The sequence below is a fragment of the Tenrec ecaudatus genome, chromosome 9 (assembly GCF_050624435.1).
Source record: "Tenrec ecaudatus isolate mTenEca1 chromosome 9, mTenEca1.hap1, whole genome shotgun sequence".
NCBI lineage: Eukaryota > Metazoa > Chordata > Mammalia > Afrosoricida > Tenrecidae > Tenrec > Tenrec ecaudatus.
In genome coordinates this window covers 64,480,589-64,552,677 of record NC_134538.1, presented here as the reverse complement: position 1 = coordinate 64,552,677, position 72,089 = coordinate 64,480,589, and the positions used below count along the sequence as shown (strand labels likewise).

General features: G+C 42.4%; 1 protein-coding gene and 1 pseudogene across 1 annotated transcript; both read right to left on the bottom strand.

The window, feature by feature from the left end:
* Positions 1-30,943: 30,943 nt before the first annotated feature.
* Positions 30,944-31,580, bottom strand: LOC142455996 (large ribosomal subunit protein eL18-like; annotated as a pseudogene).
* Positions 31,581-60,011: 28,431 nt separating this feature from the next.
* Positions 60,012-60,352, bottom strand: LOC142456382 (large ribosomal subunit protein eL37-like). The gene has a single exon (XM_075557536.1). It carries the CDS (start codon positions 60,331-60,333, stop codon positions 60,040-60,042), a length of 294 nt encoding a protein of 97 aa, XP_075413651.1. The 5' UTR covers positions 60,334-60,352; the 3' UTR covers positions 60,012-60,039.
* Positions 60,353-72,089: the final 11,737 nt, after the last annotated feature.

Here is a 72,089-nt window from a genome sequence, read left to right as displayed (position 1 = left end):
ACTTACTCTTCTTGTTTCCTGGACGGAGGTTTCGGTGCCAGTTGCCATTTATCTGTCGACAGGGAGATCGATAGCTGCTGTCAAACCAGCTCTGACTCATCACGACCAAGAGGGTGGAAAGTTGCATGGTCCTGCACCGTCTTCACGTCTCTGGCATGTTTGCCTCCACCAGGGCCACTGTGCCAATGCATCTCACCAAGGGCCTCCTTTGCCCTCACGAGCTGTCCATTTCACCAAACACATTGGCCTCCATAAGTTATTAATCCCTCCTACTGTCATGTCCAAACCAAGCCAGTCAAACAATCTTCTGTTTTGATGCATACGTTTTTATTGACTAATTTTTGGAGATAAATTGCTAGGCCCTTCTTTATGGTGTGCCTTCGTCTAGAACCTCCACTGAAAACTGCCCACCAGGGACGGTCCGGCTGGTATTTGAATCTTCGGTGGCAAAGCTTCCAGAATCATAGCCACACACACACACACACACACATCTTCTCTGCGTAACAAACGAGCAGATAGGTGGTGGCACTTATCTTTAGTAGATTAGTAAAATATTGTCTTTCTTTTCTGATAGTGAAATGAAAGTAATCTATGTCTTGTTCATATGCATGCATAAAAACTTGGAAAATAGAGGGAGACTGAATATTTAAAGAACTCAAGAAGGAAGGCAATTAGTTTAATTAATACACTGTTTAATAATAGAATAGAATCTTAAAAGGTGGATTTTATTTGGATATGATATGTGAGTAAGTCTTAATCAATTGAAATAAAAAGGCCAAAATTTGGATAAGCAAAATGGAATGTGCTACAGTAAACTGGAAAACAAAATGTCTTGGCATCAAAATATTTTCTAAGCAACAAATTATTATGAGTATCTATTCAGTGCAAGAAAAAAATGCTTCTAAAGAATAATCATTTATAAATATGTCTAATGGGAAACATTGTTAGTCTCGCCAGTAGAACATGACAGGTTTTTTTGGGTGGGTCTTTTCTAAAAGCGACACAGGAATCATATTAGAGACTATGTTTCCCAGCTTCCTGTGAAATTGTGGTATTCTTGCAATTAAGACGACAAGCAGTAGTATGAAATGTAAGCAAAATGAGGAATACTATTTCTGCACAACTGTTAGGGAAAATGTCCCGAACATCAGCAATTCCCCTCAATGCCCACAGATGCACAGAGCTCTGCTCCAAGTATGTGGAAAAGGTAAAACTCCCAAGAGAAGGTAAAACACTGAGAAAGAGCTAACTTAAGTTTCCAAACGACTTTGTAGCATAGGACGGCCCCGCCAATGTAAACCTCCTCACTTTGGGACTATTACAGAAAGTGAAATCAACCTTGGTTTCCTTTACGCTCTAATGCCCTCAGCCTGCTGGAAATTTAGCTGAAAAAGTATAAAATAAGTTGCATGAAATAGAAATCATATGTTACATTTTCTATCAAAGTTGATAAAATTAAATAATAATACCACCCTCTAGGACATTGTGTGTGTCAACGAGGCATCTCATGTGTTAGAAGATATCTTTCACATCATGTCCATGGCTACACAGAACCAGGAAATGACTTATTTTTGTATATTGACAAATATACAGGAAACAAATCAAACATCTGTCAACTAATGAATGGCTAAACAACATGTGTTGCATCTTGGGATACTTGTTGTTAAGTGTTGTTGACTTCGTTTTGACTCATTGCCACTTTGTGTAGGACAGAATGAAACACGGCCCAGCCCTGTACCATCCTCACGATCATTGCTGTCTGTGGGTCGTTGCTGGAGGCACGGTGGGTGTCAATTCTTATCACCGAGGGGCTTCCTTTCCTTTGATCCTGCACTTTACCGAACACACTGTCTGCTCCAGGGATTGGTCCTTCTTGATGACTTGTCCAAAAATCTGAAATGAAGCTTTATCATTCTTGCTTCTAAAGAAACTTCTGGCTACAGTCCTTCCAAGACACATTTGTTCCTTCTTCTGCCAGTCTGTGCTTTGTTCCATCGTCTTTGCCAACACCATAATTCAGACGGCTCAATATGACTCAGCCATAAAAAAAGAAGGGCATACTGATGTATGTTACAATGTGGATAAAACTTAGAAATACTATGCAAAGTGAAATAAGTAAACAAACAAACAAACCAAACTAACCTCATACAACCCCATATGGTATAATTGTATTTACATGAAATCTCCAGAATAGGAAAATCCATAAAGTCAGAGAACATATTGCCCGGGGCTGAGGAGAGTGTGGGATGGGCAATCGCTGTTTAGTGGGTGATGAAAATGTGCTGCAACTATATAGTGTTGATGATTGTCAACATTGTGAGTGCCTTTAAATGTCATTGAATTAGACATTTTAAAATGGTCAAATGACCACATTTGAACTTGTATGCATTTTATTACAATAAATAGAATTGAATGTCATTCTGAAGTAGATAACCCTACCTACAGACCATGCTTCTTCCATGCTAGGTGTTAACACTCCATCTGTCAGAAAACCTCCATCTCAGGTAGCAACTTATATTTTTTAATTAAATAATTTTGTTAGGGGCTCATACAACTCTTATCACAATCCACACATACATCCATTGTGTCAAGCACTTTTATACATATGTTGCCATCATAGACCTCAAAACATTTGCTTTCTACTTGAGCCTTTGGTATTAGCTCCTCATTTTTCCTCTCCCTCCCTACTCCCTCCTTCCCCATGAACCCTTGATAATTTATAAATTATTATTATTTTGTCATATCTTACACCATCCAGCGTTTCCCTTCACCCATTTCTCCACTCCCTGTAACCCAGGGAAAAGGTTATGTGTAGATCCTTTTAATTGGTCCCCCCTTTCTCCCTTACCTTCTCTCTAACCTCCTGGTATTGCCACTCTCAACACTGGTCCTGAGGGGTTCATCTGTCCTGGATTCCCTGTGTTTCCAGTTCCTATCTGTACCAGTGTACATCCTCCGGTCCAGCTGGATTTGTAAGGTAGAATTGGGATCATGATAGTGGGGGGCGGAGGAAGCACTCAAGAATTAGAAGAAAGTTGTATGTTTCTTCATTGCTACACTGCACCCTGACTGGCTAATCTCCTCCCAGCGGCCCTTCTGCAAGGAGGTGTCGAATTGCCCATTGATAGGCCCTCACTTTGCACTCCCCCTCATTCACAATGCGATGATTATTTTGGTCTTTGATGCCTGATACCTGATCCCTTCGAAGCCTTGTGATCTCACAGGCTGGTGTGCTTCTTCCATGTGGGCTTTGTTGCTTCCCAACTAGATGGCTGCTTGTTTATCTTCAAGTCTTTAAGATGCCAAACTCTATATCTTTTGATAGCTGGGCACCATCAGTTTTTTTCACCACATTTACTTATGCACCCATTTGGTCTTTAGCGATCATGAGATAGCAACTTTTAATCTATTTGTTGCCTTAACCACGAGGGAAAAAATTAAGCTGGAAAAGTAGAAATAAAAGATAGCAATAATATAGGGTAGTTAGCATTGTAAACTGGATATGCTGATGTTGCTTGACTCTTGGATATGGATTAAATGCTATCCTTTTGACTTCAATACACATTACAGTAGTTGTCTTTTCTACATGGAAGGTAGTGACTTAGCTCTGGCTTAGAAGTAAGTTGATCCATCACGTCATTCTAAAAGAAATCACTTATTTCAGCTTACTAGCAATATAGAAGAAAATATTTTACCTTTTCTTGAATATCAAAAATATTTCATGACAAATATTTTACATATATTTTATAGGACAATGACTCACTGTTCTAGCCTATCGTCAATTTAGAAAAATGAAAATTGGATAACCTGAACTACAATTCTTAAAGAGCGAGATTTAAAACTGAATTATAAAACATGTTGTTAACAATAACACAATGTGCCCACATGTACTGGGCATTATTCTAAGAGCTTTGTGGATAGTAGGTAATTCACTCCTCTTTCTGACACAGTACTGCTTTTACAGTCATTTTACAGATGATGAACTGAGCCCAGGAACCAGGATGGAATCCAGGCAGTCTGGTTGCAGTGCTCATGTGCTTACATTTTGAAACTAGTAACCAATTCTATCTATTGGTAGACTGAAGGAACAGCTACGAAGGAAAGATTCTGAGTCGATACAGTGTGGTGGTAGATTTTACATCATAATATCATAATTTTTTAGTTCTAAAATGTTCTGAGATATGATTACACTAAATAGGAATAAAAAACATTTTACAAAGATGCTGTTAATTTTCAAATTTCCTAAATTTGAAAACAGCTGTTCCCTATTATGAAACATGAAACTTTATAAAACCAAATAGTCCTCCCAGTTATAGGCTTCAAGGTTGAACTCTGTTGTGCACATTACAATGGAAATCTAAAACTTGTTTTTCATATCTTCATAAAAGTCTTATTATTTTCTGGCTAAAAGAATCATTCTTTTCAGGCTAAAAATCATCCTGAAGTGATAAAGAAATATAAATGAAAAAAATCCCCAATTTATCAATGTGTAATTTTTATTTCCAATTTAAAATATAATCTCTGTTATCACAGATCACAGTCATCCACTTAACACCAAATGCATTGAAGAAAACCATGTGTTACCTTCTTAACACTTTCTTTTCTTTCATTTATTTTCATTATGTGAAAATGGCGTAAGTATTTGAACTGTAACCTCAGTTATAGATACGTATGGGTTGATTGGTTAACTGGAAACTTCTCAGTGCCTTCATTCTCCCCTCACCCCCACCCCCATGTGTTTTCAGGAATTCCAGGGGAAAATGTTAAGAGTGAACAAATATAATTCATTACAATTGTTTCTAAATCTTCTTTGTTTTACAAATTAATACAATGATCATCTATCCAAGATCAGTGTTTAATAAAGTTAGGATTAGTGGAATCCTATCTTTATTAGAGATATTTCAAATATCCTCATGTTGATGACTTGAGAAATATATCCTTTATATTCTATTACCAGTTTAATCCAAGTTTCTATGAGAAATGAGAGTTGGATATAGCCTACAGCCTTAAGTATTTTCAGGTTTAAATATCGTTTATCTTTTGACTAGTAAAAGTTATGAAGAGAATTTCTAGATGTGCTTATATTGAAATACATTCTTGAAATAAATGAGCAAATTGCTAGCATTTTATTAGGGGTTCAAATCCAGATGCATTTATAAATGAAAATGGTAAATAAGCTTCAGTGTTCAGCCATTACACATTTTTTACTATCACTTAAATGAAAAAATTTTATGTCTCATTTATTCCATGTAATAGATGGGGTAAATATGAAAGTGCAAATTATGCACTGACAGCATTAGCCAAAAACAAGATTCCAAGAACTGATGGAATGCCAATTGGAATGTTTCAACATGTTTCAGCACTGGAAGCACTCACTTGTCTATGACAGGAAATTTGGAAGACAGCTATTTGGCTAAGTGACTGGACGAGATCCATATCTGTGCTCATTCCAAAGAAAGGTGGCTCTAAAGAATATTCAGACTGTAGAACAATATCACTGATATTATTGATATCAAACCTAATCTTGACTTTACTACCAAACTTAACCCTAGCCCTAACCCAACCCTAACCCTAACTCTAACCCTAAACCTAACCCTAAGCCTCATGCTCATCCTATCCCTCAATGAAATCTTAAACCTAGTCCCCAAATTAACCCTAACCCTATAGTAAATCTTAACCCTACCCTTACCACCGAACCTAACACTAGCCCTAACTGTAACCCTAACCCTATGCCAGTAAAATTTGCTGAAGATCATCTAACAACGGTTGCAATAATACATTGACAGGGAGCTGCCAGAAGTACAGGCTACATTACGAAATGGCTTAGAGCAAGGGATAGCATTGCTGATGTCAGATACATCTTAGCTGAATGTAGAGAATACCAGAAAGAGGTTGACTTGTGTTTTATTGACCGTGCCAAGGGACTTGACTGTGTGGATCCTAAAAAAAAACAATGGACAACCATGAGAAGAATGGGAATTCCAGAACTCCTCATTGTGCTCATGAGGAACTTGTATATGGCTCAAGAGGTAGCTGTGCAAGTTGAACAAGAGCATATTGCTTGGTTTTAAATTAGGAAAGGTGTGGTCTCTCACCATACTCTTCAATCTGTATGCTGAGCAAATCATCAACAAAGTTGGTCTACTTGAAGTAGAAGGTGGCATCAGGATTGTAGGAAGGCATATTACAACCTGCAGTATGCAGGTGACACAATTCTACTTGCTGAAAACGAGGAGGATATGAAGCAGTTGTTGATGAAGATCAAACACTATAGCCTTCAGGGGGGATTACAAGTCATCTACAAGTCAACCCAAATCCTCTCAAGTGGACCTATAGGTAACATCATGATAGAGAAAAGGATGAAGTAGTCCATTATATTGTCTTGCTTGGAGCCACCATTGATTCTTGTGGATGCAGCAGTTAAGAGATCAAAAGATGACTTACATTATGCAAATCTGCTGTACAAGAACTCTTTAGAGAATTGAAAAGAAAGAATGTTACTTCGAGGACTAAGGTGTGCCTATCTTAAGCCATGGAATTTTCTGTGGCCTCATGTGCATATAAAAATTGGACCTTGGATAAAGAAGACCAAAGAAGAATCGATGCATTTGCATTGTGGCACTGGAGAACATTGACAGTATCATGGACTGCTAAAAGACAAACTGATCTGATGTGGAAAAAGCAAGGTTAGAGAACTCCTTAGAGGTCAGGATGGCAAGAGATCATTTTACATACTTTGGACACGTTGTCAGGAAAGCCTGTCTTTATCATGTTTGGTTAAAAAACAAAAAATGGATGGGAGGGGATCCATGAAGGAGAGGAAGGCTGCCAAGGAGATGGATTGACACCGTGACGGTAGCAGTGTACCCAAGACAATAGGGAGAATGGCACAGAGCAGGCAGTGTTTCCTTCTGCAGTGCATAAAGTTGCCATGGTTTGGAACTGTCTCCTTGGCACTTAAAAACAAAAACAACGTAAAAAATGGTGTTGTCTCATTTATTCCAGGCTATAGATGAAAGAACACAGCATTTCACATAATTTATGAGGTTTAGCCTTAATAACCACTTTAATACATGGATATCACTTGGAAAACATTTTATTTAAAACAAAAAAATGGGACTTCCAGGTAGATGGCAACAGAATATCACATACCAGAGGGACTCCGCAGAATTTAGCTCAGGAGAGTTGCTTAGAGAGAAATTCAACACTGCTGGACCATAGGGGGAGCATCATAAAGATAAGTAGGCACAGACCCACAAAGCTATGAGGGGCTGGGAGCTTTTGTTGTACCACACTGGAGGTCAGCTAGAGCTTGACCTTAGCCCTGCCACTGTCTCTGCTGGAGCCGGGACTATTTGGAGTGCGGAGGGGTTTAATCTCAACACAGCTACAGTTTGCTGCTGCCTGCCTCTGGGCAGGGACTAAACCCTTGTAGCCCCACGGGCAGGGATCAGGCTTCAGCTACATTGTTACTTTTGTTCCCCTCTCTTCTCTCTACTCCCCCATAGTCTTGGAGGGCTATGAAGGAGCTTTTTCTCAAACAGCCAGGGGCTTTTTCTCAACACAGGCACAGCTTGCCCCCACCTCCAGGCAGGGACTAAACCCTTGCAGCTACTCAGGCAGGGATTGGGGTTTAACTACATTGTTACTTTTGATTCCCTCTCTTCTCCATATCATCCCCACCTGCCACCCCCCCACGCCCCCTCTGCCAACCCCACCCCCCCACCACACAGTCTCTGCGGATTTAATTTTAAGTTTTTTTCCTTCTCTTTGTCTCTTTCCTGTTCTCACACTCCACTGCTGACCTTCAAACCACTCCCCTTAGCCTAGGGAAATTATACCTGCGCCACACCCAACTAGTGACCTCCACACTGTGTTGCTAGCCGAGGCTGGGGAAAGCTCTGCCGAATTCCACAAGGGGATACTCTGCCCAATTTATTATCGGGGAATTCCTGCCTGTATGCCTGGGGGCCTAAGGAAGCTTGGCCCACACTTCTCAACATTCCAAGTTGCAGCAGGAACCTCTGCCCAACCTCTGAAACACCAAAGCTGGCAACCCACCAGCCTTCTGGAGGCACTCCCCTGATAGTGAAGCCACAGGAGAATAAAGTGGTAGGTTAATTCCATAGTGAAATTAGCTGTAGGCAGTTTGAAGAAGTATTCCTGTACAAGACTCCCAGAGAGAGCCAGTGCTCTTCAACTCCCTGGAAAATGGCACCTGGCTTCTCTAAAATAATGCAATGGAAACAAACATCAGCCCCAATGACCTCAATGGAAAAACAGGAGAAACAAAAGGCAACATCAGAAGATGTCGTGAACATAACAATATGCATAGAAGAAGCAGATATTGAGTTGCCACAGAAAGAAAATTTCAGAATGCTGCTAGAGTCATACAGGATATGAGGGAAACAATACAGAAAAAGTATGAAATGATAGAGCAGATAAAGGCCATACACCAAAGGGAAATACAGGAGCTTAGGGAGGAGATAGCAAAAACCAGTAGCAGAAACATGAACCTCTAGAATGGACTGGAGGAAGCAGAGAACCTCATCAGTGGCTTTGAAGAGAGCCAATCAGACTTTAACAAATGCAAACAAAAATCTAATAAGATCATCAGAGAAGCTGAAGAAAACCCAAGAGCTGTGTCTGATGCTGTGAAGCTGAAGAACACTAGAATTATTGGCTTACCAGAGGAAGACATAACAAAGAAGTCATCTGCAACAATAGCGAGAGAATTCTTGGAGGAAAACTTCCCCAGTTTACTGAATGAAAACCAGGTAACCATTCAGCAAGCTGAAAGAACACCAGCTAGAATGAATCCCAAGAAGTCCCCAAGACACATAATAGTTAAACTATCCAACTTTGAGGAAAATGGAATAATCATGAGAGCAGCTAGGAAAAAACAAACAACAACATATAAAGGTTCCCAAATAAGAATATGCTCAGACCTATCAGCAGAAACTATGAAGAATGGGAGAGAGTGGAGTAGCATATTTCAAAAATTGAAGGAAAACAACACAAACCCAAGAATACACTACCCAGCCAAATTATCGATCAAGATAGATGGAGAAGTAAGAGTCTTCCCAGACAAGGAAAAACACAAGTACTATGTTAGAAGAAACCAGCCTTACAAAAGATCCTTGCCGACTAAGTATGGGCAGAAGAAAAACACTCACCAAACATAAATAAGAGAGCGCCACATAGAACAACCCCACCCAGAGGGCAAGAAAGAGAAAGCAGACCCCAAGATAGCATTGGCTTATGGATGAAAAGAAGTCGAGTGATATACCCCCACACATATACAACACACTAATCAGAAAGGAAGGGAGGAAAACACCCAATACAAAAGGTATAAGATGACATCACAGTGTCCACAGATGGAGATAATAACCCTGAATATCAATGGCTTGAACTCAGGCATTAAAAGACTGAGACTAGCAGACTGGCTTAGAAAACACACCCATCAATCTGCTGCCAACAGGAGACACATCTCAAGGCTACAGACCAAAAATAAGGCTGAGAATCAAGGGCTGGAGAAAGGTATACCAAGCAACCAGCAATTAAAAAAGCAGGGGTGGCTATCCTAATCTCAGATAAAATTGACCTCAAAGTGCAAACCATAAAAAGAGTTAAGGAGGGAGACTATATAATGCTCAAGGGAATGGTAGACAATGAACCAATAAGCATTGTAAACATATGTTCCCTGAATGGGAGACCCGCTGAATACGTCAACCAAAACTCAAAAGATGAAAAAAGAAATAATAGCCTCAACAATTATAGTGGTTGACTTCAATATACCATCTCTGAGTAAGATAGATCACAGGAAAGAAACTCAACAAGGAGGCTAGAGATCTAAACAGTACAATTAGACAGTTTGACCTGATAGATATTTACAGAGCTTTTCATCCAAATAAAAAAAAATTACATTCTTCTCAAATCCCCATGGCACATATTGGAAAATAGACCACATGGTAGATCATAAAGCAAAACTACATAAATTTAAGCACATTGCTATCCTACAGACATGTCTCTCTGACCACTGTGCCATAATGCTGGAAATCAACAAAAGGAAGACAAAGAAAACAAGAGCAAACAATTGGAGGATGAATAACTCTCTACTGTAAAAGAAGTGCATACTGGCACATTCAGAGATGAAATTAGGAAATTTCTAGAAACCAACGAGAATGAGCATTCGACGTACCAAAACTTATGGGACACAGTAAAGGCAGTTATCAGAGGAAGTTTCAAAGCAATACATGCACACCTGAGAAAGGAACAGAGACTCACAATTAACATGCTGGCACAAAACTTACACTAGAGCAGAGTCAGCAGGACAATCCTACTAATAACAAAAGAAAAGAAATAATAAAAATCAGGGCTGAGATTCAGGAGAGGGAAAATACGAAAACTATGGAAAAAATTAATGCTGTTTAAAGTTGGTTCTTTGAAAGGATAAACAGAATTGGCAGACCACTGGCAAACCTAACCAAAGAAAGGAGGGAACAAATTTCAATAGCATGAATAAGGGATGAAAGAGGGCACATTACAACAGACCCTAATTAAATGAAAAGGATAATTACACAGTACTACGAAGGATTGTACTCCAATGAATGGAACAGCTTGGAAGACAGGGACAAATTCTTGGAAAAACAATCCCTCTCTAGACTATACTCCACGGACATCAAGAATCTCAACAGACCCATAGCAATAGAAGAAATAGACAAGATTATCAAGGGATTACCAACAAAAAATCCCCTGGCCCAGATAGCTTCACTGGAGAATTCTACCAAGCATTTAAGGAAGAACTAACACCAATGCTACACAAACTGTTCCAGAATATAGAAAAAGACGGCAAACTCCCACACTGAACTCCTTTATCTAGTATAACTCTGATACCAAAACTGGGCACAGATCCCACAAGAATCAAGAATTACAGACGGATATCCCTAATGAACATTGATGTAAAAATCCTTAACAAAATATTAGCCAGCAGAATACAAAGTATATAGAACAAATAATTCACCATGACCAAGTGGCATTCATACCAGGGATGCAGGGATGGTTCAACATATGAAAGACCATTAGTATCATTTGCCACATTGACATGAAAAATTATAAGAGCCACATGATAACATCAATAGTTGCAGAAAAAACAATCAACAACATCCAACACCAATTCCTGTCTAAGACTCTTGGAAAGATAGGAATGGAAGGAAAATTCCTCAAGACAATATAAGCTATATATTAAAAGCCAACAGCCAACGTGGTAGTCAATGGAGAAAAAAACTAACACAATTTCATGGAAAAAGGGGACCAGACAAGGATGTCCCTTGTCCCCACTCTTACTTAATAACGTGCTGGAGGTTTTAGCTAACAGCATATGGCAAAGAAAAGACACCAAAGGTATTTGGGGAAGGAAGAGGTGAAACTATTGTTATTTGCAGATGACATGATTTTATATATGGAAAATCCCAAAAGCTCCACAAGGGGAGTACTAGAAGCAATAGAGGAGTTTGGCAGGGTGGCAAGATACAAGATCAACAAACAGATGTCCATAGGACTGTTATACACATCGGATAAGACCACAGAAGGGGAGATCCAAAAGGTGGTACCCTTCACAATAGCCAAATACAAATAGAAATATCTGGAGATATACCTGACTAAAAGAACAAAAGATCTATATGGGGAAAACTACAGAACACTATTGCAAGAAACCAAGAGCGACCTCAACAAATGAAAGACTATCCCATGCTCGTGGATTGGATGGCTCAATATGGTCAAGATGTCAGTTCTGCCAAAGGCACTATATAAGTTTAATGCAATCTCAATACAATTATCCTCATCTTTCTTCAACGAAATGGAAAACTGATTACCAACTTCATATGGAGAGGGAAGAAGCCCCAAATTAACAGAGAACTCCTCAAGAATAAGGACACAGTGGGAAGGCTTGCTTCACCTGACTGTAGCACATACTATTCAGCCACAGTTGTCAAAACAGCATGGTATTGATGCAATGACAGATACTCAGACCAATGGAAAAGACTGAAAACCCAGAAAAAAAATCATCAGCATATAGACAACTGATCTTTGATAATGCCCCCCCAAAATATCCAATGGGAAGCAGATGCCTGCTTTAACAAGTGGTGTTGGAAGAAATGGATATCTACCTGCAGAAAAATGAAGCAAGGTACTTATCTCACTCCATGAACAAGAATAAACTCAAGGTTGATCACAGAGCTTGAAGTTAACCCCCAAACTACTGGGGCCATCAATGAGGGGATTGTGACCAACTTGACAATGTTGGCACAGGGAATACATAGGCTATCAGAAATAGGGAAGGATACAAATACAGAGGAGTCACAAATAGACAAGTGGGGTATACTGAAGATAAAACACCTGTATACATTGAAATAATTCACCAAGAGAGTAATAAGAGAGTCCACGGCCTGGGAAAACATCTTTAGCAATGACACATCAGACAAAGGCCTTATTACTAAAATCTACAATACTAGCTTCCAAAAAGGAAAAAACTAATTGCCCATTTGAGAGGTGGGTAAAAAAACTGAACAGAAGTTTCCCAGGGGCAGAAATCTGAATGGCCAACAAACATATGAGAAAATGTTCCCTATCTTTAGCCATAGAGAAATGCAAATTAAAACAACAATGAGGTACCGCCTAACACCCTCAAAGATAGCCCAATTCAAAAAAATCAGAAAGCAACAAGTGTTGAAGGGGCTGTGGGGAGACAGGAACTCCCATTCACTGCTGGTGGGCCTGTAAGTACATACAGCCACTATGGAAATCAATCTGGCAATATCTAAAACAGATGGAAATCGAGTTACCATACGATCCAGCAATCCCCCTACTGGGCATATACCCAGAAGAGGCAAGAAACAAACCAAGGCCAGACATCTGTGCTCCAATGTTCATTGCGGCACAGTTCATAGTTGCAAGGAGTTGGAAACATCTCAAATTTCCATCAGCTGATGAGTGGATTAAAAAGCTGTGGTACATACATACAATGGAGTACTATGCACCGCTATAAAGCAGTGATGAGCATACTAAGCACATCGCTGCATGGGAAGAACTGGAGGAAATCATGCTAAGCGAAGCAAGTCAAGCACAAAAGGACAAGTACAACATGAGTCTGGTGGGGTAAGTTAAAAAAAAATCAAAAGGGGCATAGGGAACTAGCTACTGTATACAAACATTCCTGGGGTGAGGACCAGGTAGTATGACAGGGACCAGACTAAATACAGGGATACATATGGTAGACAACTAAAAAGGAGGTGGGGAAAGGAAAAAAATAATTTAAAAAATGGGTAGTGGGGCTACAGGGTACTAACCTACCCAAGGGGAGGGTATTGTTTATATAGCCACAGGAAAAGAGGGACCATACTTCAACCCAGTGCTCCAAGATGTGAATGCAACATGCTGGCATGGAGCATGGAACCAGTGGAGAGGTCTGAGGGGCCGGCCCCAATCCCAACTACTATGTGGACACATGCCCCACCCAGCAGAAGAATTTCTTTCAAATGATGGCTTTGAATTTGCAGCACTGCAGGAGGGACATATCTGATAGGAGCATATGAAGGGGGAGCAGGAGAAAGTGGAGCACATCTTGGCCCACCAGGCCTTGAGGACAATGTTCCTGATTAGAGCAGCCAGTCCACAGAGAGGACCACATGGCCTGCCTCACTATGAGACATGACGTCCCTCACTGACCCATATCCCTACAGGGAACAACACCGGAGACACAGTGTGGGAATTGCGCCTGATCTGATCCTGCCAAACCAAGGCAAAACACTAAAGGGGAGCAACAGAACAGCAAGGAAATGGAGAGGCGAGGTCCCCAGGGAATGTGCTGAAGGTGGACTTTGGGGCCAGGGCGTGGTGTCCAACAGACTGCAGTGGAAAACACTCCTAAAGGCCAACAAACAGTCCTTGAACTAACTAGAAACTTTTCTTTCTTGTTGTATTGTTTAATTTTTGTCATTGGTTTGTTTTTTTTGTTGTTGTTGTATATTGTTGCTTGGTTTTGCTCTGTCTTGTTTTTGTGCGTGTTATTATTTCCGCAGGTTTGTCTACATAAGATAGGCTGGGTGAACAATCTGGAGGAGAAAACAATGGGACTGATAGTTCCAGGGGAGATGGGGGAGGTAAAGGTGGGGGGGGAAAGGTACTGGTGTTAACAAACCCAGGGACAAGGGAAAAACAAGTGACCCAACTCAGTGGTGAGGAGGGTGTAGGAGGCCTGGTAGGGTGTGATCAAGGGTAATGTAACCAAGAGGAATTACTGAAACCCAAATGAAGACTTAGCATGACAGTGAGATAAGAGGAAAGTCCAAGGAAATAGAGGAAAGAACTAGGAGTCAAAGGGCATTTATAGAGGTCTAAAAAAAGGCATGTACATATGCAAATATATTTATATATGAGGATAGGGAAATATATCTATGTGCATATATTTATAGGTTTAGCATTAGGTAGCAGAAGGACATTGGGCCTCCACTCAAGTACTCCCTCAATGCAAGAATACTTTCTTCTATTACGTTGGCATTCTATGTTGCTCACCTTCCTGATACAACCGCTGAAGACAAAGCGGGTGAATAGCAAATATGGTGAAGAAAGCTGATGGTGCCCAGTTCTCAAAAGATATAGCATTTGGGGTCTTAAAGGCTTGAATGTATACAAGCAGCCATCTAGCTCAGAAGCAATAATGTCCACATGGAAGAAGCATACCAGCCTGTGTGATCATGAGGTGTCGAAGGGATCAGGTATAAGCATCATCAGAACAAAAAAAATCATATCATTGTGAATGTGGGGGGGGGTGGAGTGCAGAATGGAGACCCAAATCCCATTTGTAGGCCACTGGACATTCCCTTACAGAAGAGTCTTGGGGAGGAGACGAGCTAGTCAGGGTGTGATGTAGCAAAGATGAAACATACAACTTTCCTCTAGTTCCTAAATGCTTCCTCCTCCCCACTATCATGATCCCAATTCTACCTTACAAATCTTGCTAGACCAGAGGATGTACACTGGTACAGATAAGAACTGGAAACACAGGGAATCCAGTGCAGATGATCCCTTCAGGACCAGTGGTTTGAGAGCCAGTACTGGGAGGGGGGAGGGAGGACGGGTTGGAAAGGGGGAACCAATTACAAGGATCTAGATGTGACCTCCCTGAGGGTCCTACAACAGAAAAGTGGGTGAAGGGAGATGTCGGACAGGACAAGGTATGACAAAATAATAACTTATAAATTATCAAGGGTTCATGAGGAGGGGGGAGTTGGGGGGAGGGGAAATGAGGAATTGATGCCAGGGGAGGGCAATGAATGTACAAATGTGCTTTACACAATTGATGTATGTATGGATTGTGATAAGAGTTGTATGAGTCCCTAATAAAATGATTTTAAAATGGATATTGGTTTAATCTGCTCTTTTTTTTGAATAACCACTTTTAGATCCTCATTGATGTCCTATACATTTGACTAATGATATATTTTATCATCATTTACTTTTCTCTTTTCATTTCTCTATCATTTGGAATATTATAAATGTCTCATAAATTTTGGAAAAGATTTATTTTCTATTTGAGATAAAATGTGATATTAAACAGTAATAAAATTAAACCAGAGCTGGAAGTTCCTGATAGCTCATAGATTTATTTATTTTTCTTCTTGCCAACTTGGATGTTTGCTTGTTTTTTAAATCATTTTATTGGGGGCTCTTACAACTCTTATAATCCATACATACATCCACTGTGTCAAGCACATTTTTATATTTGTTGCCATCATCATTCTCAAAACATTTGCTTTCTACTTGAGCCCTTGGTATCAGCGCCTCATTTCCCTCCTCCGTCCCCGCTCTGCTTCTCTCATTAATCCTTGATAATTTATAAATTATAATTATTTTGTCATATCTTACACTGTCTGACATCTCCTTTCACCCACTTTTCTGTTGTCTATCCCCCACGGAGGAGGTTATATATAGATACTATAATCAGTTCTCCCTTTTCACCCCACCTTCCCTCCACCCTCCTGGTATCACCACTCTTAGCACTGGTCCTGAAGGGATCATCTGTCCTGGATTCCCTGTTTCCCATTTCGATCTGTACCAGTGTACATCCTCTGATCTAGCCAGATTTGTAAGGGAGAATTGGGATCATGATAGTGGGGGGAGGAAGCATCTCAGAACTAGAGGAAAGTTATATGTTTCATCTTTGCAACCCTGCACCCTGAGTGGCTTGTGTCCTCCCCACGACCCTTTTTTAAGGGGGTGTCCAATTTCCTATAGATGGGCTTTGGGTCTCCACACTGCACTCACTCTCATTTACAATGATATGGTTTTTTTGTTCTTTAATACCTGATATCTGATCCCTTTTATACCTCGTGTTCACACAGGCTGTTGTGCTCCTTCCAAATGGGTTTTGTTGCTTATGAGCTAGATGGCTGCTTGTTTACCTTTAAGCCTTTAAGACCCCAGATGCCATATCCTTTGATAGCCAGGCACCATCAGCTTTCATCACCACATTTGCTTATGCACACATTTGTCTTCAGCGATCGTATTGGGGTGGTGAGCAAACACTGATAAAATTTTTTGTTCTTTGATGCCTGATACCTGATCCCTTCCACACCTCATGATCACACAGGTTGTTGTGCTTCTTCCATGTGGGCTTTGTTGCTTCTGAGCTAGATGGCTGCTTGTTTACCTTCAAGCCTTTAAGACCCCAGATGTCTCTTTTGATAGCAGGCTACTTATTAATTTTAACAGTTTTATTGGCATATAATCCACATATAATACAATTCAGTAGTTCAATTGTATCAGAAAGAGTTTTACAATTATCACCATGATCAGTTAGAGAACATTATTTTTTTCATTCTTGCACTCATCTTTATTAGATAGAGCATGGGTTTAAATTATTCTACTAGGCTCCAATTAATAATGCATTCCCTCCTACTTTCCATTTTCCGCCCCCTTCTCTCCTCCCCACCCATCCTTTTCACTTTCTCCCTGTTTATTCTTTCCTCTCCATGGAGAAAAAAAGAAGAGAATTTAAAAAAACAAACTCATTTTATTGGGGGTTCTTAAAGCTTTTATCACAATCCATAAATTTATCCATTTTGTCAGCCACATCTGTACATATGTTGTCACCATATTTTTCAAAACATTTTCTCTCTGCCTGAGCCCCTGGCATCAGTCATTTTCACCCCACCCTCCCCTACCCTGCCTTTCCAATGCCCCCTTGATAATTTATAAAGTCTTCTGCTTTTTTAAATATCTTACACCGTCTGCTGTCTCATTTCACCCACTTCTCTGCTGTTTGTCCCCCTGACATGGGGACTACACATTGATTATTGTGATAGTTTGAAAGAAGACAATCTTTGTAGCTGAATGTTTTTGATATGTGCACTTGGGTGAGAAAGAGTAGAAGATTGAAATCACAGAATGGTTGTGGGAGAGAGGAAAGCTAAGTGTGTAATGGAAAACCTTGGGTCTTTCCCCCACATCCCTGATTAATCCCCCCCACCAAACCATTTTATTGGGAGTTAATACAGATACCATATCATTCCATAGTTCAATCACATAAAGCAGTATTGTACAATTGCTACCACAATCAGTTTAAAATCATTCTCTTACTTCGTGAACTCCTTGACATTGGCTCCTTTTAAATATACCCCCTCACCTGACCACCAACACGGCACCCCCAGGAAACCCCTATCTACTTGCTGTCCCTATAAGTTCATCCACCCTGGATTGAATATTCTGAAAAGCAGACAAACATATAACAAAAATTCAAGATGGTCATCCCCAATGACAAACCACAACTGAGATAAACCCCAATATAAACAAACAAAAACAGTATAGAAAATGTTGAAAACCAGATGAAGCCTAATATGCATAAGAGGGGGGAATAATTGGACAACGTTTTAACCATTCAAGTCAGGTTTATCATTTTTACCTTCTATAATCATCTCGCTATTGCATTCTGTTTGGTAACCAGGTTTTTCCCATTCCTCTTTTATGGATAGAGGGAAATCACCTGAGGGTTATTTCCTATGCAGATCTCACAAATGTATCTTGGGCTCCCACTGTCCTCCATAGCCTTCTGTAAACCAGTCTCACAACTTAGGCTCTGATGTTATTCCCTCCTTTGGTTTTGGATTATATGTTTTACAATCCTTTGGTCACTGATGTTAGTCTGCTTTTTCCATATGGACTTAGTTGACATCTCACTTAGATGGCCGCTTGTTTGGATACAAACCTTTAAGACCCCAGGCACTATTTTATCTGCTAGCCAGGCACCAGCTAATTTCTTCAACCCTTTGCTCTAGCACCCATATCTTCTGTGTTCCCTTCCTGAGGGTATGGAGCAGGGTCATGATGTAAGAACTCATTGTTCTTAAATTGGAGCTAGGATTTAGTGTGCGCCCCAAACCCATTTCTGGATCTATATTTATTTATCTGACTTAGCCTCCCTCTTAAAACCTCCTTGTTAATTTATGGTAGAGAGTCTTAATTTATGGTAGAAAGTACATAAAGATTTTTCATTGATATTGTCTTTGATTAACCCTTGGTAATAGTTTTATAAAGCACTCTACAAAATTAGTGAGAAGGCCTTCATTTGGGTTTCAGTAATTTCTCTCAGTTACATTGCCCTTGCTGAATCCCTACCAGCCCTCTCACACCCTTCTTGCCACTAATTTTGGATCACTTTTTGCTCCCTTGTCCCTGGAGTGGTCAACGCCACCTCCTTTCCCCTGCCTCCCCCTCTCCCTTGTCCCCCTGGAACCATCAGTCCTGTTGTTTTCTCCTCCAGACTGTTCATCCAGCCTATCTTATCTAGGTAGACCTGCAGAGATAATAATATGCACCACAAAACAAGGCATAGCAAGACAAAGCTACAAAAGAGAACATGATGACAACAAAAAAAGAAAACCAATGACCCATAAAAGAATAAATTCATTAAAAAAAGAAAAAAAAATTTAACTAAAAAAGAAAGAAAAACCTGATACAGATAGGAACTGGAAACACAGGGAATCTAGGACAGATGATCCCTTAAAGACCAGTGGTGAGAGTGGTGATACTGGAAGGATGGAGGGAAGGCAGGGTAGAAAGGGGGAACCAATTACAAGGATCTACATATAATCTCCTCCCTGGGGGATGGAGAACAGAAAAGTGGGGGAAGGGAGAAGTCGGACAGTGTAAGATATGACAAAATAATTTATAAATTATCAAGGGTTCATGAGGGATGAGGGAGCTGGGAGGGAGGAGGGAAATGAGGAGCTGATACCAAGGGCTCAAGTAGAAAGCAAATGTTTTGAGAACCATGATGGCAACAAATGTACAAAAGTGCTTGACACAATGTTTGGATGTATGGATTGTGATAAGAGTTGTAAGAGCCCCCAATAAAATGATTTAATAAAAAAATAGCCGCATAAAGGAGGTCTGTGGACTGCAGATCTAGGTACATCGAGTACAAGTTAGGCTACGTGCAGCAGGAAAGCAAAAAGGAAAGCAGATGAGCTGCCTGTCGGGATAGGCATCGTTTTCTAAAGCAGAAGAGGTGCTGGGCTTGTAGTCCAGGGAGACAGGAGTCAGCTCCTGCCTTTCTGCCAAGCCAGCCCAGTGCTGGCTTTTAACCCCATTATCACCTCACAGGCCAAGACAGCTGCCGGGGATCAGGCATCACACCCTTGTTCCAGAAGGTTGGAAGGGAACGCCCCTAACTGTGAGGGGCCTTCCCAGAAGCCCCTTTACCTCTTGTGTTTGCATCCCACTGGCCAGTGCTTCAGCACGTGGGCTGCTCAGCAATGTCTCTGTTCAGGGAACCAGCAGTGAGAAGGTGGAGGAGTACAGAAATAGTTCTTTTTAGGAAAAAAATTAATTTGAGACTAGTTCCAAGGAGGTGGATGTTAAATATGTCCCAAGGATATTGGTAAGTCTCAGCTCCCAAGTTCAGATGTCTGTCTACAGGATTCGTCTCATTCCCACGTCTGCGGAACCTGGTGAAATCAGTTCTGGTGATTGGCCACAGGTCAGGTGCCAGGAACTGGAGGTCGGCAGAAAAAGGCAAATCAGATGCAGGGTCCAGAGGATGGTCTGTTGCTGGCAGAAAGCCCGTCCCCCTGCTTCTCAGCTGCGTCACTTTATGCCCAGCGCGATGGCAGCCAGTGGAATCATAGAATGCAATCAGCCCCTCCCTCCACCTTCTCGCCCAGCCTCCACAGGGAACAGTCGTCTGGCGGGAAGAACCTAACTAACTGGTTAGAGGAACAATGGCGGTGTGGTGGTGATGTGTGGGTCTGCAGTCCACCACTTTCGCAGTTGAAACCCCCAGCTGCAGGGGAAAGATGGGGCTTTCTCCTCTCTCTCTCTCTCTCTCTCTCTCTCTCTCTCTCTCTCTCTCTCTCTCTCTCTCTCTCTCTATCTATCTATATATATATATATATATATATATATATGAAGGATAGGGATATTGGGACAGTGTAGGCTAACTCCATCCATATCATAGTACCTGAATTATTCACGTAGCAAGATCATCCTTTCATGGCTGGACACTATTTACACAAAAACTAGGGGGTAATTTTCAAGAAAAATTTATAATAATATTTACCAAGAATGTCCATCACAGAGTTGCTGTAATAATATATATCTTAATACAGCATATAGGGCACTGATGTAGCAAGCCTATCATTGACAGCCTACCAACAGTTCAACAGTCTTGGTACTGCTGTCTTCCGCTTCCTCAGACCCCTTGAATTTTTTGTCTTAAGTGCTCAGGTTGCAAGTGTTTCTGAGTAGACTCCAGTTCATCTAGAGGATTTCTGCATTGGATCTCACTGATGCCGCCTCTGGAGCATGCTGTGAGCTTTGAAGATTCAGGATTCAATGTCCAGCATTCCATGGTACCTGGCCTGGGTCCCAAGGATGCACCCAGAAGCTTGATTAATGTGGCCCATTTGATACATGCCACTAGGAACATTCTACCCCAGGGTCCCCCAAAGCATTTTCAGTGATTCCCCCTACCCCCACCCACGTGGGGGCTGGTTATTTCACTTTTCCTCCCAACAGTCATACATTTGTGCTCCCCCAGATGAGGTTGCTCCCTTTCCCTTCTCCTGCCTTGACTTTCCCATCAGTATCCCTCATACCTCTGATAGGGCTGTCTACCTGTCAGGGGAACCTCATCACTTTGAATGGCAGCCACTCTGTACACAACATCCCCTTCCCCTCCCTTAACCATTTGATCCTAGCTGATGTGAGGCACCCTCCGGCAAAGTGACCTTCAGGATAGACACCTAGAGAGGCTGGTGTAGTTTTCATTGGCACCAGTCAGGCTCTCTACCAGGCTGTCTGGCCACCCTGGCCAGCAGCCTGGATGCCCTGCAAGACAGCTTGTGCCCATCTTGCTGCTTGTTTCTACAGCAGTGGACTCATACCATATTTTCCCTTCTGTGATTGACTATCTTTACTCAGCATAATGCCTTCCAGAGCTCTCTATGTCATGAAGTATTTCATCGCTGTTTTTTAGGGTTGCATAGTAATGCATTGTGTGTATATACCAGAGGTTTTGTTTTTAAATCCAATCTTCTACTGATGGGATTTTAGGCTGTTTCCAACTTCTTACTATTGTGAACCATGCTGAAATGAACACAAGGGAGCATATGTCTGTGATCTGTTTCTTATTTCTTTGGTATATATGCCGAGTAATGATGGTATTGTTGGATCATATGGTATTTCTATTGCCATCTGTATTAGGACTCGCCATATTGCTTTCCACAATGGCTATATGGATTCACACGTCCACCAGCAATGAATGGGAGTTCCAGTCTCTCCAGAGCCCCTGAAGCATTTGTTGTTCTCATCTATTTTTTTTTAATTAGGCCATGACTATGAATGGTAGCTGCTATCTCATGTTTGTTTTGACTTGCATTTCCCAGACGGCTAGTGAACAAGAGCGTTTCCTCATGTGTTTATTAGCCAGTTGGGGGTCATCCTTTGTGAATCGTCTGCTCAGGTGCTTTGCCCCCCTTCTCACAGGGCTCTCTGATTTTTCCTTGCTGCAGACTTGTATTAGACTGTAGGTTTTAGTAATCAGTCCTTTGTTTGTTATATCCTTACTAAATAACTTTTCCCAATCTGTGGACTCTCGTTTTATTCTTTTAGTAAAAATTTCCCAATCTGTGGGCTCTCATTTTACTCTTTTAATTAGAATTTTCCATATATACAAGTATTTTCTTTTTGATAGGGCCCACTCATTTATTTTGTCTTCCATGGAGTGTGCTTCCTTTATTATATCTGGTAGCCCATGATAGATTTGTCCCAATTTTCTCATTGATGATGCTGATAGTTTTGAGTTTGTTTTTGTGCACGGGGTGAAATATGGGTCTTGTCATTCTTTCAAAGATGGACATCCAGTTTTTTCCAGCACCATGTATTGAAGAGGCATCTCCTTCCCGTTTTTGATGAATCCTGTGGGACAGATCAAAGCAAGAAGTTGATGGTGTTAAGTCTGAAAAGCTCAAGCGACCAAGTACAATCTTTCTTTTTTTTTTTACTTCAGGCTTTAAATCATTTCCTTTTTACTTCAGTCTGGTGTGTGTGTATGCTTGTGTGTGTGTGTTTCTTTTCCTGATGTCTTCTTGGAAAGAAGTTTTGTTCTCCATTCTTGAGAGAGCCCTTCTTCCCAGTGCAATGCAGCATTTCCTCCATAGTCCTTGGGTTGATTTTTCCCCTTGCTCCTTGTTGTTTTGACTCATGCTAATCTTATGCATAATAATGTTTCCTGTGCTTGCTCATCTTCTTTCTTGGTGGTAGTTGAGTCCATTGTTCAGGCTATTGTGTTAATTTACCACGTTGAGGGTTTCTCTGTTTCTCTATTTTACTAATTATGATGTCTTTTTCTAAAAAAGGAATGAAAAGATAATGGTATTGCTTCCACGAACGCTTTGCAGTCCCCTTGTACAACACCAAATATAAGAATTTTCTGAACTGGTTGCCACTGCATTGATTCTGATACTTGGTGAGCTTCTGTGTGTTAGAATAGAACCACCCATAATTAGGTTAGCAGTAAGGGGTTTCATAGATATAGATAGCAAAGCTTCGAGTGCACCTCCAGACTTATGATCACTGCCGTGTTTAATACATTATTCTGATTTCTGTCTCAATATATCTCACAGAGAGTCCTCTGTCATCCTCAAGTTGGCTTTGAATCATAGCAACCCTATGTAGAACAGAACACTGCCTGGTCTGGTGCCATCCTCATGGTTGTTTGTTATAGTTGAGCCCATTGTTTTAGCCACTGTGCCAATCTACCTTACTAAGGGTCCTCTTTTTTTTTTTTTTCGGACTCCACTTTATTAAGCATAATGGCCTTTTCCAGAGACTGGTCCTCTGAAAGGCATATTCAAAATATGTGAGACAAAGTCTCACTGATAAGGAATATTCTAGTTGTACTTCCTCCAAGACAGATTGTTTGTTCTTCTGGCAGTCGGTGGTCCTTTCACCAACCTCATAATTCAAAGCCATCATTTTTTTCAGTCTTCCTTTTTCAATGTCTAGCTCTTAGGTGCATATGAGGTAACTGAAAATATGGTGGCTTGGATCAGGTACACTTTGGTCCTCAAAGAGACATAGCTTCTCTTTAACACTTTAAAGAGTTCTTGTGTAGCATATTTGCCTAATGCCATGCATCCTTTGATTTCTTTGAATGAGCATTAATTAAAATCTTTGACAACTACAATCATTTTCTCATTTATCATGATATTGAGTATTGGCCCAATTATAAGAATTTTGATATTCTTTCCATTGAGTTACAATCTATCTTATTGAACACTGAAAATTTTGTCCTTCATTAGTAAGTGCTTCAAGCCCTCTTCAAGTCTAGGAAGCAAGGTTGTGTCATCTGCATATTGCAAATTGACCATAAACGTCCCTTCAATTCTGATGCTATAATCGTCTTCATGTAGTACAACTTCTTGGATTATTTGCTCAGCGTATAGTTTAAGTAAGTATGGTTATAACAGGGATGCAACCTTACTACACACCTTTTATAGTTCTGTGGAAACCAAGTGTTTCTTGGTCTATATACAGATTTTTCCATGGACCCAATAGAATGTTCTGCACCCATTCTTTAAAATGTTATTCAGACTTCGTTACAATTCACATAGTCAAATACCTTTCATCATCATTGAAACTCAGGTATCCATCTTTCTAGCAGCCTCTGCTTTCTGTCCACATCCAGCTAACATTAGCATTGGGGTCCCTTTTTACATATCCTCTTCTAAATCTGACTAGAATTTCTCGCAGTTCCCTGTAGATTTAGTTTTATAACAGTTTTTGAATTGTCTTCAGCAAAAGCTTAGTTGCATGTGATAATAATATTGTTCAATAGTGGGCAATCTTTCTTTGCATTGGACACAAATATGGGTCTTTTCCAGTAGGTTGCAATATGTATTTGACATACAAACCCAAACTCATTGACTCATTGTCATTGAGTCAACTCCAACTCATCGCGACCCTACAGGGCAGGGTAGAACTGCCCTGTGCATTCTGAGACTATAAAGCTTTATCTTTCTCCTTAGGAGTGGCTGGTGGTTTTAAATTGCTGATCTTGCAGATTGCAGCCCAATGTGTAACCACTACACTACCCTATATTGACAAAGTATATACTATAGCTTCAGGAAATGCTGTAGAGCTGAGGAAACAAGGGGTGATAACTAGCCCTGGCCTTTGGCATTTACCACTCTTACCCATCTTCTTAGACTCCCTGGTGGTGCCCTGGTTAAGTACTCAGCTGCTAACAAAAAATTCAGTAGTTTGAATCCATTCTATGATAGAAAGACATGGCAGTCTGTGTCTGTGAAGATTGATTTTTTTTTTACTGTTTAATTTAGTTTACTGTGAATTGGGTGATGGCTTACACAGAAGTTCTTTTGAGATTTACTATCTTGTAAACTCTATGAAGCAATTCTACTCTGCGGTATCAGGTTGTCTTAAGTTGGAATTGACAATGGATTTTGATTTGCACTTTATACCCAAGTCCCACAGCTGGGGAAGTGCTGCTTTTCTTGGGAACTTTATAGAAGACGTTCTTCTCTGAGATCATTGATGGAGCAGCGTCAAAGAGGTGGTGATTGGCTAAACTATGGAACTTGTCCCTGTGGTAGTTACATAACCTGGTGTCAGTTTGGGACCTGAGAGGATTATGAGTGAAGGGGTGGAGGCTTCTGTGTGGGCATGGCCTTCTCCTGACAACTCTTTGGAGACACCTCTCTCTCTGCTCACTCCCTGAGACACTCTCTACCAAGAAGACAAATGGCCCTACGCTGATAGATCCTGTGCTCTGGGAATTGGAGAAGCCACATGGAGACCCCTGCCAGCGCTAAGATGCTTACAACGCCACTGGGTCCGAAGACTTTCTACCCACTGGCCTGCGATTGTCCTGCATTTGGCCTCATTGCATGTGTTTCATGAGTCTGAGAGGACTTTATTGATTAGTATTGGATCTATGGGCTTGGACTGAACTGGGTTGGGATGCTTTCTTAATGTATAATTACCCTTTGTATGAAACTCTCTCTTATACATATATGAGTTTCTATGGATTTGTTTCTCTAGTCTACCCAGACAACTAACACAGTCCCTCCTCTTCCCTAAATTATTCAGTGTACAGGAACTAGAGTGTGTTTTGGTCTTCCCCTATGCACATAACAAGATAGAGTGTCTGATATTTTTAGGGAAATGAAAAGTCATAGGTCAAAATAACAGACAGAGAGGAACACACCACCTAATTAACAGCAACAAATGTAAAAGCATTTCACAAGAAGCAGAATTATAAAAGCAGTTGCGCAATGAATTTAAAATAAGAATAATAATACCCTCAAAGCCACAAGGCAGGATATTATTAATATGAAAGAGTAAGAAGTCATAAAATGAACCAAATAGAAATATAAAATATATAGGAGTTGAAGTAAGAAACACAATTCAATGTGATTCCAATTGAAATTCCAGATGGGCTTTTTATAAAGAATTTGCTAGGTTGAGTATAAAATGAAAAATAAAGTTAACTTTGCAGTTGGAAGGAGATTTGAAAGAGAAAACCTGTTCTCCCTAATAGTGAGAGAAACCACAAACCCTTTGCAATCGAAACAACACAGGACTGCTACAAAGCAAGCAGACCGAATGAGAACCTGGCAAGAGATCCTTGTGTGGAGAGACATGAATCGATCACGAAGAAGGAAAATCATGAAATGAGCAAAGAAGAAGGTGATTACAGAGAAAAATAACCTGGGTGCTAACCCCAAATCCTATGCAAATGTGACCTTCAGAATGATAGAAGATCTAAAGGTGGAAGATGAAACAAAATGTTTATAGGAGTCATCATTTCTGAAATATACTTCAGCTCAGGGTGATTATTAATTTTCATGGTAATTGCCTCTTTGACAGCGGGGTGATTTGTAAGAGTGCTTTTCTGTGTTCTAAGAGATTTCCTCGTTATCGTCCAGAGCCCTCGTGCAATGCCTCACTGGCTTCCCCTCTGCTTCTGGAACTCCAGTCGTGCTCAGTGGAGACACGTTGGCTTTGTGCTTCATGACTCTGCCACTTTGCAGGGTTTGGACGGTTTATCCTCCTGCCTGCCCATTCGTGAATTGGACTGTTTTCTCTTGACCTGTCTTTGAATTCACTAATTATTTGTTCCTCCAGTTGTTTATTTGGAAATTACACATTTTTAATACTTGAATGTCCAGCTGAATCTTTAAGATACATTTTAAAATGGTATTAAAATACATAATGTTTGCCACTTTTATCCATCCTTCCCTGTATATCGCTTATCATATTAATCACAATCATGTTGAAGGATTTGCAGGACAGTAATGAGGCCAGCAAGGCTCCCAGACACATTTCTCAATGTTTTGCAAATTTGCACCCAAGCCACCTCATTCAGCTCATCCCAATCTCGCCTTTGTGCACCTGCCTTCCTCTGGAGCACACTTGTGGATCCTAGCATGTGATCTTTCGGGCCCCTCAGCTTTATACCTTAGTTATCTGTGGAGGTCCTTTGACTCTAGTTGAACCAGAACTTTAACATTCCCGCACTGTGTGACCGATAAAATCTCTGTCCAGGTTTTAGGCTCTCAATCAAGCTTTCTGGAATCCCATCTTGGGAATGCACGGCTTAAGAGCTGGCCGAGCATCAGTGCCATGCTTCCCACCAGCTTCTTTAGTTCCTCTTCTGGAGTTTCCTCTTTCCCAATGGCTTGTCATTCAGATCTCAGCCCCGTCAACAACCTTAAATTTTCGTCGTCGTTTCTGTCTTTGCTCTCCAGTGCTTGGGCTCACGTTCCTGCAACATGGTTTTAAAAATATCCCTACGGGAAAGTCCAGGTAAATTATGAACTCACCTCAGGTGCTTCTTATTTCCCAAGGTCTGTGGCCATTGTTGGTTTCTGTCCAACACCTGTGAGCAGTTGTTTCAGTTCTTAAAAGGATGGATCGCTGCTGGTAGCAGCCCAACAAAGACAGGCACCTGGAGAGGCCCCTTTAACCACAATGCTGAAACATAAATCATAGAATAAGTTAATGTGGCTTGATATCTAAAATTTAAGGATTTCTGTTTATTGAAAGACAGTTGCGTGTGGGAAGGTACTGGAAGTGGGGGGTCGGAGGACAGAAGAATACATCAATGGAAAAAAGAAGAGAAGAACCTTGCTTCGACCAGCGATAGTTTACCATGAACTCAAAGTATTGCACCTGCTTGGTGCTGAAAAACATATAAAAGGCATTCTTATCTGAGACAAACGAAGATGACAATGTGTGTTAGTCCAGGTTGACTAGAGAAACAAATCCAGGGAGACTCATGCGTGTATAAGAAAGAGCTTTATACAAGAGCAATTGAATATTGAGGAAACATCCCAGCCCAGTCCAGATCAAGTCCATAAGTCCAATATTAGCCCATATGTCTGATACCAATCTATAAATTCCTCTTCAGACTCACATAATACATGCAATTATACCAGATACAGGAAGATCGCTAGTCAGTGGGTGGAAAGTCTTGTGGATCCAGTGGCAGTGGAAGCATCTCAGCACTGGCAGCAGTCTCCACATGTCTCCTCCAGCTCCTGGGCTCCAGCGTACTTCCACGTGTCTTCTCAAAAGCAATGTCTAGCAGGAGTGAGCGTGTGTCCATCTCCAGAAAGATATTTATCTCCTTAGTGCCTCCAAATGAGGGCATCCAACTGTGACCTGATTGACCGGCAAAGCTCCAGCCCTTCACTCTTAAGTCTCAAACTGACAAGACTTTGTAACTACCACACCCTTGGAAATGGAGAACAATACATGCTTGGAAGGGTGCCAAACAGTCTTCTTCCTGCTTTATAAGCAGTACCCACAGGTGAGCGAGCAATGACTGGCTATCCTTTGGTTGACTCCTTCTCTCACCCTATAATGCCTGAATTTTTAATTTCAGGGAAAAAAGTATTTGTTTTTATTCTTTACTTTCATAGTTATCAATATATATAACAAACAATATATATATTAAAAAATAAAATATGCAATGTTTTTAAAATGTAACCAAATTTTCACATTCGTCCTTGGATGCATATAAGAAATATTATAATTAAAAGTTATAATGAGAGTGGCAGGCCTGGTGGGAAATGATCAAGGGTAAGGTTGCTTAGAGAAGAGGTATACTCTAGCCCAGGTGGCAATGAAGCATGGTAGTAGGGCAGGAGGAAGGTCAAGGGAGATGGAGGAAAGAGCTAGGAGTCAAAGCGCATTCATGGAGGTCTAGACAAAGACATGTACATGCAAATATATATAGGAGGTTGGGGAAATAGATCTTTGTGTCTATATTTATAGGTCAAGTATTAAGGTGGCGGAAGGACCTTGGGCCTCTACTCAAACACTCCCTCTATGCATGAATACCTTCTTTTATTAAATTGGAACTCTATGATGCTCACTCTCCCGACACAACAGCTGGAGCCAAAATGGGTGAACAAGTAAATGTGGTGAAGAAAGCTGATGGTGCCCGGCTATCAAAAGAGATAGTGACTGGGGTCTTAAAGGCTTGAAGATAAACAAGCGGCCATCTAGCTCAGAAGCAACAAAGTCCACATGGAAGAACACACCAGCCTGTGGGATCGAGTGGTCCCAAAGGGATCAGTTACCAGGCATCAAAGAACAAAAAATCATATCATTGCCTGCACACCTCCATGATAGGATCGCTGAAGACAAATGGGTGCACAAGCAAATGTGGTGAAGAAAGCTGATGGTGCCCGGCTATCAAAAGAGATAGTGTTTGGGGTCTTAAAGGCTTGAAGGTGAACAAGCGGCCATCTCGCTCAGAAACAAATAAGCCCACATGGAAGAAGCACACCGGCCAGTGCGATCACGAGGTGCCCAAGGGACCAGATATAAGGCATCATGCAAAAAAAAAAAAAGATATAAGTGTGTGTATGTATGTGTATATATGTGTTTATGTATATATGTATGCGTATATATATATTATATTAAATGAAGGGGGAAGTGCAGAGTGGAGACCCAAGGCCCAAGTGTCGGCCAATGGAGATCCCCTCATAGAGGGGCTTAGGAAAGGAGATGGGTTAATTAGGGTGTGAGGTAGTATCGATGAAGAACACAGCTTTCCCCCAGATCCTGGATGCTTCCTCCCCCCAACTATCATGATCCGAATTCTACCTTGCAGGGCTGGATAGGACAGAGGCTGTGCACTGGTACATATGAGGGTTGGAGATACAGGGAATCCAGGGTGGATGATACCTCCAGGACCAAGGGCGTGAGGGACGATGCTGGGAGAGTGGAGGGTGAGTGGGTTGGAAAGGGGGAACTGATTACAAGGAGCCACATGTGACCTCTTCCCTGGGAGAGGGACAGCAGAGAAGGGGGGAAGGGAGACCCCGAATAGGGCAAGATATGACAAAATAACGAGGTATAAATTACCAAGGGCATATGAGGGAGGGGGGAAAAGGGAGGGAGGGGGGGGGGAAAAAAAGAGGACCTGATGCAAGGGGCTTAAGTGAAGAGCAAATGCCTTGAGAATGATTGGGACAGGGAATGTATGGGTGTGCTTTATACAATTGATGTATGTGTATGTATGGATTGTGGTAAGAGTTGTTGGAGTCCCTAATAAAATGTAAATGAAGAAAAGAGGAGAAAAAAATGATTAGGGCAAAGACTGTACAGATGTGCTTTATACAATTGATGTATGTATATGTATGAACTGTGAAAAGAATTGTATCAGCCCCAATAATTTGTTAAAAAATAAAAAATAATTAAAAAAAAAGTTATAATGAAATGTTATGAAAATGTCACGCTCGGCATTATAGGGCTAGCTCCTTGAATAAGCAGCTTCATCGTGGGCAGAGACAGGGAAGAAGAGCAGATGTTACCGTCTATAGACTGACTCCCAAATCAATGTCTTGGAGGTGGAAGAATGGCTGCACTATTTCTTTTTGGCAGAAGCCCCGAACCTTATGGAGGAAAAGCAAAACATCACCCTCTTTATTTTTGTTTCATTAAGCATGAGCCAAGACTTTGCTACCTTTCCCCCCAGAGTGCCATCTGACATATAATTAGTGCCGATTTCTCTCGGACTATAACTTCAGGTGGTCTGCTTGTCTTGTTTTCGGTCTCATTTTATGATTTCCACTTCACTCGTGTCATGGATATTTTAAGGAGCCTTCAAGAGGGGATACACTGGAGACTACTAGCTAGTTGCCCTATTAAAACATGCCCTTATGAGATCATTTATTCTGATTTTGAAGAATTTCATTTTTGAAATCTACTCACACCTGTTATCTTCCCTTGCAGTCTCACAACATAAAACCTCTGATTCCTTTTTCTTTCAGATTTCTCGGAAATTTCAAATATGCTTAAATATACTTTTAAAAAAGTGAAGGGACTCTTTTAAAGAATTACTTGTGTGGGATCAAGACGACAATAATAATTCTTCTTCCCCCCCCCCCCCCCCCCGCTCTGCACATCCAGGACAGGTGCTGGGGTAGTTTTTGTAGCTGCGACTGGCCTGTCAGCCTCTGGCACACTCAGTCTTCCAGCCCTGGGGGCAGACGTAACAGTTTGACGTGACTGTGGCGAGGTCCCTGGGCCTTGCGGAAATGCCTGTCCACCTCTCAGCCCCCGTGTGGACCAGACTGCAGGACAGTGATGCCGGCATAGGGGGAGTTCAGTGCTAGCTAGTCCAAAGTGAGGATCTGGCCCCCAGTCTTGAGGATGAGGTTCCAGGTCAGGCTGCTCATGTGCAGGGTGCAAGCCTTCTGCGTGGGCACCTCCTGTACCCGGGCGTCATCAGTTGTGGTCCCCATGACCACAGTTGTCTTGTTTTCTCAGAAAGGAAGGTTCGTCTTGCAGATCATCTGAGAGAGGTCCAGGGGCAGCCTGTGGGTGCAGCTCATGAACAACCTCTTCAGCACAACCTAGTTGAAGATGGAGTTGGTCTGCCTGCCAGAAACCTGTACCGCTTGACCAGGAGGTGCAGGTAGATGTTCTGGCCCTTGAGTTCCTTCAGTGAACCTTCGGTTCTTGCTGTGGCGGATATCCACTCCCATGAAGGCACCCCCCCGCCCCCGCTCCGCCTGGTCCTGAAAGAGGGTGACGACAATAATTCGCAACACAGAAGAGAGTTTTGAAGAGTCTGGGATGATGGCGGTGAACCAAAATGGGCTGAGTGAGAATGGTGACACAAGGGAAACACCTGATAATTGTTGTATGTGAGAATTGTATGTGTAAGCACTGTGCAGTAGCTGGATGGTTTGTTATGTATGTTTTCACACACACACAGAGCAAGGGAGGATTTGACAACACAACAAAGTATACAAAACATGTAGAAATTATCCAACTAAGAAAAGGACCCTAATAATTACTAAGGCTTGCGTATAGATTTGTCTAAATAGACTGCCCTTGTTGTTCAAACAATGGGCGCAGACACAGGAACAATTGTGAGACTGGTGCAGGACCCAGCGGTGTTGCCTTCCATTGTGGGTAGGGTTATGATGGGTCAGAACCGATGGCACAGCAGCTGCTCACCACTACAACAAAGGCATTGATGGATCCTAAGATACATAGAGGCTCTGGTGGAATAGGGGGTCTAGGTGTTGTGCTGACAACTGCAAGGTCAGCAGTTTGAAACCACCAAATGATTCTTGAGAGAAGATGACAGCTTTCTGCTCCTGACGGAGCATTTGCAGCCTCAGAAACTCACAAGGGCAGGTCTACTCTGCCCTGTAGGGTCACCATGAGTCACCGTGAGTTGGAATCAACTAGTTGGCTTTAAAATGTGTGTATTATATGAGTAATGTTTCAATAAAAACCTAATAAAATGTAAAATGTTATTCCCAAATTTATCTACATTAGCATAATTCAATTCCCCAGACATTTTAAAATATGAAATGGAGGAGGAGAGCTTATCCTACCAAATTTGAAATAGTAAAATTTTATAAAAATAGCTGGTTCACTAAATCATAATGACCCATGAACAAACTTTAAATACATAAGAATTTTGCACATTGTAAAGGTGTAATTACAGGTCAGTGGGGCGGGGGAGGGGGAAGAAGATCATGTATGCATGGTACTTAGAAGATATTTAGTATTTTAGAAAAAAATTAAATAACTGGCTACCTTGTACCTTATGCAGAATGAATAAATAATAAAAATTCACAAGAGTATCTGTTTTAATAAAAAGGTGAAACTAATGGAAAAGATGCACAAAGTATGGATTGCTATATGTTAAATAGGAAAAAAACTAAATGCAAGTAATAGGTTAAATGTTAACCTTCATATTACAAAAGGAGCTTTTGTAAACTGTTAATAAATAAGCAAAGTCAAATACAAAGTAGAGTACTAAAAGGCACTTAATAAAAAAGTAAAGGTAAATATCCAGTAAATGTATAAAAATATTCTCCACCTTCTTCAGAGTCATGGACATTTCAAATTAATGTAGAAACCAGTTGTCATTTACAAGCATCAAGTTGTGAAAATAGAGCTGCCATTTGACCCAGCAATTGCCCTTGCCAGGAGACTTGAAGGCATCAACATGAACAGACATGTGTGTCCCAATGTGCATGGTAGCATTATGCGCAATAGCTAAGGGGGCGGGACAACCCAAACGTCGATCAACAGAATGGGGTATGTACAATGGGATATCACTCATATGTAAAAAGAAACAAAGTCCGGACACATGCAACCACATGCATGTGCCTTGAAAACATTGTGTTGAGTGAAGTAAGTTAATTGAAAAATGATAAAATCATGATTTTACCAATATGAAAGTTGAAAAATTGTCAACTATCTAGAGGTCAGGTTTAAGCATGGTTACAAGGAGTGAATAGGAAAAGGGAAATCTTTATTGAATTATCATTCAATTTTTGTTTATTGGAATTGCAAAGATGGTAATGGGTATTGGTGATAGTTGCAAAACCGATCAATATAGTTTTATTGAACTGTACAAGTGACACATGCTGACATAATAAATACTATGGTACCTATAGTTTTATGACAATAAAGTGTGAACACCAGTCACTGGCTGGGATAAGGGAGAAAAGAGGATTTTCATTGTTGTTGGAAGCATAAATTATATTTGCCCATTTTGGAAATGATGACAACATTGATTATAATTAAAAGTATCTATACCTATATTTCTTTCTACTAAGTATTTTGACTTGGGAATATAACTGACAGAAATTTAAACTTGAGCATGAAGATAATATGGAACAAAGATGTTGATTTCTGATTTATTTGTAATGATAAAAATCTTGAAAAGAGTACAGACACTCTTCAGTAGAAAAGGGCTGGATAAATACCAGCATATCAGCAAAATAGAACAAACCAGACTTTCATTAACTTACTTGGAGGATTTTACATGGTACAGGGTTGAGAGACTTGGTGGGGGGAGTAGGGGAAGACAGGAAATTCTCTCAAGTAAGAGGGTACTAAGAAGTTGCAGATGGAAAAAGTACAGCGAAGGGAGAAGACAGATTTATTCCAAATATGAATCGTGTATGTATTCATCCAGCCTTGAGACTGGGGTGGGAAGTTAGAACTGGTAGTGCAGCAAAGGGGAAAAGATGATTTCAATTTCAAATATACTTATTAATCTTAATCCAAAACAGGGGTAGGGTGGGAAATTCCACCTGGAAGTGATAGGGCAAAGGGGGCAGCAGGTTGCATGTTGTAAGCCCAGTCATTCATCTGGGATCAAAGCTGGACTTGAGTGGGAATCTGTTGCTTGGGAGGAGGGCCAGGGGTACAAAACACGGGGACACCGAGGTGTCAGGACCATGTTCTGTATTTTATTTATATGCCTATGAGCTGAGCAAGATCTTCCTAACTTCACACCGTCACAAAGCATTAGAGATCGACATTTACGTAACCCAGAGAGGCTTTTGTTCGAGTCTCAAGAAAATTTTCCTCACTCCTGTGACTTCTAGTATACCAGGAGCCCCAAGTCAGCGACACGGAACCAAGTGCCATAGAGTCTTTCCCGATGCATGACAGTCTCATGTGTGCTCATTTGTGACAGACAGTAGATCTGGTGACCGCTAGGGTTTTCAGTGTCTAATGTTTCATAAGTAGAACACCAGACCTTTCTTCTGAGGCACCTCTGGGTAGACTAGAACCACTAACCTTGTTAAAAGCCTGCCCTGTGAAGTAACTTGTATCACCCAGGGACTCACATCGCCATCAAGAGAGCCATGAAATACATCGAGACCCTGGCACTGGTGCTGACTAGCACTGAGGGAAATACAGTGGTTGAGTTTGTACTGTGGATAATGGCACACTCAGTACCAAAACAAACTAAACGGAACCCAGAAAACCCTCAAAAACTTACTGTCACTAATAGTGTCCCTGTAGAACAGGTAAAACTGTCCCATGAGTTTCCAACACTGTGTTTACGGGAAAGCTCCTCCGTCTGTCTCCAGTCTAGTGGCTGGTAATTTTGAACGGTTGTCCTTTGCGATGGCAACTCGACACGTAATTAACATGCCACCAGGGCGACCACAGAAGTTACTAATAATTAAAATCTTTTCTTTCTTTCAGAGATAAGGTCTTGTGGTCATTGTCTTCGTTTTCCAAATGCACTTTACTTATTTTTGATGTTTATGAAAATATATACAGTAGAAAACACACAACTTCCGCAAGTCCAATCCACTCCATTTCCCGACTGGTCCCTCTGTGTTAGCCTAAGCTCGTGACCCCTAATTTTTTCTATCTAATCTTTCAAGTTGCTGCCGTCAACTTGATCCCATAAAAGAGAAAAATGCTTACGGCAGATATTCTTTGCCAATTATGCTAAACTTTATTTGATTTAAAGGAGACTTTGGGGAATATTCCTGACTTATGGTTTTAAGTGTATTTTTCATGTAAGCTGTCCTGAGAGTATAAAACAAGGAGCCCTGGACTTGAAACCCTGTTCCCGGGGAGAGAGATAGACCTGTCTGCTCAGCCTGGACCCCTGGATAGCATCGCTGTCAGCTGGCATCCATTTGATGGCAGCGGAGGGGACTTGTAGCCAACAGATCTGGGCTAACGTTCCTTCATGCCAGTTTTATCTTCTAAAAAATGAGACTATCCCTAGAGGGCTGCTGCGAATATTAAATGAAATAACATCTGAAATTGTATTGTAAATACTAAAGATGTATTACCAATAGTAGAAAGTAATTATTACTGATTTTAATCGTGGACAAATATTAAGTCCAGTGAAAAGCAAATCAGATAATAGATTGAGCTTTTAAATACTCAGATTGTGATGATTTGGGGCAAGATTTCCAATGGAACTATTCACTAAGTGTGTTCTAGACAACCGATGGCCCCGAGCGAATGAGCGTTTGGCTTAGTGGCCCATGGCAGAGTGCAGAACCTTGCTTCGTCTGAAGTTTATCTTAAACACAGCAGGTGGGTGGGTGAGCGGGTGCGAGAGCCCATAAAGACCTTATGCAGCATAAGGGTAATGATCCAGTGTGCATTTTAAGTGCCACTTTTCTTAAATACACCATCTCAAGGAAATCTGACCTCAAATTCTATAAATTTCTGAGCACCTCTTTTAGAGACAAAGTTACAGCATGTTACCTTCTTTATGGATTTTATAAGTGCCCTCCACTCTTTGTTAAATCTAAAAGACACAGTCTCCCAGGGCACGGCTAGCTTCCATTGCCATTTAAGTCCCTCAGCCTGCTCTCAACAATTCTTCAACGATCTTCACTCATTAAAAATGCATACACATGTACCCCCCGACACCCCCTGTACCCCATCTCCCCTCACCAAATAGAGCTGAATGCCTTTGGATATGTTTCCAGCTTCAATATAGGGTGCGTGGACAGACAGGCAGACAGAGAGGTCTGGGGACACTTTATGATCCGACCTCAATCCACCTCAGTGAAATTCCCACTCTTGTTTTATAGACTCCACTTTCCTCCATTTTAAGATAGGCATCTAAAACGAATGAAAACACCTGTCCTAGGCTGTGGCTCACATTCTGTCTGGCTGTAACTCTAGCCTTGGCCATAAAGCTTTCGAGAACGGGGCTCTGTCCAGACAGACATGCCTATTTGAGAGCCCAGAAGTCACAATACTTTTACCTGTGAAAATCCTTTCTTAAAAAACACCCCCCAAAATATAAAACTTGTAAAAATCATTCTAGCAAAAGATAATAAATCAGAGCTCCACTAATGAAGTAGCCCAATTAACTGAGATGTTTTGCTTTACTTCATTGTTAAAGGAGACAGAGCAAATTATATGTGTACCCAAGTTCAAGACAACCGTCATCACTGTATTGCCAGAACTTTGAAAGGAGAATGGCAAGAATGAAACACCTGGGATAAATATCCAATATTCTGCGACTATCAAAGGTTAGGCTTTGGTACACTAATGTGGACTAATTCATTTTAGGAGGATTTCTAAGAAAGATAAGAATAACAAGATTTGCTGTTGAAGTTTGAATGTATGAGTACATTCAATTAACTAACAGTGACCCGATTCCCACTTACAGTGACTCTCTGTAAGATTCCACAGCTTTGTAAATCTAGATGGGAACAGATGGCCCCAACTTTCTCCTAAAGAGCCGCTCATGGGTTTGAACCACTGACTAACAGTCCACCAATTATGGTAAAGTGACATACACAATTCTTTTTATAGTTGATGATTTACTATACATTCATGAGATTCTGATGTGCTAACTTGAAATATGAAGCCGCAATTATGTAACGTTTAGTGAATCCCCTAGAATGTTCTAATTCTGACACTAAATCACCTAAATGTACTAAAAATCACCTAAATCACCTCAAGAGAGCCACATGTTCCAAAAGAAGACACTCTTCCCAACCAACAAAGAGACCAGACAAACGAGAATTCTGTTGCCACAACTTTCTTAACTAGTTTGGACTCAATGGATGTGAGTTTTGCTCCTTTGTTATTTTATGACTGTTGTTATGGTCCCATTTGGGAATAAAATAAATGTTCTATTAATGAAGGAGGACTGTTGTTAGGGGCCATGAAATCAGTTCGGACCCATAGCAATTCTACGTACAGCAGAAAGAAACACTGCATGGTCCTGGACCATCATCATAGTTGTTCCTATACCTGAGTCCATTCTTGCAGCCACTGTGTCAACGCATCTCATCGCAGGACTTCTTCTTTTTCACTGCCCTCCACTTTCCCAAGCATGATATCCTTCTCCAGGAACTGGTCCCTCTTGATGATATGCCCAAAGTATGTACGAGGAAGGCTTGCTGGTTTCCCTCAGAGGAGCACACCCGTCGCACTTCTTCCAAGGCACATTGGTGTATCGGTTGAGCAGTCCACGATACTTGCAATGTTCTTACCCAGCACCACGATTCAAATGCATTGGTTCTTCTTTGGGCTCCGTTAGTCAATGCCCACCTTCATAGGCATCTGGAGCAATGGAGAATACCATGGCTTGGGTCAGGCACCCCCTAGTCCCCAAAGTAACATCATTGCTTTTCAGTACCCAAAAGAGGTCTTATGCTGCACGTCAAGTTGCCTAAGGCAACTCGTCTTTTGATCTCTTGACTGCAGCTTCCATGGGAATCGATGGCAGATCCAAGCAAGACAAAATTCTTGAGAACTTCAACCTTTTCTCCATTTATCGTGATGTTACCTATTGGTTGAGTACTGGGAATTTCAATCTTCTTTACATTGAGTCATAATCCATACAGAGGGATGCCATCCTTGATCTTTTATCAGTAAGTGCTTCAAATCCCCTTCAATTTCAGCAATGTCGTCTGCATATCACAGGTTGTTAATTAGCCTTCCTCCAATCCTGATGCCACATTCTTCTTTATATAATCCACCTTCTCTGATGATTTGCTCAACATAAATATGGGGTGAAGATGCAACCCTGTGCACACCTTTCCTGACTTTAAACCGTGAACTATTCCCTAGCAGAACTGCCTGTTGATCCACGTTCAAGTTCCGCATGAGCACAATGACTCCAATTCCAAACTCACTATGTTTCTAAACTGTGAGAGTATAAATGTTTGTTTGTTAAAGCCACTAATTTGTGGCGTTTCTGTTGTAGCTACAGTAGATAGCTAAGGGATAGGCTTTAGGGTGGTTCATGAATTATGCTTGTGTTGTCATATTCTATAAACCTTCTCCCCTTGGGCTTGATGGGCACTGTATCTTCCTTCTAACCGACAAGGATGACATGACACTCCCTGACTATATTACACTATGCAAGACTGTTTTGCTAGCAGATTTGGTCATTTTCTCACACCAAGTGATCATGTTGGAAGAGGAAAGGACCTATGGAGAGGGCCACATGTCCAGGGCTTCTGGAGGTCTATGGGAAGTGGTAGACCGCCTCCTTCCACCAATCAACTGTAGGAAGTCGGCCCTTCAGTCTTATAGCTGCAAGGACCTGAAGTTGTTCAACAACATGGAGGAGCTTAGAAAGAGATTCTTTCCTCCAGGTGAGAACACAATTTGGCCAACACCTTGAATACAGCTCTGGGAGACCTTGAGCCGAAGACTCAGGTAAGCTATGCCCAGACTCATGGGAATTGTGAGAGAATACATGTATTATCTGTTAGACAGCACAGAAAAGATACAGTAATATGGTTTAGAGTAGGGATTGGCAAACTGTGGCTTGTTTACCATACGTGGCTCAGTTGGTATGTATATGTGGCTCTGAAGTAAAATTGAAAAAGTGTAAAGAATATTATTCTGATAATGGTTATTTCATTGTTAAAAACATTTTAGGGCTTTTGAGTGATTTTTAAATTGTTATCAGTGATAGGACTGGCTTTTCCATCTTAAAGTTTGCAGACCCTTGGTCTAGAGCCTGGAAGGGACAGAGAAACTCTGGTCAGGGTAGATTCCATGGATTACAGTGCAGGTAATGTCTGTTTGCAGGCTGGTCTGATAGTAAGAATGTCACCATTTATGGAACTTATTCAATGTGCCCAACCTTGGAATCATCTCACGATTTTATATTCATCTCCTAATCGAATCTTTGCTCACTGCACATGGAGGTGCCAAGAGAAAAGGGGGCAGTCCACTGTCTCAGAGCTACTAAGGTCAGCAGAGAAACAGATATTTGTTTGACTCCAACGTTACACTGTAGACACCAGTACAGAAATACCACCTGACACGAAGGGGATGGTGGCGTTTGGGGGTGCCCAGCAGTTCCCTAGGCATCAGTTTCCCCGTGAAGAGTCCTGTGGTTCTCTGTGTGGGTGAACTACCAATGGTATGGTTTGGGGAAACAGAAAATAATAACCACCACACCCAGGATTTTGTGTCCACTCAACCCACAATCTTCTCTTGGTGCTTGTGGGCCTCTGGGTGTCTCCTACGTATTCTGTCTCTTACAGCCCGTGGCTGGAGGATGGCTTGAGGTAGAAAGATTTCCTTTAGAATTTTTTATCATAAGGAAAGAATGCAGGCTTTCCAGCCTCAACAATAAAAAACACTTGTACAAAACATTTAAAATCTGGAAAAGGAAGGTGTTTGACTAACCCATTTGTCTCCATAACATATTTCCCTTAATTTTGCTCAGAATGGATGGTTTTTGCTCATTCTCGGGCGCACGAATGAGCTCACCGCTTTTGAGCAGACCCCCACCATGGTGCTTGCATCCGTAACTGTCTCATTTATGAATATCAGCACACCCATTGAGTTTAATGAGGAAGAGAAATTAGGAGCTCCGAAGGTCGTTGAGCTCTGTGACGCTGTGCTAATACAATTAGTGCACATCTCCATAATGGGTGTCGAGGAAGTGTTCGCACCTAATATCCGATTCAAGACAACCAACGGGACCAACCCAGCGCTTTGTCTGAGCAGACATCTGAAATACATCAAGGAAATAAATTAACTGTCAAAAACTTCATTTATTCTACAGAGATTATGAAATGCAGCTGGAGAATTCCTCTGAAAAATGGCCGTGGCGCTGAGAGGGGCGTTGTGTTTAGCACCCACAATGGAAGTTCTGGCAAGGCAGCTGGGGCCAAGGGGCATGAGGTGGGCCCAGCACCCCCACCTCTCCCAGAGAGACCAGGGACTACAGGGCAGTGACACTGGGCAAGATATGACCAGGGCTGGATTGGCAATACAATCCACGTGCTGGAGGTAAAGTCCTCTCCTCATTTTAAAAAACATTTTATTAGGGACTCATACAACTCTTATCACAATCCATACATACATCAATTGTATAAAGCACATCTATACATTCTTTGCCCTCATCATTTTCAAAGCATTTGCTCTCCACCTAAGCCCTTTGCATCAAGTCCTCTTTTCCCCTCCCTCCCCGAACCCCTCCCTCATGAGCCCTTGATAATTTATGAATTATTATTTTGTCATATCTTTCCCTGCCTGGCATCTCCCTTCACCCCCTTTTCTGTTGTCCACCCCCCAGGGAGGAGGTCACATGTAGATCCTTGTAATCGGTTCCCTCTTTCCAACCCACTCACCCTCATTTTTTATGGAGGAAATCAGTCATACTAAGTTACCAACTCACTCCTCCAGTTTTTCCAACACTAATTATTTTGTAGGTGGGATGTCAGGGCAGGGTGAAGGATAGGATGTAATCCCAAACCCTATGCTTTTCTTGTTCAAATATTGGAAGTAGATGTTGAAGTTGCCAAGGGGAATACCAAACTACTGTTCTGGTGGGCTAGGGGTTCGTTCTCTTAGGGGATAGAAGGAGCCATGTGCGATGAAAGAGCACCATGACTGAGACGCAAGAGGTACTCAGGACAGGGGGGCTTTGGCACCAAGTTCTCTGCTGGAGAAAACAGCTTGGGTTTGGCTCTAAAGCAAACTCACTGCCATTGAGTCGATTCTGACTTATGGCAACCATGTTGGATAGGGTTCCTATGAGTCCCTGTGGTTTCCCTAGACTGTCTTTTTCCATTGAGGGAACCACGCACCTTGTGGTTAGCAGCCTAATGTGTAACCCACGACACCAGCAGAGTTCTCTTGTGCTTGACACCTAACCTAACATTTGATGGCTCCGACCCACCCGTGGTGCCTCTGAGGAAAGGCCTGGCAATCGGAGTCCTTCAAGATTACAGCCAAGGAATCACAGGGAATAGTTTTACTCTGTAATATATGAGGGTTGCCATGAACTGGAATTAACTGGGTGGTAATCGGCTTACCTGGGGTCCAAGGCACACTTGTAGGCTTAGAGTAACAATCTCTCTTTCCACCCAATAGAATCCGCCCTGATACATTTTCTAGACTCAACCTCTGCTCCTGATTCTGCCACCCTACATCATGCAGTCGAGGCCAGCTGAGCAACTGACACCTGCCACTTGCCAGTGCCCAGCTGTCATCCTCTTCCTTCACCCACTTAGCAACTCTTAACGAAGGGCGTAATGCATGGTTTTATTTCACCTTCTCCTTGCTCTCGCAAGGAGCCAATGGCTCCTTGTTCTGTTCCCTGGCCCAGTACCTGTTTCTCAGAGGGAAGGAGTTAGGCTCCACAGGCCCCTGATGGTGCTCCCAGGAGCTTCTTTATCTGAACAAATTAGACCAGTCAGAACATTTGGAAGTACTAAGCATTTTAGACATATTAGCTGTAATATGCCCATTGTGCAGACCAGGAAACAGATGCTCTGCAGGGTTTTACCACCTTGTCCAGGGCTACTCGATTAGTAATGGTAGACCTGTGGCTTAACGAGCCAACCGAATAATTAAACAAATAAAACAACCAACTAACTTGGCAAAAGGAGAATGATCTTGATGTTTAATTAATCCCGAGTCATTATATTTATGGAGAGACTGTAGAGAAAAATAAAGTTGAAAAGAAGAATGTAATGAGCCAGAACACATAGGCTACATGGCGCGTATATGAATACGCATTTCGAGACAAAGATGGACAATAGAATCCTTGAAAGTGAGAGAATACTTTTCAGACATTGACTAGGAATCGAGGACGGAGTCGGAGAGTAGGCATGGGGGAAGGTTTGGATGGAGAGCTTCAGGGGAGGCTTGGACTTCACACCCCTTATTTTCTTTCTTGGCAACTCTGTCTTCTCAGATTCAGCGGGGCCTTGAGCCCAGCCCTTCCCCGTCCCGTCCCTGTTCTTGAGGTCACAGGCTAGCCGCAGGAAGTGCCGGGAATCTGGCAAGGGAGCTCCCTCTCTTGAGGGCACCAGTCCTGAAGATGTGAGGGCCTCCAGGAAGCCTCCAGCCTTCAGGAAGCCCCGCTGAACTCTGAGCGGTGCACCTAGAAGCAGGGGGAGTAGCACCGGCTGACAGCAGCTCTCACCAGCAGCAAGGATTTATGTGCCACATTTCAAAGGACATGCGGTTTAAGGATTTCTTGCTGTGGGAGAAGCCATCGGGGCAAAATGGAATCGAAGGGAAGGATACCTGATTTTAATTAACGCTGACGGTAATCTTCAGCTTTCATTCTGAAAACAGCCAGATGGTAAAGTTGGAACTGTTAATCATAGAAAACGTTGCCATCCACAGTTCACGGAGTCGTAACTCTTTGAAGGCTGTTTGGACTCCAGATCTCCGCAGAGCAGCCCAGCCAGACGCCGCTCCCACTACGTAGCAGTGGGCTGTTCTGTGGTGGACTCTGGTGGGCCCTGGTTAAAGGAGCAGAATCAAGGAAGAGAAATTCAACTCTCAGACTTCCGGTCCTAGTGATACATCTATATCTCGTGTGTGGGAGGCCTGCAGCTCGGGGCAGGGAGAGGCTCACGTCTGGGTCAGATCGGAGCTTTGGAACATCTTTACAAATAGCCTTATGCACAAGGTTACTGAGGGAGGAGCCCATGAATTGCACAGGGCCATGGCTCAAATGAGGCTTAAGAAGAGTCCTTGGGAAAGAATGTCACTTTCCAGGGACCTAGCTAAGTGTGGCCCTGAGGGGTCAGGCCCAGAGGTGGGCCTGGGTAGGGAGTGCTGAGTGCACACCAAGAAGGAGGGGAAGGCCAGAGGGAGAGAGTCTCTGGAGACTGAAGCAGCAGTCTAGGAGGTCACCTCCTGCCTGCCCTCGCATGTCTGGGGGAATGCATGTGGACGGATCTAGGTTCTTAGAATGGGGTACTCCTTCTTCCCTGGAATCTAGGTGAGGTGGGCATTGAGGGGACACCCTGATCCCTTTTCCAGGGTTCAAGGTAAAGGGGTTGAGCACTAAGGGATTCCACCTCCGGGAAATCACTAAGATGCACACCCTGACTTGTAGGTGCCGAGTCAGCCTGTGGCAGCAGATGTAAAGTCTTCAGTATACCAGGGCTTGTGGTCTGCTTAGGGATGGGAGGGCCAGGAAGCTTTGGGTGGTGGCTAGGGTGAAGGTTGGCATTCCCCTCTCCTTGTCCATTTCAAGAGCAGCACAGTGATCAGGGGATCTGCCCCACTGAGTTCCGTTGACTCCCGGGGATGCTCAGGAAGGAGGGTGATGAAAGGAACACAGGCTGGGCCACTCAGTACTTCGAAACATACCGACTGACTGGGAGTACAGTAAGGAGCCTGTGACTCTGAACTCTTTCCCTCCCAGAAAGAAGCTCTGGGCCTCCAGGAAGCACACAGAGGAATTGGTGAGGGGTGGAGGTGAAGCAAGTGGATTGAGAGAATGAGCCTGCCCTGTGTTCAGTGAGAAGCCGATGTTCAGGAAGATGTTAGCACTGAGCTGGGAGGCTTCATGACCCACACAGCCACCAACATAGGGACGTTCAAAAAGGCTGTGTGTGGAGGGAACCCTTCCAATGTGAAACACACTGGCAAAGTGCAACTGAGGGATTACTTTAAGAACAGGAACGGGCACCCGATGAAACCAGTGATTCTTGGCTTGATGGAGGATGCGGTGTCCCAATACAACCCTTGCGGAATGGCAGGACTTGGCCTCTGGAATGTTTGTTAACTTAGAATGACAAGGGGAAAATCCCAACCGAATGCTACCACCAACCCAAACAACAAACGATGGACCTCCGTTTCCAAAAGAGAATTGGATTACAAAAAAGAAAATCAGAAATCTTTCTGTTTCATTCCCATCAATGTGCCTTGGTGTCCTCCAGTAGATTCCTAATAGAATGGTCCCATCGGATTTTCTGATCTTGAATCTATATGGAGCAGGTCACCAGGCCTTTTCTCCCATGGAGTTGCCAGTGGGCCTTCCAGTCAGCAGCCTAGTGAGGAGCGATTGGCCCAGTGTTCCTATTTCCATGAACTCGTCCTGCTAATAGTCACTGACAGTTGGGGAAACACTTGGAACTCATAGGGAGTGAAAACTAATTTGGGGGAGAAGCATCTTAGTAGGAGAAGCTCAGAATGGGGATCCAAGAACATTAAGAGCAAAACGGATCTTGGATGCCCTGTCAGCTTCTCCCATGGAGTAGCTTCCCCCCAAAATTAGCTTTGCACTCCTAAGTTTTTTCCACCTTTAAACTGTGCTAAAAAGGGAAAGCTGGACAATGAATAAGAAGATGGAAGAAGAATCGATGCCTTTGAATGACAGTGTTGGTGAAGAATATTGAATATCCAGTGAAGAGCCAGAGAATGAAGAAATCTGTCTTTGAAGAAGTAGAGGAATTTACTTTTATGTGTCTTAGAAGAGAGGATGGCAGGACAGCATCTCACATACTTTGGGCATGTTATCAAGAGGAATCAGCCCTGGGAATGGACATCATGCTAAGTAAGTCATGGAAAAAGAGGAAGATTCCCAATGATGTGGCGCGACACAGCGACTGCACCAATGGATTCACCCGCGGTTGGGCTTCTGGGGAAGCTGCAGGACTGACTGGGCAGTGTCTTGTTCCGTTGTACATAGGGTATCTTTGAATCTGAACCAAATTGTCAGCACCTAACAATGTAACAAGAATTTAAGAGGATTTGTTGTTGTGGTTAGATGACCTTGAATTTGCCCCTGCCTGTGGTGCCTTCTTGCATAGTAGAAAGAACTACTCTGCTTGGCCTTCCCACGTTCCAGCCCACGTGCAGTGACAGATGGGATCGTGGTGGGTCACAGGGCTTTCACTGACTGCTTCTGGCCAATAGAGCACCAGGCCTTCTCGGAAGTTTGTCTTAGTCTAGAAGCTCCACCGGAAGCACCTCAGCAGCACGGCAATGCACAAACTGCTGTTCACGACGGGTGATGGCTGCTGGTGAGGTACACGGCTGGGGCTCAAACCTGAGTCCTCCTGCAGAGAAGGTAAGAATTCCACCACTGGACCACCACTTTAAGCTTTCACTTGGTCATTTTCATATGTAAATGATTTTATTTTATTTTCTTAGTTCCCCTCCCCCCCCTCACACACACACCAGCCAATAAAGCCTTGTGTGGAGCTCTCACATAGACATGGACCCTAGTAGAATCATTCCAATTAAAATGCGGTGCAGGATGACCAGACCCCACCTGGACCCCAGCAGACTTCCTCTTGGCTTGTGGAATGACTTTGAAAATGAGACACTGGAAAACATTTGACAAGGAAAAAGGAAGACAGATAGATCAGAGGCTGACTTAGCTCCTGAGTGGTAAGAAATCCTTTCCGCTGACTGAATCCTCCGTTGACGCCCTGTTCCTCATTGGCGCTTAGTCTCAGGGAAGGCCTGCCATAGCGTTGACTCATGGGTTTGCAGATTACTTTATTAAAATGAATTTGTACGTATTAAAAACCCAATGGAACAATTCTGTGCCAAAGTGGGACCTACAGCAGGAATGCCGAAGTGGACACTGGGAGCAGGTTGTGAAAGCTTGCAGACGGTGTGGCAGCCTTGCACTTGCAGATGCACCCTCCGCACAAAGGCCCTATAACCCAGGTAATTACAGAGCCTGGGCCCACTCAGGGGAATTAGATGAAGCAACAGCGATTATTTGCCTTGTTTGCAGAAATAATAACATGTAGTACCTCCATAGCACCTTTCATCAGAAGACTTCAAGGTTCTTCCCAGGCATTGTTTGATTGCAAGCTCTTTTATCCCCATTAGCAATAAAGAAAATGAAGAAAGAAAAAAAGTGTAAGGGATGGACAACAGAAAAGTGGGTGAAGGGAGACAGTGTAAGGTGTGACAAAATAATAATCTATAAATTAAGGGTTCATGAGGGAGTGGGGAGCAGGGAAGGAGGGGGAAAATGAGAAGCTGATATCAAGGGCTCAAGTAGAAAGAAGACGTTTTGAGAATGATGATGGCAACAAATGTACAAATGTCTTAACAATGGATGGATATATGGATTGTGATAAGAATTGTATGAGCCCCCAATAAAATGATTTTAAAAAAAAGAGAGAGAGAAGGCAAGAATAAGTAAGAGCCCGGCAGTGGGAATGGGGATTGTTCTAAGATAAGGGCCTGAGCCCCTGCTCTCACAGAGAAACAGACAGAGGTGCTGCCTGTGTGTGAGGGCAGAGGCTGGGGCTGTATGGGCATTGAAGGAGGGGGAAGGATGCAGACCAGCAGCCCTGGACTTGCTGGAAAGATTGATCATTTCCATCATGCCTCCGTGGGTCAGCTGCCTCACACTCTGGGCACACAGAGAGGGGCCGAGGGAAACCGGAGAAGCCCCCAGGGATGGTTCAGGAGGTTCACTGAGTTCAGAAAAGGCCCGCAGGGATGGGGATGACTGAGGCCATGGTTTTATAGAGGAGCCCACAGGGACACACGAGGAAGCTGTGGGCCAGTCCATTTGACATGAGTTGTGGGCCACTTTGAACTTTTCTTTTTAAGAGTCAAAGAGGAGAACATTTGGAAAGCTGCAGATGGGGCTGGGGTGACGGGGGCGACTTCAGGAAGGAAGGGGCATTGTGTTTCACTAGCTCAGGGGATTCTTTCTAGATCCGGCTGGTCCGGCTGAAGAGAGCGGGTCCTGACTCTTGGAAAACCCACCACCCCAAGACAGGCAAGCAGGGCCACAGGGCAAATGCGCCAAGCAAGTCGTGATGAGAGATGGATATGAATATAACAAGCAGGGCGGATTTTAAAGATTTCTCTCCCATGCGCAGTCTATTAACCTTTGCCATCTGTCAACTCAGAGAGCAGAGGGGCCTGGCCTTTGTACATGGCTGAATTTCTCAAAGCACATTCTTTATCATCCTGGTCATGTGTGATGATCCTTAAAATTGTTCTACAATTTACATCCGAATAACTGTCGGCAATGCTGCCAAATGCTCGGATTCCCCTTGCGGAGCTGAACAGCATATATGAGCTTATTGAAGGCCCAAGAAGTCCTCTTTGGTCCCAGGTTTATTTATTTATTTTCCATGTTGCAAGTGCTCATTAGTGTTGCGTGGAATGGATATTACTGAGCCCATTATGGGAGGACACACAATAAAGGACGATGATGCCTTAGACCAGCCAGTCCTCGTCTGTCTCTCATCCGGGCAATCACAAAGGGCAGAGCTATCCACGTAAAGCCTGGTGACACCACGTGGCAGCACTGGGCAGAGAGAAACCATGACAGGTGGGAGGAGACAAGGGAATGATCCATGGAGTGTTGTAGTCAGTTACAGAGACTGGCTCCTGCCTGGGCAGCTGAACAAGGAATAAAAAAATATTCAGATTATGGAGAACATTCAGGGATGGGTTTGGCAAGGAGGACTGTCACAGGGCCCTGTGGTCAGCAAGCAGAGGCAGCAAGCAGTGGCTGAGCAGTGGGTGCGGAAGTAGATGTTCAGTACCACCGTGACTGTCGTGGAAGAGTAATAGGAATAATGATTACTATTGATTGCTCACAGTAGACTTGGAAACTCTTAAGCACTTCTGTGTTAGTCTCGAAAGAATAGCCTGGTGGAGATACTAGCAGTGTATCTTAGAGAAGACAAAGGATTTGCCCGAGGCTGCATAGCCAGTAAGTGATGGAGCTCAAATTTAAAACTCATTTAGCATTCAAGTCTTCCCTTTTTTGCGTTTTTCCTCTTGTTTAGCCAGAGGTTGGCAAACCAGTCTGGTGACTGTTTTTGTAATTAGAGCTGTATTGAGATACAGCCACAGTCATGAATAAATTCTATCGTCTCTACCTGCTTCTACACCACAATGGCAGAGGTGAGCAGTTGCGACAAACTGCCTAGTCACAACACCGAAGGAATGTACTCTTGGGCCCTTTACAGAAAGAATTTTCCTCACCCAGCTTCTAGGAACTAGAAACCAAATCTCTCTCAGAGCCATACAATTTGTGGTTTTAGAAGGTTGTCTGTCGGCTGCATTGTGGGGTGAGGAGGTCTGTACGTGAGAGCCTCACATGGTTCATCCATTGAACAAATTTTATTGAGTGTTTATAGCTGTACTGATGCCACGGTGGGAGATGAACCCCCTAGGACGGAAGGTCAAGATACACAGTGGCCCCCACAAGGGACACAAGCATACCAATGATTGTGAAGATGGCACAGGCCATGTTTAATACATGATCGGCCAGAGCTGGTGCTGTCTCCTTGGTAACTAACAAACCCCTGTGCTTGATGCCAGGGGCTGACAGCCAGGGCATCTCAGATTCATCGCAAGACAACTTACTTTTGAGCATCACCAAAGGCAAGGTGGAGCCATCGGTCCTTTTGAGGCCGAGGCTTTGAACTCTTTTCCTTACTGCCCCACGTATCCCCTGAAATCATGGCCTTGCAGTGCCTTTAGTCTCAGTATGCTGGGAAACTGAGGCGGGTACTGGGCACAGGCCCTCCGCCAGAGCCACGGTTTCGGAGGCTGTCCTCCCGGATGAGCTGGAGCTCTTGGGCTCACCCACCTGGGAAGTGGACCAATGATGTAGGACCCGTTAGCACAGCAGGTGAGCAGCTGGAGCTCAGCACTGAGGGGAAGGAGCCTTGTGCTGCACTAAGTGGGCTTCAGCGGTGGCCTGGTGTTGTCCTTGTGCACTCCTGCTGGGCTGAAGGCTAGTGAGAGAGGTGGTAGCTGGGCAAAGCCAAGGGCAGTTCTAATAAGGCAAGGCTTTATCAGTCTTTCCTTCTCCTTTTTTTGCCTTGACCCTTCCAACCAGGCCCACCCCTAGAAATTCAGCCTTCTCGTTCTAGAGTGCGACTCCAAAATCTGAATTTTACACGTAGTTCAGGTAATACTTGTAAAGTGGTTTTTGTTTTTCATTCCTCTCTTTTTTCTCAGACCTAACTCTGAATGCTTGCTCCTGTTTGCTGGCTCTAGCTCCCCACTTTCTGAAAAGCTCCCTGACTGGCTGGCTTTTCCTTGTCTTGCCTGGATGCAGTCTTAATGCAAGGTCGCCTCAGGCCTTTGATGGATGGTGACTGTTGAACCTGGTACTTTGGAGCAAGGAACTCCTGCTGCCTTAGGCACTCTGCGCCTTGCATTGGAATATCCTCTGTCATTCAAATGAACAGCGTTGGCTTCAGTTACAACCTTGTAAAGCCCTGCTCTCAGGTTCCTCCAGTCACTGTATGTCCCATGAGAGGACGGGTACAGTTGAACTTGCATGTCTTTGGCTCTCTTTTGTGATGATACACTGCTTTACAAGAAGTACCCGAATGACATGTGAAAATTTGATGTTTGTGTGTTGATGTATGTGGCTCAATTTAACGGTTGCTCCTGATCTAGCTGAAATGCTGCCCTGCCACATCCCTGGCCAGGCATTGCCGACTTCTTTGTCCCTGGAGGAGAAGGCTGAGTCCTTGCGGAAGGGAGGGGTCTGCTATGAATCCAGCTGCCCCAGGACAAGTGGGTTGTGCCACTGTGGAGCAATGACACCGATGCCATCGCTTCTCTCCCAGGAGCGTGGCTTGCAGCTGCCAAGTTTCTCCTTGTGTGGGGATGCAGGGCTCTTTGGGGGGGGCTCTGAGCATTGCTGGATTCACCTCCAAGGGATTGCAAACGCTTCTCTGACTCTGTCAATGGATTCCCCCCAGACGGCTCTCCCGGGTCTGAGGGAGGACTGGGCGCTGCTAGCCCCAGTGGGAAGGCCGATGAGGTCTCCATTTGATAACTGGGCTCTCTGAGTCCTGCAGGACAATGTTGTCTGTCTACCTTGTCGCAGAACATTCGGACAAGACACTTGTTACTTTTTGAAATAGATGGTTTTTCCCCGGCAGTTTTAAGGCGAGATGGCGCACAAAGTGGAAAGGTGCCGAAGACTCCTCGTTCCTCTGCCCTTTCTCCGTGTTCATTAGATAAACTGAGTTCCGAATGTGGTTATGGGTCACTTCACACAAACACTCAGCAGTGGAATTGTTTGCCTTTCTTGAGTCCTTAGCCACAAAGGCCACCTGGAATCCTCGTCCCTTGGCAAGCGGCCAGTGGGGAGGGTCTCGTTTCGTCTGGGCAATGGACGTTACATCAGCATTCATCGGATTTTGTTTGCACCTCTGCCTTTTTCACTCAGAGCAGATCAAAATCACATGACACCACAGTCCCACGCGTTTGGTCTACTAGCTCTTCTCCCGTCCTGACTGGCAATGTCTGGATGCACGTGTTCCCCCTGGACTGTAGGTGTAATCTCTTCTGGACTTCGCAGCGGGCTGGTGAAAAGGCCAAGGGGAATATTTGGGTCATTTTATTATTTCAGTTCCCACTCATAGCCCCCAAGGCACACCCAGAGGGAGACGTGATGAACTAAGAGGTTTGGTCCAGCCAGATGTCTCCCAATGACCCCCAAGAATTCCCAGCTGCTCTTAAACCTGTCTCTCACTGCAGGGTTGAGTTCACAGGTGCAGATCCTTCGGTTTCTTGCTCTCCCAGTGTCTAAGGAAATATTCTGGGGCGAGCTTTCTCTCTACAGAGTCCTCAGTGTTTCCAAACCTTAAACCGAATGGGTCACCATTTAGTTGGTTCTAGCTCATGACAACCACACCTGCGGCAGAGTGGAACTGGGGGCTTTTCAACGGCTGTTATCTTACAGGAACAGACCACGAGGACTGTTTTCTAAGTTGCTGGTACTAGATTTGAACCATCGACCTTTTGGTTTGTAGTTGAACACTCACCATTTGTGCTCTCTGGGGATCCTTTCCCTCGGCCCAGGGCCTTCAATGGCCTCTGGACTGAGCGAGATGACCAGGTCAATGGAAGGGGTGTGGCTTAGGTTGCACACCAGCGCGGCTGGTGGACGTCTTGGCCTAGACACACACTTGTGGAGTCAGACGAGGCAAGCCACTTACCTTCTCTGATTCTCAGTTTCTTCACTGAGAAAATGGAATTTTTTGGAGGAGTCAAGAATGAAGTCACATATAAAACCCTTACGTGGACCATTTAAGGTGGTGAATCAACAGCCCAACCTATGATTTTGAATCCGATGGTGACAATCTTAGGGTCTGTAGAGGCACTGCGGGTTAGGCATTGAGCTAGTCACTGACCTGAAGTTCAACCCTATGGGATGCTCTGTGGAAACCAGTGGAGGCTTTCTGTCCCATGAAGCTTTGCAGTCTCAGACACTATATAGGGCCAGTATGAATTGGCAGTGGGTTTGAGTTTTGGAGCATGGTTCCTGTCCTTGCATCTATTTCCATGCTGTCTCTGCTCTGCCTGACTCATTCAGTCTTGGTTTGATCCTACTTCATCCAATGAAGAAATTAATTTTTTTGGTAACTATTGTGCGCCTGTTGTCCACAGGTTTCTAGGTTAGATACGGTTCCCGGGTAGCACAAGCAGTCTGTGACTGGCAGCAGACCGCACAGTTAGCAGTCTGAACTCACCCAACAGCACTACAGGAAAAGGCCTGTTGATTTCCTTCCATAAAGGTTACAGCCAAGAAACCTGTTCTAATCTTTAAGACGTGGGGTTCCCCGGAGACAGAATCAATTCTATGGCAAAGGTTTTAGGATTCCTTCCTGCCATCACACTTCTGAGGAATTTCTGAGACTATAACTCTTTATGAGAATAGAAAATGAAATCTTTCTCCCAGGGAGCAGCTGGTGGTTTTGCTGCTGAGATAGTAGTTAGCAGCCCGACTCATAACCACTACCCTCTACAGAGAAGAGCGTGCTTTCAAGAAAAATGAACGTTCCAGGGCGCAAGAACCGTGGTAGCATAACGGTTAAGTGTTGGCCTGAGATCCATAAGGTCAGCAGTTTAAAGCCACCAGCTGCTCCTCAGGAGAAAGACAGGCATCCCCACCTTCCCTGTAATTTGCCCTTAACATCCTGGTTTGTTGGATCCACTGCAGTTGTAGTCAATTCTGCACCCAGAAACTCCCCTAGTAAGATACAATGATTCGTCCAAGGCTCTGACTTTTTTTTTTAATTGGTCATTGGAAGGGACATGATCATCATTGAATCTGTGCCCTATTTTAATAGTATTATTGTACAAATTTACACGTGATATTTACTCTGTGGGTAATTAAAAAATCGCTACAGAATAATAAAATTCTTTACTAAGCAAACATATCAAAATGTGAACCTATTGTTTCTTAACCTAACCACTATCTAGGTCTAGCATTTTTCTCTAGGCATCCCTGAAGAATTCTGAGCTCTTTAATTTATACCAGGTCAAAATGATCACTTTGTCCTCAAGGGACTCAACTCACCTTTGAAAGTGCACTTTGGCTCTGGGGGTACAACAAAGAGCCTGAAGGAGAACACCAGAATTATAGTGTGATGGGGCAACTTTTCTCAATGAAATTCCCACAGGACGAGCCTGGCTGCTCTCAAGGAATTAACATGTGCCTAGTCATCAGAGGAAAACAACATTTTTTTCTTGCCACAACTTCCCTGGCCTTTTTTTCTCATCAATGCAGTTTCTAACTGCCTTACATTTTTTTTCTTTCTTTTTCTTCAAAATAAGCTCCCACGATTGCCCTTCAAGAAAATCTGTCAAGAGTTTGGAATTTCCTTTGGAATCTACCCTTTCCAACACCAAAACCAAACAAACAAAGATCATTGCCATCGTCCGCACAGCTCATGTCTCTGCCTTAAATTTTACTGGCCCAGCAGATCTCCTTGGAAGTCACTGTTTAAAAATATTTTCATATTCTTAAAAAATAACTGTAACATTTTATTGACATAATTCATATGCGATATAATTCAATGACTTTATTATATATTTTAAATTTTAAGCAATTATCAGCACAATCAACTTTGGAACATTTCCTTCATTTTTTGCATTCCTTATTAGCTCCCCGTTTCCCTCCACCTCCCCTGTCATAACCCTAAGAAACTATTAATCTATTTACTGATTCTATATGCTTACCTACCCTAGATTTCCTGGAGGTCAAATCATACAGTGCCTTCAACAGCAGTCACAAAATAAAATAAAGGAAAACTCCAAAACAAAAGAAAACATTCCCTAATAAAAACTAGAAAAAAATTAAAGTGGGTCGGAAGATGGGAGCCACTGTTTTGATGGAACCATTGCTAAAGGGACCCCAATGAGACTAAGACACGTGTGTTGCTGTGACAACCTGGCTGTGTCCACCCACTGATCCCAGAGACACGTTTATTTGGAATAGACTATGTATGAGTCAACGGGCACTCTAGGAGCAATGCATGCGATTGTGAACAGGATACAGTTGCCATTTTGGGCAAGCATCAGAAACTATTAGAACCTTTTCAACCCCCCAAACAAACCCTGCATCCATTAATCAGTCACTTCCCATTTCCCCTCTGCTAGTCCCTGGCAACCATTAATTGGTTTTCTATTGATTTGACAACCTTAGGTATTTCATTAAAGAGCCCTGGTGGAGTAGTGGGCTTACATATGAATAGAGTCGTGCAATTCCTGGCCTTTTGTATTGTTTTGTGCTTATAATTTTATAAAGGCCTCTTTATTAAGTCTGAAATGGGGCAAAAACAAAGCAAAGAGAAAAGCAAATCATCAGGAGGAGACCATCAGCATGAGGCCATAATGGTGTCCCAAGATTCATAGCCACGTGCAATGTTCGGCCTTTTGTTTCTGGCTTCTTTCGCTTACCATCATATCTTCAAGGTTTCACTCACCATCATATCTTCAAGGTTTCACTCACCATCATATCTTCAAGGTTTCACTCACCATCATATCTTCCATGTGCCACTATTTTGTTTTGCTTCATGGCTGAATAGCATTAGACCACATTGTGTTCGGCCATTTATCAATGGATGAGCATTTGGTTTTTCTAACCTTTTACTACTGTGGCTATGAACATTTTTGGTACCCATGTTTGCTTGAGCACTCTGTTTTAATGAACTTTTACTTAGGTAGGATGTCTTCATGATAAAGACAATCATGACATCCTTCTGTGCGTTAACCATCTGGATAGGACCCAGTTAGAGAGAAGCACTTGATTTGCCTTCCAGGCGTCTCATTTGAAATAGTTATGGAAATGGAGAGAAAGATAAAATCTTCTACACTTCTGGAAAATAGGAATATATGCAAATTGTTTGCTAGATCCCACTAGGAATTTCTACCAATTAAAATCCATGGGGCCTGAGACAGACTCGCCAGATTAAGGAGAAAGACGCAGGAAGTTCCTATGCACTCGGGCTGGGTTATGTATCCCAGAGCTCTTGTTGGTCTTGGTCTTTGCTCATACCATTTTTGGAACTGAGTCCGTTCCCTGCTGTCCGTTTGGCAGTGCTAGTTGTGATAATGTGACAGGGTAATCGAATTCAAGGATGGGACACTGACACTAACAACCAAAGATGGGAAAACAGTGAGCAAAACATATGGCAGGAATTGCAGTACAAACCTGCTTCTGAAAAGCAAAGAAAGGCAGAGTGCCTCCAGGCACCGACGAATACACCGAGTTGCCCAGTATAAGATAATCCAGGTGTTGCTTTTGTTAGGTGCCATTGAGTTGGACCCAACTCTTAACTACTCTATGCCCAACAGAAGGAAACAGTACCCTGTCCTACACCGTCCTTACAATGTTTCTAATGCTTGAAACGATTGTCGCAACCACTGCGTCAACCCACCTCATTGAGGGCTCTCCTCTTCTTCACTGCCCTTCTACTTTACCAAGCATGATGTCCTCGTCCAGGAACTGGTCTCTCCTGACAATATGTCCTCAGTCTATAAGACGGAGTCTCACGATCCATCCTTGCCTCTAAGGAGCACTCTGGCAGGAGAAGGCGGCCTGGGAGGGCATTTGGACCCCCTGTTGTTAAGTTGATTGGACTTGTACCAACCCTGTAGGTGGGATCGAACCTGCTCTTTTGGACTTCCAAGGCTGTGAACTTTTACTGAAACAGAGCGTCTCATCTTCCACCCACAGAAACGCTTGTGTGTTTAAAAGGCTGACACTTTTTCGTATCAGTGCAATGCTTAATCCACTGCACTATCAGAGGTCCTCCTGGCTGAGTAGAACCCTCATCAATTCAAAAGGGCCTAGTAGAGCATTGATTTTCCAAGAATTTATATTTCATGTTCTAGTTTATGATTCTGGAGCAGTGGTTCTTAACCTTCCTAATGCTGTGTCCCGTTAAGACAGTTCCCTATGTTGTGGTGACTCCCCAACCATAAAATTATTTTCGTTGCTACTTCATCACTGTCATTTTGCTACTGTTATGAATCAGGCGACCCCTGTGAAAGGGTCATTTGACCCCAAAGGGGTCGCGACCCACAGGTTGAGAACGGCGGTGCTACAGGAAGACTCTGACAGTAATCATTTCGATGCATGGGAACAAGTGACTCCACGCATTGGAAATATTGGCAAAGTTCATGCAAAGAAAACCTTCTGATCATTCAAGCTTAATAAATGGGGAAAAAAAATCCCTTACAGGGAAAATAGGAAGTAAAGGAAATGGTTTATTGATATCAAGATGGAGAAAGAAAATGGACCTCTCGAAGATAGTTTTATTACAGGGAAAGCTCAGCTCATCCACTAGCTCTGAGAAATACTCAGAGACATGTACTAACTAACCAATAAGCAAATTACATAAACAACCCAAAGTAGCAAGATAGTATATTAGAATTAGGAAATTATTGAACCAAGGCAGTAATACCAAGTACAGGGCTTGACCTTGGAGCATACATCAATTGTATGCAAGTAAGAGGAAGCTGACGAAAGTGAAACCAAGTCCGAGAGCCCAGTATGTCCTTGAGTGTAGCTCATTTAATTTAGAGATCATGCCACTAGTACATTTGACACATTACTGAAGATCTCTCAGGCTGTGGGTTGATAACAAGGACATGAAGAAAGCAAAAGGTCATAAAAAGATGGAGAAGGATTTTTTTTTTAATTTTAACAATTTATTGGGGCTCATACAATTCTTTTCACAGTTCATATATATACATACATCAATTGTATAAAGCACATCTGTACAGTCTTTGCCCTAATCATTTTTTTCTCTTTACTTCTTTTACATTTTATTAGGGACTCATACAACTCTTACCACAATCCATACATATACATACATCAATTGTATAAAGCACATCCATACATTCCCTGCCCCAATCATTCTCAAGGCATTTGCTCTCCACTTAAGCCCCTTGCATCAGGTCCTCTTTTTTTTCCCCTCCTCCCTCCCCATTCCCCCCTCCCTCATATGCCCTTGGTAATTTATACATCGTTGTTTTGTCATATCTTGCCCTATCCGGAGTCTCCCTTCCCCCCTTCTCTGCTGTCCCTCTCCCAGGGAAGAGGTCACATGTGGATCCTTGTAATCAGTTCCCCCTTTCCAACCCACTCACCCTCCACTCTCCCAGCATCGTCCCTCACACCCTTGGTCCTGAAGGTATCATCCACCCTGGATTCCCTGTACCTCCAACCCTCATATGCACCAGTGTACAGCCTCTGTCCTATCCAGCCCTGCAAGGTAGAATTCGGATCATGGTAGTTGGGGGGAGGAAGCATCCAGGATCCGGGGGAAAGCTGTGTTCTTCATCGATACTACCTCACACCCTAATTAACCCATCTCCTCTCCTAAACCCCTCTATGAGGGGATCTCCATTGGTCGACACTTGGGCCTTGGGTCTCCACTCTGCACTTCCCCCTTCATTTAATATGATATATATATATACATATATATACATACATATATACATATACACATATATACACATACATACACACACATATCTTTTTTTTTTTTGCATGATGCCTTATACCTGGTCCCTTGGGCACCTCGTGATCGCACTGGCCGGTGTGCTTCTTCCATGTGGGCTTATTTGCTTCTGAGCTAGATGGCCGCTTGTTCACCTTCAAGGATTTTTTAAAGAGACCAGAATGAATGCCGCAAGAGACTCTGAAATATGCTCTTCAATATTGAATAGCTAAGTAATATGAAGGAAAAGAGCTGAGCAGATTTCAAAAGGCAGCTTGAGAAGACAAAGTAAATATTGAGATAAAACGTGCAGACTTGGAGTTACAAAAGCAGAGGAAGGACACATTTGGTATTTCTCAAGTTGAAAGAACTGACAAAAAGAAACAACAACCAAGCTCCAAGTTGTAATCTTGAATTATTTGAGCGAGAAAAAATGGAACCACATGGGAAGCACCGAAAGAAGAAGGAAGGAATATATGGAGTTACTGCATTAAAATAATAATAATAATGAATAATACATTGGTTGACATTCAACCCTTTCAAGGGGTGGATGCTGTTGTTGGGTGCTGTGGTGTTGGTTCCCATGCACAATGACCATCTGCACGACAGAGGGAAACACTGTCAGGTCTCTGTCATCTTCACAATTGTGCTGTGTGCGTCTGGTTAAAGCCACTGTGCCATCTTGTTGAGGAAGACCTTCCTCTGTTTTGCTGTCCCTCTGCTTTATCAAGCATGATGCCCGTCACCTGCAACTGCTCTGTCCTGACAGTAGGTCCAGTGTACATGAGACAAGTTGTCACACATCTTCAGCAATATCAAATGCAAGGAAAACTAGATGTTCAAGGTGATGGATTGACATAGGGGGCTGCTGGAGTGAGATCACAGACCTGGACCAGTTTGAGGGCTTTTTAGTATTTGCTGTTGGTTTTTCTTTTTGTTTTGTTGTATTAGCTGTTGTTGGTTTATTTTTTGTCATCTTTTTTTTGGTTATGTTATGCTTTGTTTTGTTTTTCATATTATTGCCTATTCATGTCTATCTGGATAAGATAAGTGGGATGAACAATCCAGATGGGACCGACAGTTCTGGGGGGACATGGGAGAGGGGGAGAAGGGGGAAATGGAGGCGGTGCCAACAAACCCAGGGACAAGGGAAGAATAAGTGATCTAAAATTGATGGCAGGGAGGGCATAGGATGCTTGAGGGGGCTCAATCAAGGGCAATGTACCAGAGAGGAATTACCAAAACTCAAATGAAGGCCGAACATGATCGTGGGATGGGAGGAAAATAAAAGGAAATAGAGGAAAGAATTGGGAGGCAAAGGACATTTATGAGGTCTAAATACAGGCATGTATATATGTAAATACATTTATATACAATGACAGGGAAGAGATCTATGTACATACATTTATTTATAAAGTATTATGGTAGCATATGGACATTTGGACTCCACTCAAACACTCCCTCAATGCAAGAACAATTTGTTCTGCTAACAGGGAACTCTGTGGTGCTCACCTTTCCTGACATGATCGCTGAAGACAAAATGGGTGCATTAGCAAATGTGGCGAATAAAGCTGATGGTGCCTGGCTATCAAAAACTGTAGTGTCTGGCATCTTAAAGGTTTGAAGATAAACAAGCAGCCATCTAGTTTAATAAAAACAAAGCCTGTATGGGAGAAGCACACCAGCCTGTGTGATCATGAGGTGTTGATGGGATCAGGTATCAGTCATCAAAGACCCAAATGAAAACAAACAAACAAACAAACAAAAAGCATATCAGTGGGAATGAGGGGGAGGGCAAAGTGGATACTCAAAACCCATCAGTAATCATTTGGACACCCCCTGTCACAAGGGCCACAAGGAAGAGAAGAGTCAGTCAGGGTGCAGTATAGCACTGATAAAACACACAGCCTTCCTCTAGTTCCTTAATGCTTCCTCCCCATCCCTCCCCCACTACCATGACCCCAATTCTGTCTTACAAATATGGCTAAACCAGAACATGTATAGTGGTACAGAAAAGAGCTTGAAACACAGGGAATCCAAAGCAGATAAACCCCTCAGGACCAATAAGGGGAGCAGCGATACTAGGAGGGTAAGGTAGGGCAGTGGAGTAAGGAGGGACTGATCACAATGATCAATGTATGGCCCCTCTCCCAGGGGGCTGGACAGCAGAAAAGTGAGTGAAATGAGATAGCAGTCGGTGAAAGACATGAAAAAATTAAAACAAGAATAATTTATAACTTACCAAGAGGACATGGATGAGGTAGGGTGGGGGAGGGAGGGAGAATGGGGAGCTGATTCCAGGAGCTCAAGTAGAAAGAAAATGTTTTGCAAAAGATCATGACAGCAGCTGTACAGATGTGTTTGACACAATGGATATATTGACGGATGGGTCGTGATAAGAGCTGTAGGAGCCCCCAACTTAAAAAAAAAGTGACAATTGTGAGGATGGCACAGGACAAGGCTGTGTTTTTGCTGTTTTATACAGGACGATTGTGAGTCAGAACCTAATCAGGGGCTCCTAAAAAGTAACAAGCTGCCCATGCAGGAATAAACTGGTGGATGTTTTGTGTACATTGCCAACAACAAACTAAATAAATTTTAGGAAAAGAACACAAGAAATTGCGTTCAATCTTGAGTCAGAATTTATTAATTTTTTTTTACATTTTTAATACGAGAACATTTATTGCACAACTAAATGTTGAAATCCTTAAGATGAACTTGACGCTGCAACTGCTGCCCTCTTGGGTTTAGGAGTTGTTCCTTCACGGAATCCATGTCTGAATCTGCGGTAGACAATTTTTAGGTGTCTCATTCGACCAGTACCGGTGGTATTTCGTCTTTTAGTCTTGGCACTCCAGTTATACTTTCTCTTGCACTTGGCTGGGTAGCCACACTTGCCACAGGTTGACTTCTGGAGATGGTAGGCCTTGGAGCCACAGCGGCGGCACAAGGTGTGCGTCTTATTGCCACGCTTTCCGAAGGATGACGTTCCCTTCGTCATCTCGCTTCTGCGGCCGAGACCAAAGAGCAGAATTGATTAATTGCGGATCACTTGACTTTGAGTATCAGAGCGGGAAAAGAAAAAGCTTGAAAGTTTTGATGATGAAAAAGCCACTTTTTAAATGCTTGTTTTCTATGCATACTCTGAAAAAAATTTTCTGATTCCTATCAGTTACCCATTTCTTTGGAAGCTTTATTAAACTTTTATGGCTATCTTTAAATATTTTTCATTATACATTCTATAAGTGTGTTCATAATTGTGGTCGTCTGGGTTGACTCGAGAAGCAAATTCATAGACACTGATGTGAGTAACAGAGAACTTTATATCGAAGAGCAATTGTACATTAAGAAAACATCCCAGCCCAGTCCAGATCAAGTCCATGAATCTGATATTACCCCATATGTCGATACTTGTCCATAAATTCCTCTTTAGACTCATGTAGCCATGTAATGATGCTGAACGCAGGAAGATCACAGACCAGTGGGTGGAAAAAAGTCTTGTGGATCCATTGATGGTGGAAGCATCTCAACAACAGCGGGGGTCTCCATGTAGCTCCTCCAATTCCAGGGCTCTGGCTCTATCAGAATAGCTCCACATGACTTGTCAACAGGAATGTCTTGCAGGGAGTGAGTACGTCTGGCCTCCAGTGAGCTATTTACCTCCTTTGTGCCTCCAAATGAGACCATCATTCTGCGACCTGATGGGTTAAGCCCATCCCTTCACTCTTTGTGTGTGTATGTGTGTTTTTAAAATAATTTTATTGGGGTCTCATACAATTCTTATCGCAATCCATACATATATCCATTGTGTCAAGAACATATGTACATTTGTTCCCATCATCATTCTCAAAACTTTTGCCTTCTACTTGAGCCCTTAATATCTGCTGCTCATTTTCCCCCTCCCTCCCCACTCCCCCCTACCTCGTGAACCCTTCATCATTCATATATTATTATTATTTTGTCATATGTTACACTGTCTGACGTCTCCCCCTGCCCTCTTCTCTGCTGTCCCTCCCCCAGGGAGGAGGCTATATGTAAATTCCTGTAATCAGTTCCCCCTTTCTATCCCAAATTCTCTCCACCCTCCAGGCATCACCACTCTCATCACTGGTTCTGGAGGAGTCATCTGTCCTGGATTCCCTGTGTTTCCAGTTGCTCTCTGTACCATTGTACATCCTCTGGTCTAGCCAGATTTGCAAGGCAGAATTGGGATCATGATAGTGTGTGGGGGGAGGGGAGGAAGTATTTAAGAACTAGAGGAAAGTTATATGTTTCATCGTTGCTACCCTGCATCCTGCCTGGTTCATCTCCTCCCCACAATCCCTCAGCAAGGGGTGTCCGGTTGGCTACCACTGGGCTTTGAGTCTCCACTCTGCACTCACCCACATTTTCAATGAAATGATTTTTTTGTTCCTTGATGCTTGATACCTGATCCCATCGACAGCTCGTGGTCACACAGGCTGGTGTGTTTCTTCCATGTGGGCTTTGTTGCTTCTGAGCTAGATGGCCACTTGTTTATCTTCGAGCCTTTAAGACCCCAGATGCTATATCTTTTGATAGCTAGGCACCATCTGCTTTCTTCACCACATTTGCTTATGCACATCTTTGGCTTCATTAATCATATCAGGGAGGTGGGCACCCACTGATTTGGTTTTTAGCTCTTTGATGTCTGATAACTGGTCCCTTCTGCACCTTGTGGTCAGACAGGCGCGTTTGCTTCTTCCATGTGGGCTTTGATGCTTCTCAGCTACATGGCCATCTGTTTATCTTCAAGCTTTTAAGACCCTAGATGCTATATCTTTTGATAGCCGGGCACCATTAGCTTTCTTCACCAAATTAGCTGATGCACACGTTTGTCTTCAGTGGTTGTGTCAGGAAGGTGAGCACCCACTGATATGGCTTTTAGCTCTTTGATGTCTGACAACTGGTCTCTTCTACACCTCGTGGTCAGCCAAGCTGGTGTGCTTCTTCCATGTGGGCTTTGATGCTTCTCAGCTAGATGGCCTCTTGTTTATCTTCAAGCCTTTAAGATCCCAGACACTATATCTTTTGGTAGCCGGGCACTGTCAGCTTTCTTCACCACATTTGTTTATGCACACATTTTTCTTCAGCAATCATGTCGGGAAGGTGTGCATCATGGAATGCCACTTAGTTAATGCCAGATTATGTAACCACCACAATAATGAACTGAATTCCTTAGTACTTCTTGTGTCAACTAATAATGTGCATTTTAACTTCTATGATAGATCCCTGTTAGCACTCAATGGCTAAACAAAAAGTTCATCCATTCAGACCTGATAGCCAGCTTACAAGGGAAAGATGTGGCAATCCAGGTGTGTAAAGATTACAGCCTTGGAAAACACATGGTACAGTCGACTTCTGTTATCTTCTTTTATGGTTTGTGTGTTTCATACTTAATGATTGTTCCTCTTTGGGCTACCGTCTTTTGTTATATAGGAAGTGATTTTTGTCAGCTTTTTATATCATGGCCATTTTGAAAGTATATTTGTGTGTGTGTGTGATGCTAGTAGTTGATTAAAGGATAGATCTTAAACTACTTCAGTGTGGCATATTTTGCTGTTAGGAATGAAGCATCAGTGCTAACCTAGTCCCCTACTAAAAGGGATGGGGAAGTAAACTATTTTATTTTTCCTCCTTCTCTCCTCTGTCCGACTTCTTCTGGAATAGGGAGTGATTCTCCCACCCACCCACCCCCAACAGTTTTATTGGCAGACATAATTGATATATCATACCACTGAGTAGTTTAATCATTCAATTAGATCAAAGGGAATTGTACAATCACCACCAAATCAACCTTAGAACATTCCCCCACCCCCATGGTGAAATCTCCTTTACAATGAGTGGTGCAACCACAATCCGTTCCAGTGCTCCCTCCCCCTCCCCCTCATTATTTACTCCCAAGATCCCTTTTCCCTCTCTATCCACCATTTCTCGGCCCCCCTTCCCCATTCCCTGTATCAGTTATCTTAGGGAGTGATTCTGATGATTGTAGTAATGCTTATAGTTATCTGCAGTAGTTACATAATCTGTTGTCAATTTGAGACTTAAGAGTGAAGGGGTAGAGTTTAGCCTGCCAATCAGGTCGCAGCCTGATGACCTCATTTGGAGGCACTAAGAAGATAAGTAGCTTACTGGAGGTGGGACCCAGACTCACTCCCTGCAAGACATTACTGACGACAAGCCTCTATGAACTTTGTGTCTCTAGTCTACCCAGGCTAACACATTATCATTGTTGTATTTTTCTTATTCTTATTTTATATATTTCTTGTTTTTTAAATGTTGCCCCAAATAATCTTTTTTTAAAAAATGATCTTTTAAAAAAGAACACTTATGTTTCAAATGGAATTTTAATACATGTATTGACTCTTATCTACAATGATTATTGATTTTTGATATTGATAGATGCTAATGAGTCCTTTTCAACTCATAGTAACCAACCATTGCCCAGGACCATCCTCAGTAAATAGTATCACTTGTTGCTCTTGTAACAGCCACTGTGCTAATTCTTCTCGTTAAAAGTATTCCTCTTTTTCACAACCTTTACTTTACCAAGGCTGGGGTCCTTTTCTAGGGACTTGCCCCACCTGATGCCATCTCCAAAGTACTTGAAATAAAGTCTCACACCCTCCATTTGGAAAAGCACGTGTTTGCACTTCTTCAAAGACATCTGTTTTCTGGCATTCAGTGATGCCTTCGATATTCTTCACCGACTTCAAGTGCTTCATGTCTCCTGCCATCTTCCCTGTTCATGTTCTGGTTTCTGCTTGCATATGAGGCGTTTGAAAGCATCATGTCTCCTGCCGTCTTCCCTGTTCATGCTCTGGTTTCTGCTTGCATATGAGGCGTCTGAAAACATCATGGCTTGTGTCGGACACACCGTGGTCCTCAAAGTGACTTCTTTGCTCTGGAACACTTTCAAGAAGCCTTTTTGCAGCAGATTTACCCAACGCAACACATCATTTGACAAATTCTGGACAATTTCAATATTTTCTTAGTTTATCATGATGTTCCTTCATGATCTAGTTGTCAGGATTTCTTGCTTTCATTACACTGACTTGGAATTTCTAATGAAAGCTGCAGTCTTTTATTTTCATCTGCAAGTACCTTAAGTCCTCATCACTTACACCAAGCAAGATGTGTTTTCTGCATATTATTGGCTGTTAGCGAGTCTGTCTCTAATCCTTATGGGGCATTCTTCCTCAGATCTAACTTCTCAGATCATTTGCTCAGCATGCAGATTAAGTCTGGTGAAAGGATACAACCCTGGCACACCTTTCCTAATTCTAAAACAGTTATAAGATGGCTTTAGGGGATATTTTTGGTTTAAGGGTCAAAGATTATTTGGGGACACTTTCAGGAGTTCATTCATCTTCCAGGCCTTGGGGAGTCTATGAGAATCCCCAAATTTTGTTTGAATGCCTGTTTCTTGGTCATTGTAGTTTCCTTTGAGAACAACTAGCTGTTTTGGAATTCTCATTCTTACTAAGATTCTCCATAACTGTTAGGATGTACACGGTCAAGTGGCTTCGCATAGTCAACGAAACACAGGAAAACAATGATAGCTGTCATTCCATGGCCTCATCTGAATCAGATTTGGATATCTGGTACTTACCCATTGATGTACTGCTGCAATTAATTTTGGATTATCTTCAGCAAAGATATACACTTTTCTGATAGTGATTAAATTCTTAGAGTGGTGTAAGCATTCTTAGTTTATTTTCCTAATTGTTTCTTCCTCATTAACATGAACTCACAGCACAGCCCCATACACTTCCTATCTAGTCTTTTTAGTTGTGGTTGTCCACTGGTTCATATATAGATACTGCTTCAAGGTGCAGAATGCTCATGGCAGATTTTTTCACTAGTTAACCTAAACTGTTATTCATTTTTAAGATGACTTCAGGCGATATTTTAATTTGAGATTTTAAAATTATTGCAGGGTAACATTTCAGGGGTTATTCAATCTCTATGACTCCAGAAAATCTAAAGACTATGAGAGATTTATATTTCATTCTTTTCTAAATGGTAGAATTCTCCAGTGAAGCCACTGGTCTAGGACTTTTCCCCTTTCCTTGGGAGGTTTTTGATTGCTGATTTGATCTCTGTACTTGTTATAGGTCTGCTGAGAGTTTCTATTTTCTATAGAGTCAAGTTAGCTGGGTTGTGTGTTTCTTTGAGTTTATCTCTTTCATTTGATTTTTATAGTTTGTTGCCATATAGTTGTTCATAATCTTCTGTCACAATTCTCTTTATTTATACTATCTTGGTAATATCCCCTTTCATTTTAAATTTTGGACATTGGAAACATTTCTCTTCTTTATCAGTTTAAATTTAATTTCCTTATTTTTGTGTATTTTCTTGGTTTTGTTGTTTTCTCTACTGATTTTCAGTTTCACCCCGAGGAAGCCAGATCATACTTTGTATGATCTCAATCTTTTAAAATTTCCCAAGACTTGCTATGCAACCTAAAACGCTTTTGATCCTGAAGAATGATCCATGTGCACATGAATAGAATGTATATTGTGCATTTATGGGTGGAGTCCATTTTCATTGACATGTGTTATATTCTTCGCCTAATAAATGAAGCATATGAAATTCCTTGTATGGTAGATTTCTAGACATTTTCATGTCTCATCATCTGATGCTCAACTTTTATTGCCAATGACAAATAATAAAGTGGGTTGTAATCATCCAATTTGCTATTTAATAAGTTCTCTTTTAGATAATGGTCTGGTGAATTGCTCCAGATCAAACCTTGGTATTATGATTAAAACAAAGCTCACATTAGAGCAATTATATGGTTATTTGCACCCCTGACATATAATCACCTTAGACTTAAAGTCTTATGCAAGTCAAAGTGCCAGTCATCATCAATGTTATTGTGTTGCGGGCTTATTTCTGAAGTTAGAATTTTATATACAGTACATTTACTGTACTGTATACATTTATTTTTGTCCTAGTCAAATAATCATTCTAGGCAAAATAAATAACTGAAGGATCTGAATCACTGAGTGATTGTTTCATGGATTGGGAGAATATTTGATGCTATTGTTTTGGGGTATAGAATTATTTTGATTGAACCAGTCTTATTACTTATCTCTATGCCAACATTAAAAATAATTGCATGATTAATGTTAAGACGACCTTGTTCTTATACTCTTGAAAAATTTCTTGAGGAATTTCTAAACTTCCCTTGGTTTATGACTTGCTTTTTAGATTTAGAATCTAAACTGTATTCTTAGTAGTTGTTGGGTAGTATAATAATAGCACTCACTACATGTTAGACATACAGAGGTTGGGATTTGCATTAAATTTGATCACATATAACTCATTAGGGACACAGAACAAGCTGTGTTATTGCAGTAAAGATATACATCTAGTCACCAATATTTATTTAAGTAATGCTGTGTTGAGTACCTAGCATGCCTTAGATACAAGCCCCTACTAGCTTTTACTTTGCTCATAAAGAAGTATAAAGAAATAATTATATGAATATATCCAGTTGGCAAGTGAGCTAAAAATGTTCAGATAGAAGAGAAAACCCAACAAACAAAACTGTGGGACCTGGGAATGGCGGGAACCTGTAAAATGAAGAGGAGAACCTGATGTAAGCAGTGTCAAGACGCCGCTGGACTACAGGAAGCACTTACTAGTTGCAAGTGTTCCACAGATATCATGCACTGGGACTTGGGAGCAAAGATTGCGTTCCACACCATTGTTTTGTTATTTTCCCTGTTCCGTTGGTCAGAAAGTGGTTGAGTTATGCACAGCAGTGAGTGATGCCGTGCTTACTTTAAGGAGCATGAATTACACTGGGGGACAAGCTCACAACTGATTGAGTGGATTTGGTATACACAGATACTGAGAAGATATAAGAGCTACTTAGCTCAGCGTGGTTGCTTATGGGTTACTTATTTTCCTGGGGAAAACAGTACTGTAAATAGATTGCTAAGTGGTCAAAATCAGGGAGAAGGCTTTAGGCAGGAGCAACACCAAGAATAAAAGTAAAAAAAAACAACAACCCCAAAACAAAAACAAAAGTCTGTGTGCTGGGCATGCTTTTCTGTCTTACCATCCCACTGGAACATTGCCCGTTCTTAGGGAAGGTGAGCACCAGAGAAGCATATGAGGAAATACAATGTCCTGGCTTTTGAGGCTCATGAAGCCATTAGGAATTGAGTTCATGTCTAAGAAAAGAGTGGTCAGAAAGCAAGGAATGTCATTGTAGTGTCATCTTACAATGGAGAGAAAGTGGAACTGAGAGCAGAGTTCAGGGGCAGATGGATGTAAGCCTTGGGTCTCTTTTATATGAAGCAAAGCCCAATTTAAAGGTGGGTGGATCTGCAAAGCATATTGGAAGCAACTGTGCTGTATAAAATGGACTTAGAACATTACAAGTTGTTTGGATTATTGGTGCATAAAGTAGTAAAAGATGTAGCCAAGAATGAGCTGTACAGGGCACACATAACAATGCTTGCCAATACACTTTGGTATTTAGGCTGTAGGCCATGCGGGATTATTTATTAGAGGGCATTAAGAAGAAATGGATCTAATCAGCTCTGGCTTCAGAAGGAGCACTTGCAGTGGAGACTGGAGAATGGAGTAGACAGGATGACGAATGGCCATCAGGTGAGGAGGGAGTTGATGTGTTAATAACTAAGATGGTGATCTTGGACTAAGAGTGAACATATATAGCTTTGTTCCCTTCCATCTAAGTCATTACAGGGTAGATTTTCTCAGATCTCTGGCATCTTGGATTTGAATATAACCTGTTATTCTATTGTTGTTTTGTTAGGTACTCTGGAATCAGTTTGGACTCTTATGGATCCTAGCAGATCCACAAGAAAAAAGGAAACTTCCTTTTGCACAACAAAACTGTACAACAAAAGGAAACTTCCTGGGTCTTTTAGCATCCTCACAATTGTTGTTTTATTTGAACCCATTGTTTCAGCCACTGTTCCAAATCCACCTATGAGGTCTCATCCCAAACTGAACTCACCGTCATTGAGTTGATTCTAATTCATATCAACCCTCTGAGGATTCACTGCTATGGAGTCAGTTTTGACTCATCATGACCTTAAAGGACATAGAAAGACTGCCTCTTTGTATTTCTGAGGCTGTAAATCTTCATGGGAAAAGAAAGCTTATCTATCTCCCTTGAAGAGGCAGGTGGGTTTGAACAGCTGGCCTTGTGGTTAGCATCTTAACATGTTTTTCAAATTCTCTAGGCCATTGTGATAGGTAGGTTTATTGTGTCAGCCTGGCCAATAGGAGCATGTGAGATTAATAAGGTCACAGTTTGACTGGAGGGCAAAGAAATAAATGGCTTGGCAAGCCCCGCCTCTGTCTCTCTTGCTCTGGTTATCAGACCAGCGTGTGGCTGCTAGTGCTCTGCTTCAATTCATGAGCTACACTACCTGTGGGACTGCCAACCTGTGGATCGTGTCGCCAGAGCTCGAGGTTCTTTCCAGACCTGCTTCACCACGCTGCTGGTGAATACATAGCTTGAGCTTGGGACTGTCGAGCCTTGTCATCTTGCTGACTGTTGGTGACCCACCCTGCTGTTTGCTGCCTATGGCTGGATTGCCTGCATTGCCCTACAGGGAGACTCAGCTGTCTGCCTCCTTGACCTTGGACTCAGTAGCCCTCATGAGTTGAAGGACGTCTAGTATATTAATTGTTCCATGGAAGGAGTTGAACTGAGCCCTCTGTACTGCTGTGTGGGCCAATTAGCTGTTATATTCGTTCATGCTGTATATATATATCTATATCTATCTATCTCTGTCTCTATATCTATATCATCTATATATTCATAAGTGTCCTGGTTTTGTTTCTCTAGAGAACCCTGTCTAACACGATTGGTACCAGGAGTGGGATACAAAAATAGATATTAAATGATTACAGCTTTGTAATACAAATTTTGGCTAATGTGGAAAAATGGCTTCTTACATGTAGACAATAGAACATTAAGTGTCATTAATATTTTCATATAAACCTTATCATAATTATTTTCAAGCAGTCCAATGTAGTTAATTTTGTTTCCATGTTATGCAAGTAAAACTCTGAAACTAATATCCCCTTTTCTATAACTTATGCATCACTCCCCACTTGATACCTCACTCCTGGTGGCATATTGTGTGAGTCTGGGTAGCCTAGAGAAACAAATCCATAAACACACTCATTTGTGTATAATAAAGAAGGTTATATACAAGAGCAGTTGAATATTGAGAAAATGTTCCAGCCCAGTCCAGACTAAGTCCATAAGTCCAAAATTAGCCCATATATCTGATACCAATCTATAAAGTCCTCTTCAGACGCATGAAACACATGCAATGATGCTGAATTCAAGAAAATCACAGGCCAGTGGGTACAAAGTCAGTGGTGGTAAAAGCATCTCAGTGTTGGCAGGGGTTTCCATGTGGCTTCTCCAGTTGCCAGGGCTGCATCAGGGTAGGTCCATGTGGCTTCTCCTTAGGGATGTTTCTCAGGAAGTGAGTACAGAGAGAGACTCTCTTCTGACTCCAAGGGGGAAATACAGGTGTTCTCAGAATTCTCAGGAGAAGGCCATGCCCACACAGAGGCCTCATTGGCTAGGATCCAATTGACAAACTAGACTCCACCCCTTCACTCTTAATCCTCTCAAGTCCCAAATTGACACCAGATTATAACCAGCACAGCCATCAACCTCCATTTTGTGATCTGATGCGATCAGCCAATAAGTTGGAAAGGAAATTTTCCTTGGCCATCTGTCCTGCATTCAATACATATGAATATTCTGGAAAATCTCTCATTCTCTTCTCAACTTTGCACACCAATTTTGTTGAGCCCATGAATAACTTCCATCTCTGCCACCATGGCTACCTTGTTCATGCATCCATTTGGGCTATTAGAGGAATTTTAACAGGGGCAATAAGGCTGGATAAAAGAGGATGGCTGGCTTCCACAGAATGTGTCATCCTATTCACATGACTATTAAAATCCTTCTACTCACCAAGGCTGACTTGAGAGGACGATAGGGTTGTCTGCACCCATAAAGATTTACAGTCTCAGAAATCCTTAAGGAGGAGTTCTGCTCTGCCCTGTAGGGTCTCGGTGAGCTAGGAGTGAGACATGTAGTGACCTTGAACAAGGAGGGCTCCATGATTCAGAATCGATGTAAAGTTTTCTGGTATTTATATGCTTCACCGTTTTTACTCTTCTAGAGATCTTAGCCTAAGAAATTTCCAAGTTGGCAATGTTTGTAAAGTTTAGTTCACTTATCTACTCATATACTTGTCTACTCAAATTTTTCAGCAAGTTGTTGATCATGTATATTTCTCTAACTTGTACTCCCGGTATGATTTTCCTTGATCTGTCTGCTCCAGATGCATCAGGTAGAGACGACATTCTTTTTCTCTTCAGGATCTTTTCTTTTTATGACCTGCAAATATGGATCCTCTCACCAAAGCCAATTTGACTATTTTTTCTAATTTTGTTTCCAAGCTCCTTGATTTCCTAACACCACAGCATGTTCGTTCCTTATGTCATTTAATGTAGTTGGTAAACATGATTTACATGTTTGTTTAAGCATTTATTGTCCTAGAAGATACTCACCCTTTTCCATGGTGACACCATGCATAATAGAATGAAATATTGCCTGACCCTGCACTATCCCCATAATTGTTTGTGGACCAGATTCTTGAAATCCATAATATTTTTACTACTGGATTATGGAAAACACCTGGCCTGTCTTCCAAGTCTTCCTTAAAATGGAAGTGCTGCTGAAACCTGTTCAGCATAATAATATGCATGCCTGTACTGACAGGTGGGTGGTAGCTACATGTGTGGTACATTACCCTTGCCTTGAATATGGGCCTCCCGCTAGCAGGCCTGACTTCTGCCAGAATTCAACCACTGAACCACACATGTCCTCATTTGGTATTGAGCTGATATAGATTTGAATATAACTCTTGAGCCTCATAAATTAATTCCTTGTTCTAGGATGCTGAGTCTACTGAGTGGTGAGGACTCGTCCCTGGACTTCCTGTTTCTTTCCCTTCCTTCTTCCTCCTCGCACCTTGAGATTTCAAGGAATTATTGGCTAAACTTACTCTGCATTAGAGGAAACAAATCCTTTGTAATTTTTGATCCCCCCCCCCCCTTTAGTCATAAGGCTTTGCTAGATTTTACTGTAGAGAAGATTCTCTTACTTTCAATTTCTCTCTCTTGGGACATAAGAACAGTGGAAATGCTAGAATAATAGGGAGGAATACTATAATGTGTAATTGTAGCCAAATGAAAGTATAAGTAAGGCTATCAGTCATTTATCGTTACCTTTGGATCTGATCTTTCCATAGGGGAAGGTGTGAACTATTCTCCTTTTGGCGGTGTTAACCCTTTCTGATTACTCATTGTGATAGAGCTATAATTTTCTGAGTGCGATGCTTTCAGCAAAATGAAGAGTTCAACTATAACCCCAAAGCAGGCAATTTACTTACTGGGAGTATCAGTGCCCTTATTTGTGTTTAAGAAGCGTCAGATATTAAATGAAGTCCGTCTCTGTTCTAACTGCTGGTGGCCAACAGTATTGGAGTGGAGTTGAAGCTTGCTTAGGGTTCAGCATCTCTTATAAGGAGGCTCATGCATTAGTACAAACTAGCTGGAAATGTCCCCACACCACTTGTTTGCTAATGGCCTGGGACCTCAGGGAAGAGGCCTCTGGGGCAGATTTGGCCTGTCTACTTCTTCAGTCCCAAT

Coding starts and splice junctions, on each gene's coding strand:
- LOC142456382 (XM_075557536.1), bottom strand. CDS start 60,333: ATGACGAAGGGAACGTCATCCTTCGGAAAGCGTGGCAATAAGACGCAC.